Below are 60839 nucleotides of genomic sequence, written 5' to 3' on the forward strand. Positions count from 1 at the left end.
ATATTTGTAGGTTAGCCACAACCAATCAAAGCTGTACCGCAAGTTCTTGAAGAATTGTCAATAAACATCAATTATACTGCTTTAAAACGTGAAGAGTAAAAAAAAGAAGTGCCAAACTGATGAGATCTTAGGCAATAGTCAAAAGGAATGGCCAAAAGGATAGTCCGTATGACAAATTGCAATATCAGGGTAAATAACCAGAAAGTTGGAAATCATCGCAGTGGTCCTGACTTGGTACAGGCATTTCCGATAGGAATGGTGGTCTAGCTCGCTCAACCTCCCGCTTCCATTACTTTTCGTTATATCCGGTATACTTCAACATGTTAATTTCATAATTTATCTGCCTGTTTAGATATCTATCCAGGACAGCCTAAAATGCGCTATTTCATTCCTTGAAGTATTTGTATTTTTCGTTATCTACACTCTGTGTTAAAAGTAAAGCTAACCTTGTATGAACATTATGTAAGATACATGTGCTTACTTTGTGGTTAATAAGATTTCGGACATAATATGTTTTATGCCTCCCCCTTTTAAGAAATATTACATGAGAATATTTTCTCGACTTCCACGATTCTCACTGTATTGTACATTAATGCAACCAAGTCTTGAAATGTCCAAAAGTCTTTGTTTTTTTTACTTTTTTAAAATCAAATTTCCAGCGGTTCCTATTGCTGACCAGCTTGGAACTTGTCGTTTCACACATTTTTACCCGATTGTGGCTGTCCATTTTGTTCTATGACTTTTGAAAAAGTCAGAATTTTTTAGCTGAAATGCAGTTTGGTTAGTCCATGCTGTTTAGTCGCAGCTAATATTAGATTGTATTACAAAGTATAATTCTCTTGTTATAGTTTTCCTCTCATTTATTGTACACTTTAATATAGTTCTATGCCAATAGATTATTAACTGTTAAATCTGTTATTGAATAATATATTTTTTTGTATTTACCCCATAACCCTTCTTACTCATGAACTCAGACGTGTGATGCAACATAAATATATTTTTTCCGAAAAAAAAAAGACAAACTAACTTTTAAATACAATGTCAACAAAGTTTATTGAATACTGCTGCCAGCAACAATATCTATAACAAAATGTACAACTATGTAGCACTCAGTTTTACCTACAAACAAAACTGCAATTCACCACAAATATGCAACTAAATGGATGCGGGGCAAATGTTCAAACATACCTAAACCACTCTTTTGTTAGCAAAGGGATTGTGAGAACAGTATCATTTATTCGTGAAATGTGACATCTTTTCCTGTTCAGGTACACAAATAGCATTTACTTCTCAACTGTCAAGATTTATTGAAATAAGAATTTGGATATAATTTCTATGTGGGAAAATTGAATTTAAGAGAAAACGATTGCTTACTTGAATATATTTTCATGACTTTTTCTGGCTTAATCAGTTTACATAGATACTATACTTTGAGATTATAGCTTAAACCCTTGTGGGTTTGTTTTGTTAACACGAAATTGAAATGAGCATATTCATAGGTTTGAATGAAAAGCAAATCAGACAATGTTAACGCGGCGGTCATATTGGTTACAGAAAACCGTTAACGTACATGGATGCATAACATTTATACACAACAAATACCATGCGAGAAAAATAATTGCACAATATTTTTGGATTCACAAGAAAAAAGAAGAAAACAGTTATACAAGGAAAGGAAGGCATTTATCAATACACTCTAGACCCGCTAGACATACAAAAGATAAATGACCGTTGTTTACTTGCATACTAAATAATTTCCGTCACATTTGTCATTAAATTATATCACAGATTACATGTAACAGTATTCTTCTGGTTTTTAGAGAACCAGTTATTTTAACGATTTCAAAGATCCATCTAACTCTCACAACACATACTTGTTAAACAACCTTCATCTTTGTTCGAGCTTGGCTTTGAATGTCCGTAGAATCACTATTCGCATTACCATTACGTAAACTAGATGAATATAAAGCTTCATTGTTATTTAAAGGTAAACGAGAGTTATCAATCTTGTCTGAATCGGCGGTTGGTCCATTTTGTGGCAAGTTCTCCTTGGTAGATAATGTTTTTCTGCTGTATTCGGATGGTTTTGACGTCATGGTGACGACAGTTGGTCCAAATGTGAGTCCTGATTTGTTGGCTTCAGTTGTTTTTTCTGACATGCTTGTTACCACAACTTTTCCTTTTCTAACCAGTCTCTTTGCGGCCATTTCTATTTCACCTTTGGCAATTTTCACCGATTTGTTACCTTTTGTTAAATCCGGGATTGATATTTTTGCGCCATTAATCTGTGACGGTTGTTTGGCAATGTCACGACCACTACTTAAGACCGAAGCTGTATTTCCATGCGGTTCTCTGTTCTTAATGTTCGAAATAAATATCCTTGATTTACTTAGTAAGGTATGGGTCAAGTATAAGTTTGATAGAGTTGTTGAGCTTAGAACCTTATGTCCTGCCTTACCAATATGTAAAGAAACATCAACAGGTGGTGTTGTCGTTGTAAGTTGTTTAAGCTTCGTATTGGTTTTTATCGTTGTCTTTTCAGTTATTGTTTGAAGTTCGGATCGCGAAGCTTGAAACATGTGTTCTATGTTTTTCGTTTTACCACTAAAAACTATTGGGTTTACGATATTCTTGCTGTCTGGTATTTTCTTTTCATGCTGCACAGGTTTTATTGTCGGGATATTTAATGGTGTCTTTTCTAATTCTTTGCTTTTCCCTTTCGGCTTGATGTGTTGTTCTCTTTTGATAATTGTGCTACGGGTAGCTTCTAAATCTGCCGACACTTCATCTTTTGGTCTTCTTCTTGACATTGCAGAATCCAAATGTTTTGTTGATATTTTAACGGGGATTCTATCTGGAGATGAGATCATAGGCATATTTGAATTTAAACGACGTTCGATTTTCCTGCCAATGGAATCTTTATTCGTGTCACTATCTGATTTCTTTATATTCCGTTCAATACTTGGAACATCGGGTCTAGATGGATAACTATCTCTGCTTTCTGATTTTGTGTCCTTTTCTGACTTATTGTTCTTTAATTTTCGAACATTTTCCCTTCTAATCTCATGATTGTCGTTTTTATTTATTGATAGTGGAATGTTATCCTTTTTAGACTCTCTGTGGTCATCTATATTGTTATCTCCTGGCCTAGGCCCAGATACCATACGAAATAAGGAGAGAATCAAGGAAAAATCACGTGATTTATTGTTATTCTTCTTCTCCGGCTTTGGCGTTTCTGCTTTTGGAGTAGGGGCCGGCGTAGACGTAATAGGCGGTTCCGTGACATCACAATTTACACCAAAATAGCCTTTGGCGCACACACATTCGCCTTTGCATCCTTTACTTATACAAGTACCCCCGTTTTGACAAATGCCTTCAAATATAGAGCAATAGTCTGCTGGACATCCTTCAGCCTGCTCTCCATCCTTTTTTATTGGAAGGGATGTAATAATTGTACACGAAACAATCACAAAAATCACAACAATATTGTTTCTCATTGTAAACTTGATCTCTGTTTAACGGTAGCTCCTCTCTGAAATACACCGGTAACAAACATTAAAGGTAATATAGAAGGTACCACGTGGTATAATTATATTCACATTTGACATAACTACATGAATTTAGTCTACTGTCTGTCAATCAGTGTAGGCTTATTTTCTGTCTCGAACAATCAGGTAATTAATACCTTATAAATGATATACTACATTATATTGGGGTCATCAATTAATCTTTCATTCAGATTGAAAGATAACGCAAAAATTATTTTAAAGACCATTCGCCGTCGAAAATCAAGGCATTGAACTTAAAAAAAAAGTGAGATTATTTTATCAGTGCATGATTACGTTCAAATATTGTAAAATTTCATATCTCTTTATTCTTTTAAGTGTCAATAGCATAATTGTTTAAACAAGAACTTACCTTAAAATTACTGGAATACCAAAATTTAACTTACTAAAGCATATAAAAATGAAAGACATACTCTTACATACTCTTATATTATTCAAAAGAAAAATGAATTCCTCATAAGACAAGGCGTTTTTTTAATACATCATGACTAAAATAATTCCCGATTCTCAATGCATTTAAATGTGACATACACAAACGCACAATGGCCATTCAATCCAAAAATAAGAAGAATAAATGTAGGTGTTTGTTTTGTGAATGTGTGGAATGCCACATATGGGAAATCAAAAAAACATTAACTGTCATCTAAACATCAAATACGGCCTTGTCTTCAACCCATATAGTAATGACCTATGACACCAACGTTCAAAGAACAAATATGTCGCATACTGTTTAAAATTCTTTTGTTTACTTTCACATAGACGAAATTATAGAAAACCTGACAGCGTTAGTGTAGATGTGCATAACAATGCGTTAACAGGAGGAAATGCAAAGCATAATTAATTTTCCTTTGACCAACGCCTAATAAGTTAAAATGTCCTGACAGATATATGCCGAGACCGACTTATCATTTTAAACTGAAGTTTGTTTCATGATGTATTAGATATGACCTCTAACATTAATTTACCTTATTTTTAGAATACGAACAGAGACAAGCTGACTTTACATTTATTACGCCATGATGTATATAGGATTATTCAGAACAGATGATTCGAAAATTCATGGTAAAAAACATTACAATATTGATATTTGAATAAACCGAAAACTAAAAAGTACAATGATGACACAAAGTATAATAAAATCAAATTAAGATAATATAGTTTAAAGCCATCGGTAATATACACAAGATAGGACAATTCTATTTACATCTGACATTTGATTGACTAGATGTTGTCACATCATGTGAAATACAACAATAAATAAGTCAAAATGAACATGTCGCTTGATACTTGCACACCAAAAATACATTTCAGTAATAGAGAGAAAAGAGAAGAGGAAAACAAAACAAATTTAACCGAAAGAGCCTATTCAATGTGAAAGGCCTTAATTTTAACCTTTAAAATAGACTAAAAAAGTACCTTCTTAATACATAATTAAATAAACATAAATATTTCATTCTATATTTTTGTACAAACATTTTAAAAAGATTCTTACCTTTAGAATTCATTCACGCAAGTTGCATTCTATATAAAAATGTAACCAATAGCAATCAAAAAATCAAAGTAAATAAGTTAACATATTATTCCCAATTTCAAGTCACAAGGTATGGTGTGGTTTCCAAATAAAATATATTTGCCACAACATCGCCTGTCCAGGTACAACCTCGTTCTGGGGACAGGAAGTTGATGTCTTCAGTGAATTACAAGGTACAAATATGAAGGGTTCGGTCATTTTTAATGTAAATACATTCCAATCTGCACATCTAGATCTAAGTGATAATTTGTACCATGACAATGTAATAAAAAGAATGTGTGCGCCAAGGTTGTCCTGTATTAAATATTCTTTTGGAGCATTGTTAGAATTGTCACAATAGTACAAGAATAAAGAGTAGATATCAGTTTAATATAAAAGAAAAGCAAAGCTTCAAGACTACATAGTTATATATATAAAAAAAATAATGAGTAAGCAGCAAAATGATATATCAGACTGTGTTTGAGCAGTGCAATTATTGGCACGTTCGTGATTAGCTTAGTAATTCATATATATATCATTTAATTAGGAGTAATTGAAATATTCTCTGTAATTTTTTTCTAACAAATCTTTCTCAATCTAAACATTAAAACATTTCTTTTCGTCAGTATGTAGGAGTACATATGATTGATAGTAATTGAAATTCAAATATCGTAAACAGTTTTGTCAATTCATAAAACAATCATATTATTTATTGCATGATATTCATGTTTTGCATTAAAAAAAATCGTTAAATATTCCAAGAAGTGCTTGTGTATGAACCCAAATCATAAGTTCGAAATTGAAAAGGAAATATTAAACCGTCCTTTATAAAAGATTAAAAGCAGAATATATTCTGAAAAGATTTGATTTCCTCCATTTAGAAGAACTGCAAATTTCTTGAGCTGATATGTAAGGTCTTGCTAGCAAAATTTGTATTTATAGATAAAATGTAACAATTTACCCTTTTTTGCGGATTTACGACTAAAATTGCCACAAGTCAATTTTTAAATACCTCCATAATGTACTTCATTATTCAACTGTAATGTTCCCTCTTATTAATAAAAAATGTATTGTGTTCAGATGTCAAACTCTATTTTATGGTCGTAAATAGAAAATAGAAGAAAGTTTTCAGTGCTATTTGATTGTAACTATTTTTTATTGAATTTTAAACTTTAATATGAGTAATACGAGTTAGAAAATCACTTCAAACACACTGAAAGTGCATTTAATTTGAAAAAAAAATAATTAATTAACAAGATTCGCAGTATTTATAGGCAAGATGAAAGAACAGTAACTCTTAATAATCAAATTCTAAGTGTGAATGTGTTCTTAAACGGTTTTTTTTGTGTTCTTCGTCTCCTGTGTATGGAGATTTCCAGTCATATGTGTTTATCATCTTGGTAGCTTATTCCATTGCTCTCCCAATTATCTTTACACTACACTTTATGAACCCAGTAAACTTTGCATTTATCTATTGTTTTTGATTGGTGAATTAAAATCTAATTCCGGATTGAATAATATGCATACCATACGTTTAAATTCTCAGATTTGAGTTTAATATTATGACGCTTTCATAGAATAAATAACATAGTAAGTCATCAATCATAATGGTTTAACGTTAAGTATTAAGAAATAATTTGAATATTACATAAACAGAAAAAAAATCTTTACGATAGTCATAAATTGATTATCAATGTTTATATATGCAAAACACCCCTAAGAAAAAGTTGTTTCTTCGAAATATTTAAATTTTATTCGTATTTTAAAATTCAAATCGATGAAAGTTCTATAATATTACAACTTTGACATTTGTGTAATGCTGGAAAATAATAAACATTTGCTAAAGAGTTAGTTAAAAACTTTTTTTCAATAATCGGTCGCGGCATCTTTGCTTTTAAGTAAACACAAACGACTCTTTCGATATTTGCAAAAATCCATAGTTACTCATTTATATACTAGTATATACATATATATTTATACAAATGCGACTGTATTCGCTACAGTGCTCCATCGAATCATGGTGCATTTTTGGTCGTTCCCTCAACATGACTCGAACTCGTACCATTATGACATCTATAGCAACACCGCCTCCAGTTTTAACACTGTTGGGAAGTTTACATTTCAGTGTTGTAGATGGTAACACGAATTAAAGTCACATTAAGAGATGAAACAAAATACCTCTAATAAATAAATAACAACGATTTTCATTACATGTAATAATACGTAAAAGTTTACTCATAAAGAGTTTATTAAAGTGTTAATGGATGTTTTGATGTTTGGGTTCGTTGGTCGACTGATAGAAAAAAGTTTCTATTTGTTATGAAGAACTGTACACTGAATGCTTTTTTTCATTGTACAATGTCACAAATATAAGAAAAGAGCTATTCAAACAATCAATTCTTTATAATACTGGTAATATTGCCACCTGCATTGTTCCACTTCGAACAAATAAGCATGTAGGTTTGATTGAATTAATGTTTTTTATTCAAAGTCTGTATGACAAATGTGAATACGTATTCACCACAAACAACTTGGGAATTTATCTCACATTTTGTTGTTCTATTACCAAATAAAATTGACAATATTATACCAATAAATTAAGCAACATGAAAGGTTCTCTATCACGAAAAAGCTCAAAATGCTAATTGAAACAGAAATAAATAAGTCATCTAGAAAGAATTAATGGAAATAAGACTTCTCTTGGTGACATATTTATTAATTTTCCCAATGTTAGAGTGTCTATTTTTACACTTTTTGGACTAACAATCAGCCACATTCAAAACATAACAACATGTTAAATGCTGATTAAGTATTAAAAATATTCTTTTCAGTTTTGGGAGTAATAAAGTCTATTTATCATTTGCGAGGATTCAAATGTTATTTTTTTGGCATTTTTTTTCAAGAAGGTAACATGTGTAATAATATATGGCATCCTTTCTTACATCATTAAATTAACTTAATCGTCAAGTAATTGAATAACGATTGTGGATTATATGGTTATAGTTTTATAGTACTAGAAACAAGACTATTTCAGGTTTGCGTTGCGTTTGAATTAAAAAAAAAACTTCATATTATGATCTGCATGTACTTTCATTATGAAAGAAATAAAACTGTATTTGATCGCGTGATATAGTGTTAGTTTAATCTAGTATAAAGTACCAATATTGACCATTATCAATCTGTACCATACCTTGCAAACATCTGTAACATACCTATTTATCATGTCAGAAAAAAATGTAATTTAAGAATAGTTAATAACTACTAACTACTTTTTTTCAATTTATTTGACATCAGTGCCTTGTTCATTTGTAATATTTCCGTCATTTTAAGTAAAAGGAAGTTAATTGAATAAGTTTAAAAAAGAAAACAATCAGTACTTATGTGTACGCTTTTGTAGGAATCAGGCAATATGGGTGAAAATTACAAACATGCATGTCAAAAAACCACCGATCAGAGACTATAACTTCACTCAAGTATGATTTCTATTTTTGACAAACCGTTATTTGATCTCTGCTTTTGCTGAGAAATTTTCAATAGATTGTGAAAAAAAATTACTACAAGATTTTGACGGAGTTATCTGCCCTTGAAAAGTTCATTTTAGTGCATTTCAATGAAATTATAACTCAATTTACCAAAATGAAATGGAAAATCTTGTCTTTTTTCTTGATTCCGATGGTGCAAATAATCATGTTAAACTTTAAAAAAAAATGGTGGATTTTTCCACACCATGTTTTATCCACTGCTTGCCACCTAAGTAGCAAACGGCAGGAGGTAATTCATTCATGTCGAAAACTAACCGAATTCACTTTTATTTCTATTAGTCTTAGTTTGACAATCGATTGTTGAGCTTTCTAGATAAAAATAAAGAGATTATGTATTAAATTGATACTTAGAGCTATAGTTCTTGATTTGAGATGATTTGGATAATTCAAGTGGGAGATTAATGTACGGATTTCTAAAAAAAAAATAACGATCACAGTCAACCCAGTTTAGTTAAGGGATTTTTATTGGTGTTCTATCTTATGATGTACAGGAATTTTAACACTTATTGTAAAGTGAGTCATTTTGGAAGAAAATATTTCAGGGTTCTGTTAGAACTGCAAAGTCTCAAAAATAAAGATCTGTATATAAAGAAATCTGTAAGGGGACATGAAGAGGTAGCATACGTAGATTGAAAAAGCATTGTTGGTACGATGAGTTTACCTACACTGTGAATCACCTCTACAATATGTTGTGTCTGGATTGTATATTGACTGGTACTTACAGCATGCTATGTGTTCATAAAATACAAACACGGAAAATCATTCTGCCTCTAGTGAACATTTTTATAGGGACAAATATCTATACTCGAAGTTACTTCTTTTTCATTAATTTTTTTAAAATTTTGTCTTTTTTAGTTTAAGTGATAGCAAAACAAAAAGAAGCATTACACATATTTTAAATGTCATTAGCGATGAATAGAATCTTGCCAAAATTTCCCGCTGTACGGAAAGTTCGTGCCAAATTTAATGCTAGTATTTTTACCCGGCCGCCGGACTAAGGGTATTCACCCATTAAATAATCTATGGCGAAAAAGCAGGAAAAAACATATTTCGAAATACACACATCAGACCTTTCTATAAAGTTTAAATACCAGATAAGCTTAACTTGACATTTCGTTTTCTAGACGTCGAATGTTGACAGTCTTACCACAACATTGCAAATTAAAAAACAAAAGATAACTAATATCAATATGGCTAAAAAGTATTATAGTAGATTTTCCTGTAGCGTCAAACTTTTCAAGGAATTTAAAGGATTCTTTTCAGAATCCTGTATTACAAAGTGTACTTATAAAACCACAAACTCGACATTTCCTTGTTGAAAGATTACCTGTTTTTATCACCATTCATTTTTCATCTACGGATATTGTTGTGCCAGTAGCTCTTTAAGTCGACATCTGGATAAATACCTTATATCTTACACACACAAAAATACAAACAAACAAACAAAAACAAAAACAAATATAGATACTTTTAGAGAATGGGAAGTTATCAACAATCTATTGCACATTATCATGCGAACCATTACGATTCTGAATGAATGTCATGACTTTATGTAGAACAAATTGAGTTATCAATAAAAACGACCAATATAAAACTCTAAAAAATTGCAATTATAACATCGCATTAAATGGTGTAAGTAGGTTATACGGGGCACCAAATTGGACTTGATCTTTTTGTAATCAACATAAATTTTGTGTGCACAAAGTTGAATTTCGTTACAACAAAATCATTTTTTGTCGTATAAAGCTATGTTACACTGACTTGTTTTATGATCACTTCAATTTTGTTATGACCAAATTAATTTTCCATTGAGACAAAATTCAATTCTGTGTCACGAAAGTCAATTCTGTGAGACAAAAGTCAATTTTGTATGCAAATTAGTTTACAGAATCCTTTGGATATGCAAATGATTTCAAAATGTGCAGCATCATGTACACGTGTTTTACAAACTTAAAGCATTCACTCCAATACAGTGGATAAGATACGAATGTTCGCTTATAGTAAATCACATAAGTGAAAAAAATATCGGATATCGCAATCGTATAACCCACTGTGTCACTTGAATCTAAAGATAGATCATTTGAGCGTTTGTAAACAAAAGGGAAACGAAAGTTACGTACTATGTCGGTTTATCATCTCGCCCGACCTGTTCCACTCCACCAAATTTCTTGTGTCATACGTCGATAGAATCGGAATAAAATAAGGAATCTATCTGTATCTGGCAAAAATCGTGAGGGATAGTGGAACAAAAAAATCTTTCGCCGACTTTGACAGGTTAAAAAATTTCACCGCATAACATATTTCTAATATGATTTTCTTGGCTAATCTGACGATTCATTTCTTTTTCCAGCAGAATTTGGGACACATACATTAATACAAATTATCTTGTCACATTTTAACAACTTTGGTTGCGATGAACAGGTCGGGCAAAAGCATTTTACAGTTGAGTTGAAAGATGGCGGAAAATTATCACGTGATTCACCAGGGAAAATCCCAATAAATCGAAAGTAGAAAAATCGCGTATTTTAAAACCTGTTATATCAAACAAATCTCATAGAAAACGTATAATAGAAATTTTAGTCATTTCAAAACAGTTTTACTGTAGAATGCAACTTAAAAGATTTTTTAAAATTTCACTTAAAACGGCCTTAACCGTCCTGCGTTGCTCAAAGTGATCGGAAACCTGCGTGTGCGAGACCCTCGGTTACTATATCCAATGAGACCCCTCCTTACAAAATCGTGATGAGAGAATTCATTTGCATATCCAAAGGATTCTGAAAACTAATTTGCATACAAAATTGACTTTTGTGACAAACTCAATTTCGTGACATAGAATTGACTTTTGAGACACAAAAATAAAAATTTGTAGTATGTTATAAATTTTGTTAATCTGAATTTATTTTTGTTGAACAAAATTCACTTTTGACTGCACAAAATTGAATTTCGAGTACAAAACCTCAAGAGTCCCATTCGGCGCCCTGTAGGTTACACTATATTTCGCTAAATCAAGATTGCAAAAATACAACATTTCCTTCTACCTCATCTATTGTACACACACTGAAAGTAACAAAACTACGAAGGAAATATTTCGAAAGTAAAGGAAAAAAACACAACATCAGGAAATATTTAACAAAGACAAGTAAATCTGTAAAGGAATTATTATCTAGATGCACCAGAAGGATAGAAAAAATATAGCCTGCTCTTATTCCAACAGAGTTGCACATTCCATATGCATCATCTCTGAGAGTACAATCGAAAAGTTTAAAACAACATTAAGCGACAAGTACATAGAGTGTAAGTAGAACATTTAGAAGAAGTTACGGACTTAACTTTAGAATGTTTAAAATAAGTTCTTCGTTCAACAATAGACGGTCGTAAAAAGAAAATTTAAATGTTTCTATGTCAAACCAGTGAATGAAATAAAAATCGAATTATGAACAGGGTACACACAAGCATGATGCCATTTACTATTTGGGTTCTTTACACATGTTATGAAGAGTTTTTCATAATTATCGAAGAATTCGGTCATGCTATGCTACAAAATTACAATGTAGTGACTTTTGAATTATATGTTCATTGTAACTTGTGGTAATTTGAGCTTCTTAAAAATTGATAGAATGTTTGGCTAGTTCACCCGTTTATAGTATTTATTAGGGATTGTTTCCTTTAAAACGACTTACTTCACCAAAGTGAATTTACATGCAAAGCGAAAAAAAGTTACGGAAAATCATTAGGTTGACATTATTGCACACCACTAGGGTTGAAATGTTAGTCTTTTAAAAAAAGTGCTGTAATACTTTTGCATCACCTTGAACATTATAATGGAAAGTATTAGTTTTTAATGAAAAAAAAAGCGTTACGATATATTTATTTATTTATAAATATATCTGGTACAGTAACATCGGAGAAAGGGATACAACTCGATTGACAAATAACATCATGGTTTGTGCTGATATTCTTTGAGTAGATAATTGCACAGGAAAATAACTACATTACTTTACATTTTATTTTATTTTTTGAAAACGTACAATTGACTTTAATTACCTATGATTATTTTTTTAAAACTTTTTTTGTAGTATATGGATATCAACTATATATTGGCTTCAGCATCTTTCAGCTGTATAAAATATTCGTTCGTGAAAAAAATGTCATTCCAGTTGAAACAAACTGCGTTGCAGTTTGGTCGACCAGTTAAATCACTCTGAAGAAATCAATTCCTTAGAAATCATGTTTTGTAACTATTTTTTTCTAGTTACTGAGGGAAAAATACATGTTTTTGAGGCTACCATGAATCCCATTTTTTTTCATAATGAAATACAATACAAAAGATTAATCTAGTGCTATGTAAACTGTCTGACAAAATCATGTAAGTGCATTTTAGGGCAAGTAAGAACATTTTTGATATAATTCGAATAAGGCATTGACTCTCTGATATGACTGTGTTCTCGGATATTTGCATGGTCGACTTTTTAAAGAGTCTAATTACTTGCTTTGAGTGTCTGCTTATCTATAATAATACCAGTCGTGAACTAGCTGACTTTTACCAAGCCCCTTTGGTTATATCATGATACAAATTATTGTTATTGAATACTTCAAATGTTCAATGTTTAGCTGTTAAGTAGACTACCACCAAATCGAGATTTGTTAAACGACAATATACCATCTGTATACAAGAACGCGATATTTAAGACATGTTCTGGTCATTAGAGAATCAGACCGACAATAGGCGGGAAAGATTCTTTAATCACCAAGATAATTGTAGAAACCATGTTCATAATGTTACAGAAATAGACAAATATTTCGTCTGTACGAATTCAGCATTTGTAAACAATTTCAATCAAATTATAGAAATTCTCATGACGAGTAACCATGAGCTCTATTTATATTATTAATATAATGTTGTTATATCAATACACAAAGAGTTATCAAGGGAACAAAGATTTGAAAGGAAATAAAATATATATATATATATATTCCAATATTCCATAGATAAAGAATAAACAGGAAAAAGAGACAAACATGAAAAACACTAAAATAACACGTACAAAAACACAAGTAAATGAGTAACCCAACCTCCACTAAAACTAGGAGCATAGACCATGTGCACCGGTAGGGTAAACGTCCTCTGTTTTTTCCAAAGGACCTGCCGAAATTAAATTTCATTCAAAATAGTGGTGGATACTCGTCTATTGTCAATAAATACCAATGTTTGAGTATTTTCGATATTAAAACTGTATTTCTTAACTTCATGACACTTTTTTCACAATGTATTTAGTATTATACATCCCTTTCCTCTAGTATCGTCACACGGAAATTTCTGACTACAGATTGAGTTGTAAATTTCTTTTTGTGTAAAGTTTTGCCCCGCATGTATGTCATTTAGCATCTTACACTGGTGACACTTATGATACGTGATTCGACGTCTTCCCATAGGTAAGCTAATACGTTTAAATTTAAACTTCTCAAATCTTATGATAAACACCGAGGTTGATTTCCTTACTTGCTACTTGATTATAAAACTTCGCGTATATAGAGTTTGCCTTGTACTATGATATATATATATATATATATATATATATATATATCTTGTTCTTTTTTCATTTCTTTTGTTGTTTTCTGCTTCGAAATGATGAAGAAATACCGACCTGTAAAACGCGGGATAAACCAACATAAGAAACAGTCTAGAGCATTTAAAAAACGAAAAACTAAGAACAGGTAGTAAATAGGAACTAACATATACAGATAAAAGAAGCCACAAAACACAAATCGGGATGGTTAAGCATTTCATAATTTTTACTTTTCAGTTTCTAAAATTTTGTAAGTAGATTGTTGAGTTTTAGTGTATAGAGTCCATACAATATGCCAGAGCTTGTCTAAACTACACGGACTTTTTGTAGCGTGCTAGACTTCCTACAATTAGGCTACTGGAACAGGGTTATGTAGCTTCAAATTAAAGTCAACACTTCAGAATTTGAATGGTCGTCATTTTGAACATGTGGATCATTATAGTGTATCAATCTCCTCCATGAGATCCGACTTATCCACACCGTGTCATAGTTTCCATTTCCTCTTTACCTTGATTACACTTTAGTGATCCTGAACATACAGTCAGTATTAACATCAGTAATATGCCCTGCAACGGTAAAAAGAGAAAACTTTTGTGTAATGTTTAAAATGTATCAATTTTATCCTGTAATTGCATCAGTTTGACGTAATGTCATGGGTCTGACGCTGTGTTAATATTTTTTAAAGAAGAGGTTAAAAATGCGAGAAAACGCGTCTATCTACATACACGGTGTAAAATGAAGTACACAATTTTGGAAGTCTATTTGCTAAAATTTTACTTTTATTGATAATCTAGTATTATCAATTCCTACTAAAAGAAAAATTGCGTTAAGGACCGAGAAATGCTAATTTGTATATGCGGTAAAAACATATTTGCCAAGCATATTTTCTTTGTTGGATTTCAAATTGAAATTCACGTTTTGATCTAGAAACTTTAATTTATACCAAGTTTAAGACATGTCTATATATTATAGTTCCATCCCATTAGTGACTTGGATCTAAACTAGAAGATTTATAAGTTAGATGATGGCCCAAATGTCCTCATGTGTATTCATAAGCTCAGTTGTAAAAGTTGTCTGACCCGATAATATCATACATAATTTATCGAAATTTGTAGTATTACGAAATTCAAAAGCCCTAACATACCAAGGCTTCTTTTCTTGTATTGGACTTGGTAAAACTCGATGCTAGGCTTGGTTTTCCATTTCGATATTTAAAGTTTCGAATACTTATTGTATACAATTTAATTTTGAATTTTGATCTTCTTATGTACTTGGTTCTAATGCTGCTAATAAGACACGCCTTGAAACACGGGTACAGCACACCAAAATTTCCAATACTAATATAAATTGTATTTTTGTATTCAGAGTTGTATTCCCAATTTCAAATTACATTGCAGTTCTCAAGACAAGAATCCTTCTAATGTCTTATGTGTATTGTATCGTACTTTTTATATGCCTAAATTGATATTTGGTTTTCTCGGTTTATTGTTTATGATTTATAACAAAGAATAAAAGAAAGCATTTTTGTACCGGCATTTATAATATCAAAGTGTGAGAGATGCAAACATCATTGGAAAAGACAAAAATGGAAGTATAAAGAGCAATCCAGTAGCTGTTATTCTTAGCATAATTGTAAATGAAAGTTATGCATACCCGTTTGTTACACTTCAGCGTCTGGTTAAAGGGCCAACAAAATCCGAAAAAAAACAGGAAACACACATATAACCAAGGAGACATGGGTTCACAAACTAAATGATCATTCATGATTGATATTAGCATAACAAATTTAACAGTGATGTGTATCACGAAACAATGATATTAGCAGTGCATTTGTTTGAGATAGTCGCTAGAACTAGATAATCATCTATAAATAGGCATTATTGATGAAGGCAAAATCAAATAGTTTCCTGTATATCTAAAACAATCCTATGTATGCTGCTTTTTTTTTTGTTAAAAAAGATCCTGTTAATACCCCATCTAGAAAAAAACTTATGTTTTGGTTGCTGTCAACCTTGATTACTTTCATTGTAGTAAACATGTTTACTTTGCTCATTGCTTACGTTGTCACTTCTTTCAAGCAAAGGAAACCATTTATTTTTTTACTACCAACAATAATTTCTTTAAATTATCACTTTAAACAATGTTTACAAAAAATATATGTATAGATAGAACAATGACCAAAGAAAACTTATCAACCTTTCTTCGAACTCTTGGGTTAATGGTGGCGAAAAAAAACTAGACGAAATAAAAATACACACAATTGAACTATTATTGCAATTTGGTCAACTTTCATCGTTGTTTTATTGATAAGGGATTTTTTTATATTACTCCAAACACATGTTGCTAAACTGCTACATCGCATGTGCCATTCTAATCTGATTCTATTATAGTCTGTACACTTCGAGGGAAACTTCGCATTTAGTATTGTTTTCGGTGTAATATAAATATACCACATAATAGAAATACGGTAAACTTTATCCTAATTTAGTAATGGCAAGTAGATTTTAAGTGATACATTTCTGGTTCATTTAAGATTAACATTACACACTTGAGCAGTTTGTTGTGCTTGCTACGTTATTTAGGTTGTTTACTTCAACATTTTATTGTATTATTATCGAAACTGATCAGTTCGACTGGTTTGTAGTTTATTTAAAAAAAACACATTAATTCCGATATTCAGCCACTGGAAAAGTACATTTAGTCAGGTGGTATTGTTATTCATTAGTTCTGTATGGAATCTATTCAGACTTTACTACATTTTATTTTCATAAAGTTACTGTTGTTTGCTAATACTAGCAATAGTATTTTGCATTCATTAGAAGAGAGAACCTGTTCTCCGTCATTTGTTTGTAGTCATGGGATATGTAATGGCCTTTCCTGTATTTGTGATGTTGGATGGAAAGGAGATTTTTGTAACATTTCGCAATGTGGAAACGATTGTTTTGATACAGAAACATGCATGTTGTTGGGAAATGGAACTTACTCTTGTGTCAAACGCAAAAATGATTCTTCAAATACAACGACAGATAGATCCATTACATCCGAAAACACTAAAAGAAGTTTTATCAATGAAACAGACTCGTCGAAAGAAAATGCATGTTCTGCGGACTATCAGCTAAAACCCGAACGGAATTGCAAAATATTGTCGTTTAGTTGTGTATATGGGGTTTGCAAAATAGTAATGAAACCAACTCAGATGGAAATACAATGTATATGTGATCTAGGTAGTTATGGAGGACGATGTGAGAAGAAGTGCTGTAAAACCTGCAATGAACCGTACGGACAATGTCGTCTTGATGAAATGAACCAAGAGTACTGTATCTGTCGATCTGACTTTACTGGAGAAAACTGTCAATTTAACCGGAGTAGAGGTAAGAAATCATTAGTGATAGATATGATAACATGGGGTATCAGTTCAAATGTAACAATGTAACATTTATGTTGTTAGTATTTACTTGGAATTTGTTAATAAATGCAATTATAAAATATAGCTAATCAATCAAAAGAAAAAAAATGTTTACAATACAAATAAAATGGATGAAATAAAAAATCAATTTATATAAATATCACCTTACTACACTTTGCAGATGAAAACACTGAAGCTTCATCTCAGTCGTTCTTCGAAACAACGTCAGCTTCTGTTTCATTCAGTTGTAGCAACGATTCTTGGTGTACACATGGTAACTGTGTGAGTGGTAAGTGCGTCTGCAACAACGGATGGGCAGGAATTATGTGTGAGAAAGAGTGTCCTTTCGCATGTGTAACACCAAAAAAATGCGTCTACAAAGATGACAAATTTTTATGTCAAGAAAATGACGCAGACAATCGAAAGATAGCAGAAATAAACTATAATATAACGACAACAGTACCCCAAAATTATAATTCTACCAATGTATGTTTGGGAAATTATCAGTTACGACCAGAACGAATTTGTCCCCATATAAACTTCGAGTGTATGCATGGTGTTTGTAGTGTTACAAGAACTCCGAGACAGTTCGAAATTGATTGTAAATGTGACCCTGGAAGTTATGGGGGACGTTGTGAAAAGATCTGTTGCAAACAATGTAATGAACCAGTTGGACGATGCCGACTGAATGGAACTGGCCATGAAATATGTGAATGTCACCACGATTACTTTGGAAAACATTGTCAATTTAAAAGGCCCAAAGGTAAGAACCTTACACTCAAGATTTGGACAAATTAATGCTCCTGTAATAGATTTAAGAACAGTGAAATGAAGCTTATATTTCCCAGATAATTTTTACTCTTACAGCTTAAGTCAAAATTCAATTATTGCTCCACTAACAATAGTGAATCAAAATACTTCAACGCTCCCACTATGTAAATAACAAACGTCACCTTCCGAAATCATTTCAAAAATAGGTTTCAACCGAACGGTATGACCGGTATTAATAGTATTCTTAAATACACCCGGATATGATTATTAATACTTTTAAAAGTGTTATTTTATCCATCAAAACTTGTTCCTCTACCCGTAAACCAATCCCTGGTGATATAGCCATTTATTTTTGAGAAAACATCACACATAAAATTATTCATAACGTTCCGCCATCGGCAAATAATAAACATGAAAACATAATAATTGAAAAGTGTGGGATTTTTATGGTCATTCGTAGTATTATTGTTGAAATGTAATGCATATCTTTTGAATTATTGTTGCCTAGCTATTTAAGTAGGAGCTCAAATCATAAGCCTGTTTTCTTTAAGTATATGATAAAAATTTACAACTTTTCCCTCCCCATATCTGAATTCTATACAGTTTAAATAAACATAAAATCGTATAACCATATTACATTTTGATGTCACTTTTAAATTTCATTTCAAAATTACACAGAAAACATCATTATATTTGTAGTTCGATTAGTAGTATATGATTAATACTAGTTAAAGATGCAATTGAAAAATCGATATAGTGAACATTCCATTCCAAATATACTGATCTTTACCACTGTTTTGACCTAGAACAACCAGGAGATACTAAATGGACACAGTGGGTCATCTATGGTTCAGTCTTTGTTGTGTTCAGTCTCATAACAATGGTAACAATCATCTTATACTGTATGTGGAAACACCGTGTCTTGATGGTAATGAAACTTGTTCACAGATTTCAACCTTTTGAGGATGGTGGTAAGTATTCAGTTACCTATGTTTATAGACAACCATGCCATGTGCTTCGTAGAATAATGATATAATTGTGAAACATTACAACATATTGTTCCAAAATACTATTTTGTATGCATGTGTAGTGCCTAAAGAGGCAAGCACCGTAAGATTCAATGTTCTTGACATCTCGTTTTCAACCTTACAAGCAGCTCCAACATTATCCTTTCTAAGTTTTAAGGAGTCTTTTTAAAATATGTACTAATTCCAGAAATAAAACAGTTCTACACGGATGGTGGGAATATTTTACACATAAGCTCAAGCTCCACACAGCAGCAGACGTTCGATTCCTCTCTTACTAACAACTGCAGACAAGCCTTTCGAAATTATCTGACGTTTCTCAAATCAAATTCCAAAAACGACTGACTTTCCTATTTTAGAAAAAAACATGCTTTGATTTGAATAAAACGATCAAAACTTTATTTTTATCCAAGGCGAGTTACGTTTTTGAATAGTAGGTAAAACAGTAAAGATATATCCTTTAGTATATAGCATGCAACTTTCCTGAACTTTTCCATAAATATATCATATGAAGCAGAAAATATGAAAGAAAGGCATTGAAGACTTATGAATATAATTAACGATTATATTTTTTTCGTTTATTGGTCCTGATTAGTGTTATTTTCTTGTTGCGGAATTTCCCTGTTAAAGCTGTTTCTACTGACTACCGAATTGTAACCGGTTTGACTGATAACTATCAGTAGGAACCATCTCATGAATGTTGTTTTCATGTAAACCCAGGTTGCTGTTGGGCTCATTTTGTGCTCGCTATAAATTGTAGTTAAATACGTGCCCGATATTATAAGATTTTAGATAAATAAAATTTATTATCTTTACACATTTAAAAGAACAATTTTGTGGATTTACGGATACAATGCAATGGAAGGTCTTCTTCAATCTGATCAGAATTAAGACCTATCAATTGTTTCATTCAGTCGCCTGCACATACTCTCTAATTTTAATCAGATTAGGTCTTTTTTTAACGAATACAATTAATGCTAAAAACTTTAGAGACTGCAAGATATCAATGAATATGATATGACTGAATCATATTTATTTTCAGATGATAAGGATTACGATGCGTTTGTATCGTACAGATCGTCGGATGCCGACGAACAATTTGTGTATAACTGTCTCTTCCCTAAACTTGAGAGCGAGATGGGATTTAAATTATGCCTACACTGCAGAAATTTTATACCTGGAGAAAGTATGTATTGAACATGTGAAATATAACTATAGAACTAGATTTTTTTTTAATTAAGTCAACATGAAATATATTGCATTTACATTCTCTTGCACATTGGAAGTTTTTTACGATCTCTGGAATATAGGAACAATAAACTTCTTTCGATTTTAGATGGATCAAAGTGGCTTTAAGGTGAATAGATTCTAATTCAGATTAGTACCACGATCATTAAATGAATTAAACTCTTCATTCGCTAGAAAAAAAAGAAAAATATTATATGATATACTACTTCTTTATCTTTTTGAAGATTTTTGACGTTTTGATTCACGAACAAAGCAATAATTGTTCACAGTAGATCTAAGTCTTAAGGTTTTTTTTTTTTTTTAAAAAAAAAACCACTTATTTATATGTTAGCACCTAAAAGTTATTTTTTGTTTTGTTGGCCCGGGAACTAAAATTTTAAATGTACACAGTATAAAGAACTCATAGAAGGAAATTTTGTCGTGAATTAATGTCGTATTCATATGAATACGTAACAGTAAATTCCTTGAGAAGGAGTTTCTATGGGAAGAAAAGGTAAGTGCAACATTGGGGCAAAAATCTGAATTGATGTTCTTGTAGTAAGTAAATATAAAATTTTGACACGATACACATAAAAGGTTTTCATATCACTGAAATCATTTTCAGTTCCCCTTAGTCATCCAAAAGCCTGTAATAAGTAAATATTGATACAAAAATATCATATCTGTGCGAATATGTAAACAAACCATCCAGAAAAGAAGCAATTATTGAGATATCCTAACTCCTGGGAAAATATTAAAGCTTCCAGGTACAGCTGGAAAATATCTACAGCAAATGATAGCTCTGTCCTTTATTAAAGGTAAACTATGGATAAATATTTCTTTTTTTATTTCCAGCAATAGCAAACAACATCATGTGGGCTATAAATAATAGTAGACGTACTATTCTAGTTCTTAGTCCTGATTATGTCAAAAGTGAATGGACCAAATTCGAGTACCAATTTGCTCAGAGAGAAATGTTAAAGAGAAAACACAGAATTATACCAATAATACTTGCAGATATTCCCAAAAAAGATTATGTAGACCAGAATCTACGACTTATAATGGAGTCAGTAACTTATCTAAAATGGCCTGAAAATGATAATATAAAAACAATTAATCATTTTTGGAAGCAATTACACTTATCCATGCCTAAGACAAAGAAAACATCACAATCTTCAAGTATCAAAGAACATTCTCCAGATTTAACTGAACTAACTTACAAGGAAAGTCGTGATTTACATGTAAATAAGTTGTCTTTGGATAGGGTAGAGCAAAAATCAAAAAGACATGAAGAAGAGAGAGATTCGGGATCTTTTCATAGTTTCATCGATGATGACGAGGAAGAAAAGAAAGAAGATATTGAGGTTTTAGATGAAACAATTAATGTTGGAAATCTTCATGCTGTCCTCAGTGTAGACGTTATCGATCTTGCACGAAATTGATTGTTTGTAATTAAAGTAATGGGTGTGGAAAGCAAATGTGACACCAGTTCGCCTATAAACCCAGTTTGATAGCTTATTTAGGACAGAAGTCTAACATAATCAATGCATCATTGATTGTAATGAAGATGTTTATATATTTTGAAGATTCGAGTTTGATCACTGGCTGCGTACATATGAAAAAAATATTGTACTGTTATTTAATGGTCACCGGAAAATGACAAGCTTATATAAAGCCTTCCCTTTGTTCAATGTTTTGGCAGTCAGTGTATGAGGAAAAAATGCATGACCAAAACTATTTTTAAACCTTTGGTGTTTTAATATTCCATTCATGAAAGCTTTATTTAGTGTTAGTATTCCACTCGTTTATATATTTTGTATATAATGTGTGTTACGCAGACGCAGGGAGTATACTGTAATTATATGTAATACTCCTCTGAGATTTGTAATACGATTGTCATAGTTATCTCGCTTATCGTGCATACAAGTTGTCATAAGGCATTTAGTATGCTTTCTTTTCTATAAGCAAAGTATAAATCTTGAAAAAAAAATGGTATAGTTATAGCAAAATATACTTGTAGCGCTATTTCAAAGTTAGTATAATCCAAATGCTTCCAATTCATAGGCGCATATTTCTAATATTTACTAGTGATTAAAGTAATAATTACGATAAAACAATGAATTGAAACACAAGAGAACAAAACGTATTGCAGTTTAACTAAAAAAAAAGGATACCATTGACTTTTCTGTGTTATTTAAATTATGAACAACCCTTTAAGTCGGGTTTACGAGACAGAAAGTATATTGTGGTTTAAATGACGTCAGTTGGGTATTGTAAGTTCTCTACACGGAATTGGCCTTTAACGATGACAACAATTTAAATTCAATAGTTGAATTGTACAAAATCCGTCTAATGATCTACTACGTTAGGTCATTCTATGTAGTCCTATCCTTAAGGATACAACGTTTAATAATTAAAAGAAATCACGATTTCATGATTCTTTTACGTATTTCGTTTTGTATTTCAAACCGTTTAAAAGTTTCCATGTGAAGATTGAAACTCACTACCTTCTGTCCTGTAAAGATACAAATGATAGAAAAGGAACAGATATGGTGGATTGCAACAAACGCACCATCGTATAAGCCCTATAAAAATAGTAAATACTTACACAGATCACGAAAAGATCTTCGATAAGTGTAAACACACCTTAAAGTAATCTCTAAAAGCCCCAGAATAAAATATAGGTAAAAGAACGATGACACTCCTTCGAAATAAACTAAAAGGTCAAATAACGACAAGAAGACACAATAAAGACCAACATTGACATAAGGGCAAGTGCAGCAGACAACTTGGAAAAAGCGGATAAACATCCAAAATCGACAAAATTAGATTAATGCATCGAAAAATCACCACCAGAAACATGCTTCATTCATAAATTATTTGTTGAAAATTTTCAATTTGATCTTGAACTTGATACCTAACAGCAAGAAATTGTGCGTAAATATACAACGCAGAGCTAAAAATTTAGAATGTAGAAAAAAATGAGTTCAATCGAAAATTTTAACATTTATTATAGCTGGATGTGCGTAAAGATATTCGTGTAGCTCGAATAAAATATAGGACATATTTTAAGAGTATTTCAAAAGCTCAAAATAAAATGTGTGTTTTGAAAAAGTCAATCCACGGAATAGATACAAGAGCAAAGTCATTAAATATAGAAGTGTGTTATGATTAGAAAAAAAAATCATAATCAAACACATTTATTTTCGTAAGAGGATAAAATAAATATCACCTCTCCAGAAATGGGCATCTAAGCTTTTATAAAAAAAAACTTGAGTAATTTAAACGCACTCTCAGAATAGCGATGTGATTAAAACCGTAGTGGATTCTATGACCTAGCCACTTTGACTTATTATTAAATGAATTACTTTATTGTGGCACAAATGTGTAATATTCGATGGGTAGTCAATCCAGTAAGACATCAAATTTAAAAGGAACAGATATGGTGAAATATGCTAAAGGGTCAAATAACGACACGAAGACTCATTAATGACAAATATCACCGGATATTTTCCTGAGATGTTCCATATGTATTAAAGGTAAACTCTTTTCACATTGACATGCTGGTCAATAGCCACCTTTACACAATAGGTGATTTAAACTGTGTAAATGAGTGGACCATGTCAAGTGAATCTCATGTGTTTGTTTATTTATGCACTCTCTGCAGAATTGAAAAAAAAATCTCCAAAGGTTAGGTCAGTTTTGGTAATAATTGTATATAAACTTGATGTATTTTCTTCATATTTAGGGGATGCTATGCCTTAAAAATTTTACACAGGTTTGTCTGTAGTTAGAGGGAAATTAGTGGTGAAATTGAGACCACATTTGTCGAAAAGTAATAATGAACTTCGAGACAATTCGTAATTCGAAGGGATATAACATCCAGACAGTTTAGTTTTTAAATTTGGAAAACACATTGTTTTCTGAATACACACCAAGTTTAATGAAATTAAGTTAAAAAATCAGTTAAGTTCGCTGGTAAATATGACAGTATGATATTCTAAACACAAACTCATGGTGTGTAAATACCAAAATTAACGCTTTAATATTTTAGTTACCTACAAATTTGTTTAAAATTATTTGAATCTACAAAAGCTCTGTAATTCCATGGGTTATGTACGACTGTATGTTATTTTTTTATATTCATCTTTAGGAAAAATCTTAAGGATATTCTTTACTGATATTATCTTGAGAACACTTTGTTGTGTGTTAATCATGTTCTAAAATGAAACTTCGATGAAAATAAGATATATTTGGTTCGAAGAAATAAGTCACATTTCAGGAAAGTTTCTATTCGTATAATACTAGTTAGACTGCGTCAACCTTTCATATATGTCTTAAAATTATTAAAAGTTGGTGTCTTCGGAAAAAAAACGAGGAAAAAAAACAAGAAAATAACACAGTTCCAGAATAATCATTCCGTCGAATTTACCCAACATTTGATTGGCCGCAATGAAGCCTGACACATAAAACAAGAAATCTTCAGTGAGATTTTATGTATAAGCGGATTGACAATCCATCTTACTTGACCCTTAGTAGATTTTACACACTTGCAATGTGACGCTAGTGGAGAAGTAATCAAGGGAACCAAGGTTATAGCGGTAATCAAAATGAATGTAATCCAGGGACAAAGACCATACACAACAAAGAACATAAAGTAACTAAAATCATACATACAAAGTAACAAAAGCAAATGAGCAACTCAGACTCCACTAAAAACTGGGAGCATGGACAAGGTGCACCGGTAGGGACATGCATACCCCTTCAGAGCACTCGATGTCACACGAGGTATTTGTGCGAGGGTTATAAAATTCTTATATGCTATCTTGTTTTCAATATCATCAGTTTTTTATTTGAAATTATAGTTCATTTTGCTGTTTACGTTGTGTATTTAGAACGTTTCAGTTTCGGGTTATCACATTTTGGCCATGTACTTCTATTATTAATTTTCTGAAAGTCCTCATGTTAGTATGCTTTGGTATTTTTTATCGGTATTGTAAATGATGCAGGCAATCAGACGACGACGAAAACGTCAATTTAAGAACAAAATTGTTCAAATTCACTTAAAAAAATTCTTTAAATTTCTTGGGAAACGGTGATGCCATTTTAAAAAAAAGAATAGTGTTGTTTTTAATTTTTCTCTTTTTGTTTATTTTGTATTTGTTTTTTTACCTTAATGTGTTCCAACTCATATTATGTCCGCGTTTCGAATATTTGGTTTGTACATGTACCATGCAGCATATTTATATGGTAAGTGAACTCATACGATATGGGGTTTGTTATTTAAAAATCAGATGCGTCTCTTAAATTCATTTATTTCTTTTGCAATACAAGTTTATATCTTTTTCAAAACAATAAATGACGCTATTATGTAAATGATTTTATGAAACGTGCCTATTAAAACATAAATAATTTGCATAACATTAGTGCGATGGTTTAAATGTAAAAAAGCAGGTAACCAGGAATGTTTATTTCCTTTAAAACTAAGATTTGATTTCAAAGAAAAGACAAACCAATTTCTATGACAATGACTTTAAGGAAGTGATTACATCTTTATAAGATTGACTATAGGTTAAAAAAAAAATACATTGTATAAATACGAATTTTGGTATGCTGTATACCCGTTTCTAGGAGTAGCTTTTTTCAGCAGCAGCAAAAAAAAAAACAAAAACAAAAAAACAAAAAAACAAAAAAAAAAACATAGGATTGATATCTAAAAATAAATTTTATACAAAAAGTATACCGATATAGGAAAATCCCAAATAGCCAAATTTAAAAATGAGATGTTCTATCAAGTGCAATAAAGGAAATGAAGCTTGCGTGTTTAAGGGTATTGACTTTTGTAATACTGCAAATTTTGGTAAAAAAATCTAAGGTATAATTCAAGTCAGAAGATTCTGAATATTGGGTAGTGAATTTCGATGCGGACCTTTGATTCACCAACAATGGCAGCTGATTCTAAATATAACAACATCAGAACTTTCGATATGCTGAAGACAACAAAAATGAAGGAAGATCGAAACCTAGCAATAAATTGTATACGAAAAGTACTATAAAAACATATCGAAATAGGAAGCCAAATCCAGCAAAAATAAGTTCTACCATGTGTGTGCAATACATGGAATTGAGCTTAGGAGTTTAAGGGGATTTAAATTTTCAATACTGCACAATTCGGTAAATAACCTATGATTTGATTCAAGTCATACAGTTCTGATTATTGAGAAGTAAAATATTATGGGAGAAACTTAGGTTCACCAACGATTGAGCAAAAATGCAAAAATACCAACCATTTAATTATTACACATTTCAATATGCTGTACATGTGTTTCAAGGAGTGATCTTTCCCAGCAGTGTTACAATCAAAAACATAGGCAGAACATTGTATACGAAAACGTTTCAAAGCTAAAGTATCGAAATAGGAAGTAAAGTCTAGCATGCATTGGTAAGAAAAGAAAACCAACTGTGGTATTTACATTCAAGTTTTATGACATAATTGTTGACATCCCGAAGAGAAAGAAGTTATACAATGCAATTAATTGTACGTAAACTTTAACATATCAATAACCAAATAATGTTTGTGCTCATGTCTGTAAAAATAATTTGGTGTTTTCTACTTCCTAAATATTCATCAATGTACTTTAAAGCGTGTACAAATTTAACCTAACTGTAAACAAAAAAAACAAAACAAAACAAAACAAAACAAATGAAATAATGTTTCAACCACAGAGTGCAATCAGGATTGTCCTAAAATGATAAAACATTAAATAATCCAATGTAAAGATATTTACACCAGCCTTCACTGCATATACTTGCTGTGATTTCCCGGAATTAAAAACTAAGTCGTTCAATGAGAAAATTAGTTACGAGTACAAGTTGTAGAAATAGCTTGATAATGAAACATCAAATGTCAATAAAAAACGAGAAAATACTATTAACAGTAAAATCGTCCATAACGCTGTAGTTTACAATGAATAAGGACAGGATACATATTTTCTTATTGAAAGCTTGTCATTCTCATTTGATGACACCTTTATTATTAGTTTGTACCTAGCTTACCGTGACGGATGGTAATCATCTATTCAGGTAACGATATGTGATCGGAAATCTTATGTCTTCATTTGGCTTGTCAAAATACTACTGATGAGGAGGAATTTCAGCTGGAGCCGAGTTAAGACCGGAATAGTCCCAGTATGGAGAATAGCGTATTATATATTTTAGTGGTTTTAATATTCGTAGTAATAGAATTCAATATGGGTCATTGTCCAACTTGTGAATCTTACTTTTGTAAAAATAACGGAACGTGTATCGTTAATGAGTCGAATTGTACTTTTCAATGCTTGTGTACAGAAGATTTCAATGGAAGTAAATGTGATAACATAGTGCTAGACACAACTCGACAATCAACCGAATATACCACTACCCTAAGGCCAGTTTCAAAACGGTCATGTATGTTTGGAATGATAACATGTGTACATGGTTTTTGTCAAAATGGAATGAAGTGTTCCTGTGACAAACATTGGGCCGGAGCAATGTGTGAAAAACTCAATTGTCCACTGGCCTGCAATAGTGCTTGTAAGCTCGATAAAAACACAGTTGTCTGCATTCACGAGACAACAAATGCTGAGATAGACACACCAGCTATGCTAATACAAAAATCAACTGAACAGACAGTTACTGTTACGGGAGTAATGAAGAAAAACTGTCCTGGAGGTGACAAGGTTTGTGTAAATGGATATTGCGATAGGGATGAATTAAATTGTATTTGTGATTATCTCTGGTTGGGAACTTTTTGTGATCAGCCAGATTGCCTAGCGGCAAACTGTTCTTCGGGGTGTCAGGTAATAGAAGGTTCAATTAAGTGTTTACAGACTACTTCAGTGACAACAACTGGAAAAGTTTTTCCTGCAACACGGGAGGTAAAACAAAATTCTACTGGCCAAGAAAATGTTTCATGGACTTTAGAAGAGAAAACGTGCCTTCCTGGATTCTTTGTTTGTGACCATGGCTACTGTAAAAAAGAAAATATACGCTTTTATTGTGTATGTGATCCTTTTTGGAGTGGAATGTTTTGTGACAATCCAGACTGTCCTCACTGTTCGGATGGTTGCAAAATTCAAGATGGATTAGTCAAATGCAAAAATGTGAAAGAAACCACGTTGACCACCGTTTCTAATATATCATCCTTCATTGTAGATGACTTAGTCATTTCAACAACAATAGGGCCTGTAAATGGGACATTTCCGGATGGACATGCCTGTTCAGAAAATTACACTTATACAGATGATTTTTGCTTTGGTATTCCATGTAAATACGGACAATGCAAGTATATTGACAGCCAACCAGGGAGTATGAAGATGCAATGTTCGTGTGACCCTGGTGCAACTGGCCAAACGTGTCAGTCTAAGTGTTGTAAAATCTGTGAACAAGGCCTTTGTAAAATTGACAACAATGGCACTGAATTCTGCAATTGTTTGTATGGTTACGAAGGGGAATTCTGTGAACTGAAAACGAAAGGTGAGGTTATATGCTAATGGCAATAACATGACAATAAACAAAAGAAATCTTAAAATCTACTATATATATGTCAACCAACAAAACCACAATTTTTTATTGTTCACTTCACCTATCGACAAATTGGATTTATGACTCATGATATTTTCCATAATCATGATTTAGTGTACATATTAATGTAGACTAGTTATGTCAAGATGGTTGGTCAAGCTTGAGTAAGTGGTTCTTTAAGGCCCAATTAAATGGAGTTAATGGGTTTAGGGAATGTTAGTAAAATATTTTGATCAAAGACCGATATTAAACACTGCAACCTTCCTTTTTTTGGAACAAACATAAAGCAAAACAAAAATTATCAAATAACTGAACATTATGTACCATTTGTCTAATTCTCATTAAAGTTCCGAGATAAGGGTGATTAGTAACAAATGTTTATGATAAAAATATATAATATATTTTTCTTTCCATGTTTCATGATTGAACATTTTTAAAAAAAATTTAAGATGAAGATTGACAAAAGGCAAGGCTTAGATAATAATCGTTGTTAACTTTTGTAACCGTAATCGATTGTCTTCAAGATTCATTCTGCAACTATGTAACAGTTGTTCTGTGTAATTGACTTTGGACAGTTTAAGGGGCGGGTCCAAGATTTCAGGTTAGGGAAAGTAAATAGAACTAAAAGCCTGATGAAGCGAGGCAAGACACGTTTTTTCTGGATGGGGTGAGAATTTTTTAAAAGCCAATACTTTATGCCCCCCCCCAACAAAAAAAATGTATTATCAATTTCAGTTGGCGCACGATGCATTCGCGGCACCTAATATTGAAATTTATTACTGTGTATAATGATCTTTGACATAAAAATCAAAACTACTTCAGAACAACTTATCCTTCGTGCTAACTTCTGAGATGACCCGGTCGGTACATCCACGATTATTTTACGATAAAATTATTAAACTAATATTTTATGTAGCATTTACCTTGCGAAAGTATTGTATTAGTCTGCTCATATATTAGAACCCAAGCGAGTATCTTTAACAGCAGATACATGTACTTGTTTTATAATATCACTTTTTAAATAAATATCATACTGATATTTTAGAGCCAGAGGAAGAGACTTGGTACTGGTGGGTAGTTGGAGTCTGTCTAGGTCTGATTGTCATACTCATTCTAGCCTTGGTTGTTCTTCCTTACTGGATGTGGAGAAATAGAGTCATTCTCATCATGAAAATCGTTCACTACTTCCAGAGATATGAAGACAATGGTAATCTTATTACAAAACATTATTCTTTTCTACAAAATATATTTTACAAAGGGCACATAGAATACTGTATTGAATATATCCCAAATCAATATTAGTATTTTTGAACAAAAAAAAATAGCCTCATATACAAAATGGTAGTACAGACACAGACAAAAATAAAAGTTTAGAATGTGATATTTGAAACCTTAACTCCATAAAATTTTAAACAAATTTTCACCAGAAATAAAAATTAAGAATATAAAACAGGCACTGCAAGTCGATTTATTTTCTTCATTCATTATTTTTCTCACAAAAAGTCACCGTGCATTTACCTCTGACTTTGTGCTGTTGTAAGTAAACTTAGAATGCACGACGTGAATGATCTATGTAACCAAAATAAAAGACTTTGCAACAATATGGTATACGAATTAAAACACTAAAACATTAAAAATAACCATTCATAATGGTACTTTTTCCACACACAAAAAATAAATAAAATTAAAAAAAAGTGTAACCACAAGTTATTCCTTTGGTATTAGTCTAAAAAACATATACAATATCACTTTACCTAAATGTGATATGATTACACTCATGGTCTCTGAACTGTGGTATAAACGTAAGTATTGGGTAAAACTATATCCAGTTGTATTCAACATTGCATGAGTTTGCAATAATTTAAACACTAAATAAACTACGAGTGGTAATATTCTTCCTTAATAATAATAAAAAAAGTTTTCATATAAATACCTTTAATCTGTATCTTACATGCTTTTTATTTCCCTACTGGCTTTAGCCAAATGGAAGTTTAATTTTGCACTCCGTCCGTCCGTCTGTCAGTCCAGAAAAATGCAGTAAAAAATAAGTTTTTAGCAATTTTTTTTTAAATTATTGCAGATATTGAGCTGATTTTCGGTATTTGAGCCTACCCTTATGAGTTAAAGCTCAAGTTTACGTTTCGTTTCGCTTCGTTGATTTTTGTCCGAGTTATGGCCCTTGAACTAAAAAAAATACCGCAATTTAAGTTTTCCGCACTTTTCTTCTAAATTATATTGAGATATTGAGCTGATTTTTGTTATGTGAGTCTACCCCGATGAGTTACAGATCAAGTGTACATTTCGTTCCGCTTTGCTGATTTTTTTCCAAAATTACCAACTTTCGGTCTTTAGCGATATACCAAAATTTCAGTTTTTCGCGCTTTTTTCTAAAGAAACTTGCATGAGCGGAATATGTGAATTAGTTAAAAAAAACTATCTTTGTGTTCTTTCTTTTATAAATATCATGATGCCATAGAATAAAAAATCTATAATTCATAGTTAGATATGATCACCTTATATAAGATATTCATTTCAATCGTAATAACAAAAAATATACATATATGTATATAATGGGTATTACATAAATATTTTATTCACTAATTTAAACATAGTCTTTAAAGTTATTATCAACCATACATGCTTAATTAAAGGAAGGTGCATTTTTCTACAGATATGAATTGGTTTAATAATTGTCCAATGTAGATACCCTCGGATTTTAGTGTTAAAACACGAAAGTTTGAAAAAAATGAATTGACTTTCAAATCAAAAGTAAATAGTTATTGAAATAAACTTTCAAATCAAAAGGAAAATGGTCCATGAAATAAGGAAATGACGTTATCATAATTTTATTGACCAATACAGCTAAGAAAACTTATACCAGTAGTAGACTCAGAGAAAACAAAATCATGTCATTACATTGTATACTTAGTACGACTTTCTGGTTAATTGTGCTACGGACACTAAATTAAAGTCCTGTCGTAATCAGCTAAACAATGCCTATTGTTTATTTGTCTATTTTTTGTGCACTAAAGGGTTACATGTTCACTAAAACGACCTTGCACTGTGGGAACATGCGTTTTTTCTTCTATTAAATAACGTGACAATTGACATTGTTTTTTTTATTTTATAAATGACGAAAATGTGCTGTGGACATTTCAAACTACAAGTAAAATGTTAAAAATGCATTTTCGACTATTTTGTCTAAGTTAATAAACTCGTCCCTTTCTTGCCTCCGCATACGTAGTAATAACAAGGAGTTTTCTGCTGATTTCATTGCAAATTTCGGACATTTAAACAGTGTTCAAAATATGGACTATATATAACGTCTTTATTCCATTTTCCAGTCATGTTAAATAAAACTAAAAATACAATGAGCATGTCTGACTTATAACGTATTTTACTTATAACAAATATAGAATAAATGATTTATTTAAAATTGTATAGCATATAATGTGGTGAAATATGGTTACTGTGGAAGTACTATTGTTCTTGGGGTACCAATTTTCGTGGTTTCGTTGGCCAGCCATACCACAAAATTTTCTTCTCAACGAAAAGCGGATTCCCATTGATGTGTCTATTGAAAACCCTAAAACCACGAATTCAAGAATCCATTAAATTGTTTATTTTCCCTAATCCACGAAAATTGGTATCCACGAATCAAAGTACTTTCACATTAACTCATGTATGCGAATGACTTGTTACATCTTTTAGATAAATAACATTGACTAAAAGTATTAGCAACGTTGCCACAAGGTGCATATTATAAACGACAGTCATTTTTCACTTCAAACTATTGTAGGTCATGTGGTTGGCTTTTTATTTTTGTTTGTTTTTTTTTTTGGTTTTTTTGTTTGTTTATTTGTTTGTTTGTTTGTTTTTAATTATTTTTGTAACGAAAGACATATGACAAGAATACTTTAAAAGTGGGGTTCCCAAATATACAATTTACTAGTATTTGACATAACAAAATTGAAAAATTCAAAGGCGGCAGTTTAAATAAGTAATCGGTAAGCATCAACTCAAGCATTTAAGAAAAAATATGCTTTCGTTATTTTGCAGTTTTTCCAGTGTTCATAACAAATAAAGCTTTTATTACTACCATTTTTCTTACTCTGTGACTGAGAAATAACATATATGTTAATTCAAATATGTTCTTTACCTTACCGGTGTACCTGGTCCATGCTCCCAGTTATTTTTATCGGAGTCAGAGTTGCATATTTACTTTTGTTACCTTTTATGTAATGTTTTGGTGATTTTATGTTTTTTGTTGTGTCTGCCTGATTTCCACTAGAATGTTGGTTCACTTGATTTCTCTTTCAAGTAATTATTCGATATTTTCTTCATTTCAGACGACCGAGAATGGGATGCGTTCGTTTCATATAAATGTGATGATCAAGATGAAGCATTTGTCTTGAAACAATTGTACTCCAAACTAGAGGTGGAGATGGGATTCAAACTTTGTCTTCATTTCAGAGACTTTATACCTGGAGACAGTAAGTAACATTTACATCTACATCTAGTGGAAATGTTACAAAGGCACAAATTACAAATATAAAGAAACTTTTTAGAACCTCTCGGTAATGGATTTGGCGTCCTCTTTCGATAATTTTGGTTTTGAGTACTTCTTATATACAACTAATATGATGATTATCTTCCTACATATGTGATTTAAATGCTGCTGATGAGAGGTTACTCCTTGAAACACGTGTATAGCATATTACAATTTACAATATATAAAATTAAGAACCGCTGGGTCGATACCGCTACTGGAGTACCTGAGGTCCCCGAGGATATTCACCAACCTAGTAGTCAGACTTGTCTAACCCCGAATTATAGCATATTTTATCTACCCTATTTGTGAAATCTTGCAGTATTCCAAATTTAAAAATACGTAAAAACACTAAGGATTTATTCCCTGCATTGCATATGGTAGAACCTTTCTGTTATGGATTGGAATTTCTCTTTCGATAGTTTTTGTTATGAGTACTTCTGGTATACAACTAGTATTATGATTATGATCTTCCAACATTTTTTATTTAAATGCTGTTGATGAGAGGTTACTCCTTGAAACACGTGTACAGCATATCAAATTTACAATATATAAAGCTGGTATTTTTGTATTTGACACAAAACGTTACACAAATATAAATTAATTACTGGTATTCAACCTAAATCCAATGAAAGTACCAAACTCATGAGCAACTGCATTAAATTAAGAATATGAACTTACCATATAAAACAAAACGAATGGATTAATATGATGGCATTCGACAAATAAGACATGTACTTGTAATATTTTCCGTTTCAGCCATTGCAAATAATATCATTCGAGCAGTTCAAGGAAGCAGACGAACTATTATACTTTTGACACCGAGATATGTACAGAGTGAATTTACAAAATTTGAATATCAGATGGCGCAGACAGAAATGTTAAAAAGACGACACAGAATAATACCGTTAGTCCTTGAGGATATTTCACCCGTAAAGGAATATTTAGACCCAAATCTGGAACAAATTATCCATTCCGTAACATATCTGGAGTGGCCAGGAGATAACGAAAGTGCAAAAATTCAAAGGTTTTGGAAGAAACTTGTTTTGTCGATGCCAAAGAAGAAAGATGTAGAAGAAAGACGCAAAGCGATGTCAAGTAGTAGCAGTAGTCCCTCTAGTTACAATTTTAGTAGCCAGACATCAGAAATTCCTCTTGTTAGTGACTCATCTTCATCAATATCATCAAGCAATAAAGGCATCTCCATTGTTACAAAAGAATCTAACAGCAATGGCTATGTACATTCTGAACCAATCTCAGGTAGAGACATTGTCATTAACGTATCTGACGAGTCGTGTGATTTTAACAAGAATGGAGACTTGTCTCGTTATAAATCTAATATAGATAGCTACTTAGAACTAATAGACTCAGATTCAAAGAACTGTTCAGAGACATAATTTTATGAAGAGATATTTACAACGTTTCAATTTATGTCCGTCCCAAGTTCTCTTAATGATACCTCCTAATTCATCTTGTAAATAGTTTAGTAAATTGGGCAAATTTGCCAATATACAATTAGAAGTAAATAGTAATATAACATGTAATAAAAATGATTGATTACCACATAAATTATCATAACTTTGTATGAATAAATTGTTGATTTGTGAAATATTTAAGGTCGATCATCTAAAATCAAATATATATGCATGATAATCATTTTCACTTTAACGAAATTTGACGAATGTTGTGTGGCAAATGATTCTTTCTCTCATAAATAACAGTAAAGGATGCTCTATACTAAATATAATGATGAAATTATTTTGCACTCTTGTATGAGATAGCAATTTTAAAAGAATTTTTAGAATTAGGAGATGCAATTTCATTTTTTATCACAATCTTCCAGAAGAAAAAATGGAAAGTAATTTCTGCCAGTATGGGAACCACTTAAGTAAGTGATCATTGATCTAGTTATGAATAAAAGGTAATATTTGAAAACGGGTATTTGAAATAAAAGGGCTTCAAAAAGCACCGTTTTGTTTGTTATCTTTGAGTCCGATGTACTTTAAATAATGACTAAAGCTATTTAATAGAGAGTAATACGGATTTCAATACAAATCTCGCTAGGCTTCCAAGTGATTTAAATAGCTCTTTAGGTGGAAATATGAACTACATTCTACCAATGTGTCCTACATTATTAGCACAGAACCGTGATTTTTGCACATTGTCTTTCAAGATTTAAAAGCATCTAGTCATAATAGAGGGCACATCGGACAGCGGTCAAATCGATCCAACTTGGACCATCGTCGAGAAAACCCAGACTGTCAATACAGAGAACTAGGTCTACCTCGTTTGTCTACCCCGGACTTGACTTTTTATGAGCATCTCGGCGGGTTTTTTCTAGAAAAGCAGAGGACGCTTACACTACCGGTGCACCTGGTCCATTCTTCCGAGTTTTTAGTGGAGTCCGAGTCGCTCATTTACTTTTGTTACTTTGTATGTATGATTTTAGTTACTTTATGTTCTTTCTTGTGTATGTCTGTTTTCCATGTCTGGTCTTTGTCCCTGGATTACATTCTTTTGGTGACCGGTGTGGCCTTGGCCCCTTGGTTGCTCTTAAATAGAAAAAATAACGGATACGGTGAAACGTTACAAATATACTAGCATATAACCTAAATACAAAATAATACTTTCAGAGATCACTAAACCGTTTTCAACAAATGTAAAAGAGTAATCAAGTGAACTAAGGTTATAGCGGTAATCACAAGAATGTAATCCAGGGACAAAGACCAGGCATGGAAAAAGTTTGGTCAATAGTTTTCCTTTACCACCGATTTCTAAGTGTAGGTAAAGATATGAGGTAAATACACCTTTAAGTAAGCTCTAAAAGGCCCTGGCAATAAAAGTAATGAAATCTACTGTAACGCAACGACGAAATTCTTCGAAATCAAAATAAAAAGTAATATAATAACACAAAAGGACAACTCGGACCATAATGATAATGAAGGAAATCTTAAAGAATTATACTTTAAGAATTTTCAAAAGGACATCTCGGCCCATCTTTAAAAAATAAAAGTAACTCAAACCAATGTAAATGTTCGGAATAAATTTTTGAAACTAATTTATTAGATTTGATTTAATTCAATATCAATTATTTCATTACATTGCATTATTCACAATGTCAGCGACGTATTTACACTGTAGCTAACCAATTCAAAAACGCCAGCAGTTGTAACTTGCTTTTGCTATATTAAGTTACAACACCGGTATCCCCGCAACCACTGTAGTATGGTGTTTGTCTTAGTGCTACTATAGAATGTTTTATGTTTGTTATTATATTGATATGTGCCATAAAATAAGTAGCAACTTTTTTTTTATTTTCTCCACTTATTCACTTCAGATGCCGATATATACCACGTGACCAATATTAGAACAGTTTTAAATATTTAATATTTTCTATAAAAAATGTTCGGTCCGAGTGGTCCTGTTCTTAGTTGTTCGAGGGCCGAGCTGTCTTCCGCCCAATTGACCAGGTAATTGAGTTATTTATACTTGAATTTCAATGTTAAAAAATCACACAAGTGTACTGTGGTAAAAAAAGTAAGACACATTGGTATAATACAGGGCAAAATACTATAATAACGGCTATTTAAATCACCCACACGCCTAGATGTGTATTTAAGTTGCAATCGCTCCACTTCAAATTGATATAAAACATTTATTTTGTTATAAGTCTTTGAATGAACAAAAAAATGGCAAATATAAGTTTGAGTTTAGTAATCGTTTTTTTTTTCCCTTTTTTTCTTTCTTTTTGATTTTTTTATTGTACATTGTCCGTCCTAAAAATACAAGTCGTACATTTCTAATATTATTAGAACATGTCCCATCATTATTTAACAAAATGGCGTGAGTTTTATTGTTCACACACCTGGCAATTAGTTTTAGGCTTAAAAATTATGCAAAAACAATCCAACTTAAAGTAATGGTTTATGAAATAAAGCATTTCTGTTTCAGTAAGAGATGTACAAAATGTACAAATATCTACATAATATAGGCAAATTCCAAAGAGGACAGTACGAGTTTCTATGGTTTTACTCTTTGATGAAGCCTCCCACACATACACGTCTTCCGTTTACAAATTTGATAATGTTTTAGTCAACAATATATCAGGCTTAAATTAATAAATTTATGTTGCCCTGTGTCCTTAATAGTATAACTTTGAATGAAGAATGTCAAATTGTCTTGACATATTGGATCGTTTCAGCAGAGTGACAAAACCATGATTGAATTTGAAATCAGAAAATAGTTTGACAACTAGGTATAAATTAAAGTAGGTGGTTTATATATCATATTGAAAAAAAACCTCCAATAATTGCTCGTTTTGTTCTGTTCACGCCAACAGTAATTGACAGACATAAGGTCTCGCTATTGTATCTGTTTGACTATTCTCAACATTAATGAAAAATGTCATTTACAAGTAAAACATGACTCACCAGTTGTAAAAATAAAACAAAAAACATTTTAAAATCAATTGTACAAAGATATAACTGTTGGTTTAAGGGTGACATGCTGTCAATTAGTTCTATCCTTAGTGCAGCATACATTTATGTGTTAAGTTAATTTCGATGTTAGAACACAATGACTTTCTTTCACCTACATACAATATAACATTTGCATTAAATAATGTTTAAGTTAGGGACTTTTTGGCGATCTGTGGGCGAAGAAAACAAAACGAAAAAATATGAATGCTGATACAACATGCCTTAGGCAATGATATCTGTAGTACGCAGTATTGAGAAAATGGAAAATATCATTTGAATTTTAAAATTTGATAAACATTCACATCAAGAATAAAGTTTTTCTTTAAAACCATTATCACTGTTATTTTATTTCGATCGTCATATAAAAAGCCAACTTAGTAAAGTTTCTGTTTAACGAGACTGCTACATTAACTGAGTATGCTGTTCATGACTTTCAAGTTGAATTGATATTTTAATCGCTTTTCCATAAATGTCACTAAATGGTTTCAAATTCTACAGATCCAGTTTATTGATAATGACGCTAAAATATGGAATTAAAACATAACTTTAATGGTACAAAAAATCATTCTGTGATATGGACTTGTACATATGGTGCTATAAAAAAACAGACGACAAAGTACACAATCACATTAATCAATGGCCTAAAATGTCATATGTTGAATCAATTATGACATGAGATAATCATAACTTGACTTTAAACTAGAACCAAACAAGTATGCTCAATTAAAACCAGTCTGTCGTTGCCAGGTTAGGTCAAAGCAAATAACAAAATTATGTAAAGCTTCGTTTTATTTGTCTAATCGGCTTAAACAGTTTAGCATGGACAGAAATGCGTGATTATTTGAGCCCACATGTCGTTTGGTCCATTCATGAACAATTTGTCCTAATTTAAATCTGTTTCTCTTCTTAATCTTGTATTCACCATTCAATCATTTCCATATTAGGTATCTCTATTTAGTTTGGTTCCAGTTGTAGAATTCATTGAGGGAATTATCTCTTATTGGACTTGAACGTAAGTCTTTGTTGAAGTAATTTCAATGCTAAATCTTCTTTTGCTCCTTGTTTTCTACTTTGAATTACGAAATGGGAAATGTTTCAATCTACGGAATATGTATTCAACGTACCACGAATGGAAGAGAAATGAGATAATTTTCAAATAACTCAGTTACAAATAAATCAAGGACACTTTAGGATTGTCTGAAGCAAGTAAATCTAAATACAAATCAAAAGCAAGTAATCATTCCTAGCTTTCCAAGAGACAAAAGGACAAACTATAAGCCATTGGTGTTAGGATTTGTTGTTGAATAACAGCCTTTTTGTGTTTTTTCGTCTTGGTTTGAATTTTGCTTATTTGTGTTATTCTTGTTCTTGTATCGTATCGTATTTGCATTGCAAATTTCGATATGCTGTTCACGTGTTTCAAGGAGTACCCTCTCATCATCAGTATTACAATCAAATACAAAGTAAGGTCTAAATCCAAAATTTTGATTGTAATTGTTAACAAGAAGTACTAAAAACCAAAGTATCGAAACAGACAGCCAAATCCAGCACCAAGAGGTTCTTCTATGGGCAATACAAGGTATAAACCGTTGGTGTTTATTAATTAAACAGTACATATCAAATATGGTTTGTCCCTGTAGATAACACACCAATAACATTATATTTATTTGTAAAAATCATACAAAAAGCATCTAATTGCTTAGTCAACAAAGTGCACTACCAAATCCCTTTTTAAGATACTTACGCAGCTGATCCTCATTTCGTTTAAATATTAGGCATCGTGTCCCAATAAAGGTTGACATATTTATGTTTTTGGTAGTAAAGAAAAATACAACTCTGGTAATAACTCTGGAAGGTTTATCAATACCAAAGAAAAAGTTGTCTAATTATCAATGTCAAAAATTCTATATATTTTTGGAGTTATTTTCGTTCATCATGTTATGCAACTGAAAAATAAGTTATGCATTTATTTCAGGTGCGTAGTAGAAGTGATAAATAAGAGACACAGAACGCAAACTGTTCTCACATAACTGCACATGTTACATGTACAAAACTGAGGAGAATCAGTTTTAGTCTTATTTATTTATTAACTGGCGTACTATTAGAAATAACATCTAGCACCATTGATAGATAAAAAGTGAGTCGTAACTAGAAATAACTTCTGTGGCAGAATCTTTTTTCCGTCTGTGGTCAGGTTTTTTATGGTTCGCTCAAACCATGGATTCATTTTTCAACTAACGAAACAATGGAAATATTTTCATTAAGAATTAAGTTGTCTACAGGATATTCACGAATCCAAAACTACACTATGACTATCCCCCATCTTTTTTAAGTATATGTTCTAGCTAAATCATACATATAAAGGTAAAGGGGAAGCAATTCGAACACTGAAAATAAGCTTATATATCGTTTAAATAATATTTCACGATTAAATGTAACTACATAATAAAAACACGATGCTGAAAATAAACAACAATATGGTGTATTGAACAAAAGGCTCCCAGGAACCTGTATCGTTCACCTGGTTCTTTTATTTGCCTTTCAAGGGCAATCAGTGTAACAAGGAGTTATCCAACAATTTTGACTCAACAAAGATTTTGGTAGGACTTATCATAAGGATTATTTCATCAGTTGAAAATTTCATTCTATCTATTACAGTTTTCAAGATATTGACAAAAAACTGCTAAAACATATTGTTTTGCCTTTCAAGGGCAATGACTCTAACAAAGAATCGTCCTAAGAAAATTTGATTCCCGCAAACCTTTTTAGGCCTTATCATAAGGATCATTTCAGCAATTGAAAATTTTATTCTATCTATCATAGTTTTCAAGATTTTGAAAAGAGTCATTTTCACCTTTCAGGGGCGATAATTCTTACATGAAATTGTCTGACAACGTTGTTCCCTTGGAAGACTCTTGTAGGCAATATAATAAGGATCATTGAAAGAATATGGCTAAACCTAACAGTTTTGGAGGTATATGACAAAAACTTCTGACTGACAACTTTTTTTTCTTTTTTTAGTTACAGCAGCCATGTTTTTCCACGAATCAAAATCCCTACATCAGTTCTATAAAAAATACAATAAGGAACATTCATACCAAGTTTGGTTCAAATTGGTCAAGTCGTGTCAGAAGAAGATTTTTGAAAGAAATAACATTAAAAATAGTAAAAAAAAAATATTGAAAAATGGCAATAACTCCGACATAGCTTAACAGATGAAAACGAAACGCAGATAGATTTCATTATGCTGAATGCTTTAATCCATATCAGAATTTGGCTGAACCTAATGGTTTTGGAGCTATATGCTAAAAACTATTTTCTGACGTTTTAGTAACGGCAGTCATGTTTTTCGACGGAAAAAAATCCCTCTTCAGTTCTTTGCAGAATACCCAAAGGAACATTTATACCAAGTTTTGTTCCAATTAGTCAAGTAGTGTCAGATGAGAAGATTGTTAAAAGAAATAAGATTATAAATAGCAAAAAGACTCCAAATAACTCCAACACTTCACCACAAATAGATCTCATCATGATGAACACTTCAAGTTATTCAAAATTTGGCTAAATTTAACGATTTTGGGGATAAATGAAAAAAACTATTGTCTCACCCCTACGTTTAATTTTTTGTAACGGCGGTCATTTTCTTTTTGACGGATCAAAAATCCCTACATTTGCTGTAAGCAGGACACCCAAAGGAACCTTCACACCAAGGTTGGATCTAATTAGTCAAATAGTAACATACAAAATAGCAAAAAAAAGTCGACAAAGGGAACCAAGATTCTAGCGGAAATCAAAAGAATGTAATCCAGGGGCTAAGACCAGACATGGAAAAAAGACAATCACAACAAAGAACATACAGTAACTAAAATAATACATACAAGTAACAAAAGTAAATGAGCAACTCGGACCGCTAAAAACTGGGGGCATGGAACAGGTGGACCAGTAGGGTAAGCGTCCTCTGCTTTTCTAGAAACACCCACCGAGTTGCTTATAAAAAGTAAAATCCGGGGTAGACGAAAGAAAAGGAAAAAAGAAAACTATGACTGTTGAACAAATCAGTTTTCACGGTGCATATGGATTCACCGTAACGATCCACAAGTTCATGAAGACGACCGTAAAACTTCTGTTGTAATGACTTCAATCTTGTTGCAACATAATCCTCTTCCAGAATTTTAATTGTAAAAAGTCATACAAAAGTCTGCGTTCTTACGGTTCTGGCATAACGTATGAGTTGTGGTATGAAATCCCCATAAGCAGGTGCTGAAGGGATTTTGCTACAGATGAAAGGAAAGTTGACAATTCAGAATGAAAAGTCATCACGTTTGTCGTAATGTTTGGTCAGTAGTTTTCCTTTACCATCGATCTCTAAGTGTAGTTCAAGATATGAGGCTGACTTCACAGTCTGTAGTATCCTTTATCTCAAGTTCTTTGTGGTAGATGCTATGTATCAAATCCCCGAAACTAGGATTGTTCAACGATTATACGTAATATATATATGATTAACTAAGATTAAAGAATCTAGCAAACGATGGTCTTTCTTTTGGATCAGATCAGCTATAAAGTCAGCCTCGTAAGAGTGAAAGAATAGGTCAGCAAGTAGAGTAGCACAATTTGTTCCCATTGGAATGCCGATCGTTTGTTGAAAAACGCGTCCACCACCCTGGACAAATATGTTGTCGATAAAAAATGCCAGTATTTTGAAAACATCCTCTTCTGTATATTTGGAAGATGGTTTGGAATTATTTTTTGTATGAGGATCTACATAAGAACTATACATTTATATCTAGGTGTACCATCTTAAAACGAATATTACAACACATATAGATCTCATCATGCTGAATACTATTATTCATTTCATAATTTCGCTAAATTTAACGGTTTTGGAGATATATGCGAAAAACTTCAAAAATCCCCATATTTATTCTATGCAGAATACCCAAAAGAAGATCCATACTAAGTTTGATTTCAATTGGTCAAGTATTGTCATAGGAGATTTTTGAAAGAAAAAAAAACATAAAAATAGCAAGTAAGAACGTAGTCACAGAGTTATCTCCCCTTTCCAATCCTTTCATTATTTGAGGTTTCCGCTAGTCAAATTTTGTTGCACTTTTATCTGTGTTTAATTGGGTCATAATGCTGTAGATTGAAGCTTAAATAACTTCAGATGCAATTTGTTTAGATTAAGGATAAAATTTTGATACATTGACTTGACTATATGCAGGATACCCCAAGTTTTATTAGTGTCAGAAGAGAAGAGTTTTGAAATATTGTTAAAGACGACGGACGACGACGGCGGACGCCAAGTGATGGCAATAACTATCTGTAAGGCATTAGCTTCATTGAAAAATATTTGTTCAGAAAAGTTAGGAGAACATTGCACTAAGTTACATGAAAACACACTATCTAGAATGAATGGATTGGGATGATTAATATTTCAAATAACACATCGAACAATACGAATAAAATCGTATCAGCTTTCGGTAATACGATCATTGTACCTCCACTTAACAGGTTGAATTTCAGAAACACGACAAAAATCACTGAAATTTAAAATTGTTGGGATGAGGACTGTCTTCAACTGTTTTTATAACATTTCGTGATGATGGTTAATAAATTGGCAAGAACACAATAGTTATATTAAGAGAACGAAAACATATTACAATAAATTCAAAACATTCAACTTAAAACCGAATAGTTTCATATATCAGGTTTTAAATTGCTATTTTATTGGCGCCATTATCTCAAAGGATTCATAAATTTAATCAGTTAAAGCGAAATCTATGATTGTATCTATAGATGAAAATGATGGTAGGAATTGGAAGGCCTTTGATATCAGTCAATACATATTTCTATATATTAACAATAAACACTTGGAAAAAAATCTACTTTGATACTAGCGATTCTTTAACAAAGTATAATGGTCACTAAAGTAACAAGGAAAACTACTCATTTTTTTTGTAAAGGGTTATGTATATAACCAATGTAATTTATTCATGTAATAAAGTAAACAATTATAGTTTTAAAAAAAAACTTACCACAGCGCACACAATAAAATATTCCAAAACGAGTTGTTAATACAATAATCTGAGAAACAATTAAATAATTTGAATTTTTGGTATCTATTTCATTACTAGAAGGCTTAATTTAGAAAATGTTACTCATTAAAAAATTGAAACCGAAGAAGTCGAACAATGAATCCAAGTTCCATTTGTTTTTAATTTAGGAGATAAATCGAGTTAAACGTATGGGGAGTGTTTTATAGTTAAAAATATAAATTGATTTTCGTGATCTATGATATTTGTCTTTTACGATGTTAAAAAATACAACTTTAGTGACTTAAACTCTGAAAATCAACTGGTAGTAGTATGATATTTACTCAAATTTTCATAAAACATCTTAATGACGTTTGATAAATGAAAAGAATATTATTCAGAAGGCAATAGGCTGGTTGATTAGATTTACAATGTATAAATAATACGATAAACCACTACCGTGAACTACCGAACCTTTTAACTGATCAGGATATCCTTTAAGACAGAATATTGGCTAGTGAATTAAACTAGAACCTTACGTATGCTATCAAATTAAGTGTTTTTCCTTCATAAAAATTTTAATGAATGGCAAGATTTTCAAGGAACTCTAAAGGTAACAAACAAGGAAATAATGTTCCATTTTATGATGTTTCAGATATCGTAAATGTTAATTTAAAAAGAATATTTGAACCGTTACGAAGCTATATAATCTTTCTTTTTTAATTTCATTCTAACATTTCAATTAGGTTATCGCTGCTTATGACAAGATGGTTTCTAGTGAAAGATTAAAACTCTGGGATTTCCAGGGTAACAGTACAATACTAGCATATCAATACAAATTATGAATCCATCTAGATTTGAGGCAGTAAAATGGTCAGAAGAGAAAGAGAAAACAGGATGCTATAAATAAGTGAAACTAAATAGTGAGTTTTGTGGTAAAAGAAAGACAACTCTGGTGCATTTTATTGAACACACAAAGGTGTTAGAATCTATACGTAGATTTAGCCCCAAATCTCAATTTGGACATACTTAAGGTCATTTTTGAACATGTGTTATATGATCAATTTCCACAAGAAACTGAATACATAAGAAAAAGAAAACAAAAAAGGGAATTAAGAACATAAAAAATATATTAAACTAAAGATATACTGATACAGAAACATCCAAAATTATGAAAAACTAACCGAGTGCAGCACATCAAGTAGCTATGTTTCTTAACCAAAACCTAAAATCTCAAATCAATGTTAAAATGTCAATGTCAAAAAAATCATTATTTAACTATTCATTTTGTTACGAAAATGAAGCAACGGTTGTAACATTCAAATACATACAATTCATGGGAAGCAATTCAAATTTCCTTTACTTCAAATATGAAGAAAGTCGAACTAAACTTGAAAAACACAAACATTAATTTTAACGATATTTAATGAATATCTGAAGATATCTCGAAAATAACAATGATAAAAAACAATCATAAGAGTCCGTTTTGGGAATGATCAACCTGCGTCAGAAAACAAGGCATCTTTCCTGTGGTACTTTTTTCTTTCGTCAACAAAATACTATGACATCATATGCATTCCGTGTCCATAATAATTACTAATGACAAGCATCAATATATTAAAAATGAAAAATAATTGATAAAGGAGATTTCTTGTTTATGGCTTAAGTGCACATAAACCGCCAGATGCGATTGTATTTGTTATTATTTTTTATGTGTGTCATTGTTATTTGCGGCGTTGTTGTTATTTACTTGCGGTTTTATTTTCTTCATTGTTAGATAGAATTCAATAATATTAGGCATCACAGTTCTGTCATATTTCTGCATATCACTTCTTCCACGTAGTTACTCCTTGGAACACCTGCACAGCATACCAAAACCCATATGACTTTTTTGTATTATAAAATTAAGAGTAAGAACAGTACAAGCCTCTTCATCTGTCTGGTAAACTATAAAGATTTATAACATTTTAGAATATATTTTAAAGTCCGCACTTCATATTGTGAACTTCTTGAATTAGTAGTCAGTTAGAATTATCTTACTAATCTATAATACTAATTCAATCATTTCCATTCCGCTTTGTCACAAACATAGGAAAACCCATTTATAATTTTAAATCTACAGCTTTTTTAAAGTTATAAAAACTCTTACTCAACCCCCTGCAATTGGAATTGCAATCGATAAAAATAGAAGCTTTGTGAACAATGCAGTCGTATTACCAAAGAAGGACCGCAAGTTTTATACATAAGAAAAGTCAAGCAAAGATGAAGAGAAACTTAACTAAAACAAAAACCATAATTGTTGATAATTCATGAAAAAATAGAGAATCACATCGAATATTATGACAGACGGCGATTTATAGAACAGATTAATAACAACAGAGACAGAAATCTGTTCAGCTACTTTCAAAAACTGATCAACACTTGCCATTTTTTTTATTATCAAAATGTTTCTTTCTGTATTTTGCAATGGACTTCATTTTTTCTTCATTTAAATAATTTATTTTACAAAGGTTCATATAACAGTGGTACATATTAAATTATCTTTTCAATGTACATTCTTTTCATCAAGACCCACAAATGTCCATCAAAATGGTAGTGAATCCGATCTGGAAATGTTCATGGGGTAAAGAAATTGATCACACACACTAAAAAGAACTTTGTTTGATATTATTTTCGTATTTGACTTTTTAAGAAATATATTCTAAGACGGTCTTTACCCTTAAGATAGCTGTGGTGTGACATCTCAAGCTTCGATGATTCGGGTGGTCCAAATTTTGGACTGAAAAAGATCACTAAAGGAATATCTTAGAAAAGTTTCATCAGACAAGCCCTGAAGTTTCAAAGAAATCATCAAATTTATAAGTTTTTAAACTGTAGGATTGTATCAATGTACATTTTTGAAGAATTCGATAGAAATGTTTAAATCTGAACTTTACGGATTCAATGCATTAATATTTGTAAAAGGATGTTATCAATTTCTTGATTTTTTTCATCGACAATATGTCTACATGTTTTTTGCATGACGGCAAATAATACGATAATCAAGTAGATAAAAAAAGCGTCAGTTTCATCGTCAATCCTATTTACAATTTTATGAATAACATTAATTATGAAACCAGAATATTTAAATTCAAATGATATAATCATCGCCTTGTAGATATATTTCGACTTCGAATTTAAATTATGAAGCAACTATGTCAAAGACAATGTGATGTCTGTTTCTGGTGCTTTATTTATTTTTTACATTAACCATATTACAATTGCTTCAGTTTTTAAAGTGGTGTCTTTTCTTTTCTTATGTGCAGTTTTTATATGAAATTTTATTATTTTTGCAACATTTTGTCGATATTCTCTGTTATCTGCTCTTGTGTTAGACTTTATACATAGATTCTCCTATTTTTTTTCTGCTCTTGTATTTTTTACGATGTTCAAACCTGATAGAAGACGACATCCAAAGACTGATTTTATTTATTCTATTTTCCAAGGTAATATTATGTCCCTAATATCCCAACATGAAGCTGTATCATCTCAACTATAACTTCACATAAAGATTAATACATCGATTCAAATAAGAAGCGGAAACAATCATGATAAATATTTCTACTTTTCCTTATCAAACGGTAACTTTTCAAAGCTTTGTCCTTTGGACCAGTTCATTAACTAAAGTTTCTTTTCCATCATTTTCACAACAACGATCGTTATTTTCCCGTTTTCCTTACCTAATTGTGATGTGTACTTTTGTGTTAGACATTTTCGTTTCTGTTGTTTAAAAAAAATCCTCATATTATGCTCGATTAGCATAACTGAAATTAATATAATTTTATAGGTTTTGCCAGTGAGAATGCAGCTGTTCATACTTACAATACTTTGTTTATCAATGTTGTATGGAGGATGACTCGATTTGTTCTGACAAAACGATGTCGAGCTATTTATGTTTCAGATACCCAAAAGATATAGTGAATTGTGACACCCATTTACTATGATTAGATACACAATGGATGTTTCTGAACAAATTTGTTACAATCTACTCCGTTGTTTCAAAAATGTTGATGAGACAAATATGAACAACGATTGGCGGAAAGGAATGGCAATAGCAGAAAAATAAATAATAATTTGTCACGTGAATATGGAAACTACAAAGTTAGAGGTACACATAGTCTGAAAATAAGAAATTGGTTTAACATTTCGAGACCGTCCTAATCAAGTTCATATACTCTGTGAAGTTTAGGAAAGGTATTTAAATCGGCACATAAATTTCAAGTGTTTTATTAATGAGAAAACGGAATAATTATTGTATCGCGTGCAAATAATTAACCACAATACTGTTCGAAATCAAATTGTGTTCGCATGTCTCCGTCAAAATGGATGTTTAATACGTATTAGTAATATTGATTAATGATAATACTTGCATTGAATGTAAAATCAAATACAAAAACAATAAACAGAAAAATAGAACGAGTTATAGATTGTTCCTCCCATTCAAAATCTAAAATTATTTTATTGTAAAACATATGTTTACCTTCTATTAATTTTCTATTAATCTATTAAGCACTACAAGTTATATAACCAATGTAAAAATATGTTAACCAAAGGCTACAATGTTCTCGACAAACATTCATGATTTATTATGGACTCAATGTGTGCATTTATACTTGATTAATTTCCTCAGCAGCATTGTCTTTTTTTATCATTTTTTAAATTAAATATTATTTGTTTAATTTTGTTTAATATATTTTCGGACGGTGATTATATCAAAATTATTTTCTGGAACCTACCTCAACAAATAAACAGTGAAGTAAATCGAAATTAATTAAGTGTCAGTATCTGTAAGAATCAGGTAGTGAGTTAAACATATATGAAAAAAAACACCATTTCATAAGTTTAATTTGATTATATGCATAAACAGAATCAAGGAAGAAAAAGCAAGATTTTCCACATCATTTTGGTAGAATGAGTTTTTATTTCATCGGAATGCACTGATAAAGGTCATTTCAAGGGCAGACAACTCTGTCAAAAACATATTTTTTCTTACTTTCCATTGAAAAATTTCTGAGCGCAAATCCAGTGATGCAATTAATATTATTTGAATACTGAACAACATTTAATCGTAATCAAGTAAACAATATTCGATTAGTGGTAGCATTTATACCAACAAAAGACTCTGCAAAAATTAGTGTTTTAAATACAAAATCTTGAACTTCCAAACCATCAATGATTCCATATAAACGATGGCAAATATTAAAATATATGTAGAATTCCCTAATCATCAATTATGTCAGTTTTTATATGATTGATAACGATTTTGAATCTAATTTCCGGGATCGTTGATACATTACAATGTTAAATATTTTGGAAAAGAGAGAGTGCTAAATATCTTAATAAGAAAGACAACGATGGGGAAAACAGGGTAGGAATTAAAAGTGAACACGCAACCATACCGAAGAAAAAACCTAACCGAACAATATAAACATAAACGTTTGCAGATACCTCAAAAACTGCAATATTTTATTCTCAAATCATGACAACATTTTCGAAATAGTTGCCGGACAATTGAAGAGGACTGCATGATATTTTTTTAAATGGCGACTAGCTGATATAATCTAGATTATTATTTCATTATTATAATGATCGTTTGAAAAATGTTGTTTTACATGATTTGAATAGATATAAGCATTTCAAATAAATTGCATCTTTTCTTTTTTGTTGTATTTCTTTTTCACTTGCTTTTGTTAAGATTCTCGGTGTAGTCTTTGTAAAACTATTGCAATAAGAAAAAAATACCAAAACTGAACAAAATTAACTGGACTATAATATATAGTTCAAACAAATCAAATCAAAGTTACACCAAATAAACACAGAGTCTTTAATTTAATGCTAGAATATTATGCAATAAATGAAATAAATACGTAATGTCCGACCTGACTTGGATATAACCCGTAACTCACTTAATTTTAAAAATTCCCCAAAGGAACTTTTAACGGATTTCGAGTTTAAAATCATAGCAACAATTGCTAAGTGCTACTATCCAGTAAGTACAAATGCTCTGTTGTCGGGTTTTCTTATCTCACAGAAAGAACCGGTATAATTGAATGGACAGATACAAAATTCGTTTCTATCTGCTCGCTCCCTGAAACACCGTCCTCCGTTTTGACATCGACGAATGCAAGGAACATGGCAGAATGTTCCAATCCAGTCCTGCTCACAATTACATCGAACAGTTAGTGCTCCATCTTTACTATGTCCATATTCACAGACACCATGTGAACACACAAAACCAGGAAAGCAAATTTTCTTGTCATAAACGACGGACGTGTTCTCGAGTTGGCGGAATATTATACTGTTTGACTGTCTAAAGGCCAGAGACTCTGGTTGTGGAAGAACGGCCGTGTCAATTACCTTATCACAGAATTCTCCGCTGTAACCAATGTCACACTTACAATTTTCGATATTTCCGAACAAAGAGCATTTTCCGTGTAGTCCACATTGCTTTCGACATTCATAATTACACAACGGTCCAGCCCAGCCTTCATTACATTTACAAACCCCTACAACGGAGGCGTTAGGATCACAAATGCCATTTTTGCATTGAATAGAAGCACAAATGTTTTGTTCAACTTGTCTTCTTGTTCTTCGTGCCATTCTTAGACTGGAGGTCAATGAACTTAATGTTTTGGCATATACAACTGACAATGTCAGTATTACAATACACACATTGAAGGTAAACTCCTGCATATCTACCATTGAAGTGACTATCGTAGAGGATAACTACAGAATGTGCACATAGCAAAGCCTATGGTATTTATATGAGAGTTTGTTTTCTTCTACAAGGAAGTACTTTTACGTTAGTATCTTATGACAATGCCCTCGGCACAATTCGTCAGAATACACAATGAGGTATTACCTTTAACACCTTTGACAAGGGCGACTCCGTGGTTTGACATAAATAGTGACTTGTCCCAATTCTCCTAAATCTCCAAGACCTAGATTTCCTTAAAAATTCATGGCACCTAACGAAAACGTAACACTATGCCTTCTTTAATCCAAAGACGTCATTGAAGGCAAATGTATTATATTATTCATTGATGTTTAAGTTGTAGGATGTTATGTTTAAAACCACGAAATGTTTGATTGATGGCCTTCAACAACCAAAATGACATTGCAATATGATCTAATGACAATAATAGTACAAGATATTCCTAATTAAACAAATTATATAGAAGAGTTCGTCAAGAGCATCTTACGTGTCCATCTTCAGGCATTGTTCAACAAACATTTAACTGCCTTGCTTACACATCAGAAGGCTCCTACTGGCTTCCAAACAAATTGAGACAGAAGATACACAACATTAGGTTTGACTGGATCTAATATGACATCATCAAAAGTCCAAGAAAAAGGCCAAAGCAAAATGCCTTGCTTCGAAATAAGTAAATACATTTCACCTGCAAGGCCTGATAACATCACATACAGTGAAACCTGCCTATACCTAGCTCTTTCAGACTTTATAATTGGTTCTATTTGGACAGGTTGTCGGTTTTCCTTGGCTCAAAATACTTTTGATTAGATTATAAAGGGATTGTTAAAATGTCTGGTTTTAAGATTATTCAGAGTTCAGTTTATATAGGAATAACTGTAATTTGACAAAGTGTAATGGACAATAGAAAAAATATGTAATTTCATTCGTATTGTGCTGTTATCGATAATTAAACATGTAATATAAACACGGTAAATGGTTGCCTTTCGTGTCAAACATTGGTGACATTGATTGAATCATTGACGACTAATCTCACGTCATCATATATTGTATACTTGCTGTGATCTAAATCTTACTTTATGGTACTGCAGTAAACCTACATAAAAAGTGGTGACGAGGAGCTGATATTCATGCTTGTGATATCGTCTTCTTAAAATAATATAAAAAATGGACCTAAATATACAAGTTATTACATTAAAAACACCTTATAAGATGATCGTTCATGCTTATGAAATACCGGCAAAAATATACCGAAGCATCAAAATATCATATTCATGATAATCATCTTAATCTTAGTAACAGCTAAAGAATGAACACAGTGACCTTAGACGATCTGCATACACGATTAACTATGTATAAACCAGAATTAAATACAAAAACATGTAAAACCTGAAATAAGAAAAACCAAGGCAGCACATGAAAAAATAAAGCAATTGCAATACGAGTTCCTACAAAAAGCGTGTCCTGTTCCGTTACAGGTACCCGTCGCATTATTCGGTAAGTTTCAATTGCTTGCTGTGATCTCAATCTAAATACTCGAATTTATTTGCATAGCCTTGCAATACAAACTCATACAACAATGTGGTATGCATTGAATGTATGTTAATATTGTAACTCTCATGAAAGTAGAGACATATAAATAAAATTTTATTTTCCAATGAAATTTTAGGACAAAGATGACTTTTCTTAAAAATCCGCGCTGGTCGATCTTAATGCTCGCATATATTATTGATATTTAGAACCAAGAAACACGCCAATATCGATCAAACGAAATTTGTCACTATAATATTCTAACAGACTAACCAACCATAATTCATAGCTTATATATCACTATATTTTGTTATGACTAATTATTTCTTATCAATGAAAAAATTTCATTGGAGAGGTTTCTATAAATCTTTAATAACACTAAAATCCTAAAACAAAAATAAATGACCAACGGTATGTACTTCAATAAAAAAAATCCTACAAACCACATGTTTAACGAGTCTTTTATATACAAAAATTGTACAATTCGTCAACAAAAAATGGACAATTTATAACCGGCACGTAATCGTTTCCTCATTTTTTATTAATCATCCACGGTTGCCATTTATTAAGGAAATGTTTACAAAGATATAAATGACCAAGTCTTGTATTGTTCTCTTTTGGTTTTATTTGATCGATGTTGTTCTATGAAGTCACTAAAAAGATAGACAGATCACATTGTCGAATTAGCAATCAGCAATGTTAACCATATACACAAGTTAAGATATCAAAAAGAAAGGACATATAGGTTCTGTCAATCAATCATTTTTTCTGAATGAAAACCGTAATGGTGTATATTGTACTGGTTGCCAAGCTTACAAATTAAGTAAAGTTTTGAATATCAAGTCAGTTTATGAAAAAATACATTTGAAAATATCACTTTATTACATTTTTTTATTTCCGCTAGAATCTTGGTTCCCTCTTTACTCTTTCAGTATTTTCCTATTTACACAAAAAGCTCTACAAAATTTATATATGATAAATGATCCTTATGATGAACAAGATTAAAAAAACACAAAAAAAGAAAACGAGGATGAATTTCTTGTTATGTTTAGGCATTCCAAACGTTTCAAAAAAAAGAAAGGGAAAATTGTGCAAAACAAAACATGTTTATCTGTCTATAAATTTATAAATCGTAGAAATCGTAAGAGAATTTACCGGCATTTGAAATAATTATAAAGGGATGAGTTTATTCGTCATATCTGTCGTAAAACAACTTAAAGGCGGGATATTATTGTTTGCGGAAAATTGCATTGTAATAATCTAATTAAAAATTGTTTATTAGCCAAAAAAAAATTCTATCAAATAGAATTTTACAGTCACGTTAATTGTTTCGTCTTTTAGCTACGTGACAGAATCCCTATGGTAATAAATGTGTTGGTTTAAGCAAGTTTTGCAGTTGGAATGTGATAAAGGGCCACAAGTCATTACTGAAACAGATAAACATGCGGTTAACCTACATGTTAGTACAAACACGTTTGAAAAAAAAAAACAGAAGATTTACACTTGTCTTATGTAACATTTATCATTCCACGAATTATGTTAAACCTGAATTTGTATATTAACATTGTTTGACATTTTTTGTTGCATTTGTATAATTATCCAAGATTCTGGTAGGTACTGTTCTTTTAACACCGTCAGTTAATTTTTTGAAGTGATGTTTGGTACAGTTTTCTTGATGCTAAAATTTCTGTTTATCATCACTTACAATGGTCATTTACAGAAAAAAGCTATGGGTTTGACTTGCTTTTGTTAAGATTCTCGGTGTAGTCTTTGTAAAACTATTACCTCTTATACAAAACTATATTTAAACACTGCCTAATGAAAATTGTTTTAGTCTTGGATGGTCTTGACTGCACTGGTATTTTGTGTCTTGTATCATTTGTTTGCATTCCCTTCTTTTACTTAGCGGTGGTATGTTCGTTACCTCTTCTATATTTCTTCTGTATTGGTGCTGACCTCATGGCACCTGTGATGATTCGTATTGCCTGGTTCTGAACTTGTCTAAGGTCTGGTGGTGCATTTTTGCTGCTTGTCTGATAGTATTGTCTTTAAACAAAGAGATTTAGTGTACAATTCACGAGCAGGACAGTAATAACTGTAAATTGTGTGCTACATGGGTTAGAGATGTTGGTATTTTGTCGCTAAGAAAGTCGAAGTAAACTTTGTCAAGCAAAAATCATCACGATTGTCAAGTTTTTGAAGATGAAGGTGTAACAAATTTCTCTATAATTTTAAGTCCATTTGCGTTATGGTCATTCAGAGATAATACATGATCTATATGACGGGAAAGGAAATTGAAGGACTGGACAAGTTATTTTTTTCTTTGTCGTATCCTGTGTAAGACCCTATCTCTATACGAATATAAAACAGATCGGTCAACCTTCAAGTCGCCTGTTTCAAATTCAAACCCCTAATACACTTCATTTTTTGCACCGGTAGTAAAATTTGGCGATTTTGAGACAAAAATGTTACGAAATATTTTGACGTTTTTTTATTTTTATGCGGATGCTAAAAAGTGCACTAAACCTTGTGTAAATATTTTGGCGGAATTTATTTTGCCGTTTAAACTCAATCTCAGAAACATACCAAAATTAGCAACCGCAATAATTACCCGCTTTATGGCATACGATTGGTATTTTGTATTTTAGGTTTGGTTTCCCCGATAGATCTAATATTTTTAAGCAGAAACAATTCAAACTAATATTAAGATGAATTAATTAATACTCAGGTTTTAGCTTTCATGAAATTGTTTTTTTTACATCACACATATATTACCATGACTCTGGCTACATATTAAAAAAACATGTTGCATGACTAAATCTTAAAGCTTCAACACAAAAATTGACATTTAACGTTACCTTTAATAAATAGTGAATGTTTTGTTTACTGCGTTTTGACAATATCGTGTAGGCGATTCTATTAAAACTCACTTACGCTTTCTTACCATGTTTGCTCTTGGCATTCAGAGTATGTCCACTTTTTTTAATTGCCATTTAATATTATTATTTAACTGTCAAGGAAGTTATGTTAGCTATTCAAGTCATAAATAATAAGGTGCTAAACGAGTAATTAGTACGAAACTACTAGTGCCAAAACATTATTAATTTTTCTCCGTTAATTAGCACATGCATAAATCAATTCAAAATATTATTTCCACATAAATAAACTTACATTTTATTTAGTCTTTAAATGAAGCTGTTAAACAAAATTCCAGTACTACTGAACTAAATACATGTCAACCGGCTTATATACCGAATCGTATAAATTTGCTGTGAAGGGTGAAATGTGCTGTTTTCTTTAGTTCATTTCGGCGATTGAAGAAATTACTTGGTGCTTTAGCAGTGTAAATAACACTACTTTAAAAAACATAGCAGTAGTTACTTTGATATATACAAATTGGTACGTTGTTTATGCTCCCAAGTCCTTTTTAACAAACCCTATTTGCCTATATAATTTCATCTTATTGACTAATTGTAATTTGACAAGCAGACTGCAGTTTTTATTTAATGTTTAATATTTAATTTTTATGTTGTTTTGTTTTCTCAAGATAAGATATTTTCTACAGACATTTGTGAATTGACATGTTCTGTAAAGTATATAGGGTTGCTTAACTCAAATTTGTTATGTTGTAATACTTAATTTATTTCAAAAATAAGATTTCCAGATGTAGAGAGTTAAATAAATATACGTCTTAAATTGAGTTATATAAATCAAGTTATTTTTCATGACCACTTTAACACATTGAAGGGCTTAAAAATGGGACAAAAATATCAGCACTTTCTTAAATGTACAAAACATATGTCTATTTCCAGTCATGAAGGTTCTCGTCTACTCTAGCAGTTTCCTTTTTTTCCAGATTATTACTAGTTAACTTGTTCGTGCCTCATGCTAATAAATATAAAAGTACCAAACAAGGAATCATTGGACCTGCGCCTATCCCCAATTTTAGATATTGTATAATATTTTCATTGGAATCTGTAGAAAACACTCTTACTGCTACTGAAAATGCAAATTGCTGAGGAAAAACAGAGAAAATGTGCATACGATATTGAAAACAAAATAATCTTTTCGACATTTTTGCTATAATTCATCACATTAATTTGGAACTTTTCAAAGTATTACACATTCAATTATGACAATGATTGGATTTTCGCATTATGTGATTTAGAAATACATACCATTAGTAGAGGACAAGTTATGACACAGTACAACTTATCAAGCTTTTTGCAACACAGTTTCTATGTAATGTCTATAACCTAACTGTCGAACCAGTTCATTGTAAAGTTGTGAAGTTCCACACTGACTACGATATTTTTTGTTCTGGATTTTGGGTTTAATTTTTTTATTAAAAGATGCTAATTCTAAGCCTCAATAACACATTTTACCAAAGGCCAATTCATTCTTTATTAAATGCTAAATGCTACAAACCATACTCCCACGATTCTCTAACCACTTGATACATAACCTATTCCAACTGAATTTTCAAAACTGGCGCCTGTTCTTTCTGCTTTTTTATACGTAACAGGAGAAGGGTGCTACATCAAAATGCCAGCGGAAGTTTTTTTTACAGGTCTTCATGGAGTCAGTGTTGCCGTTGTCGCAAAGTTTGAAATGTACCAAATAGTCCTGTATTGGTCATGTGACCAGCGGTATGTATGCTCGGTCACGCTACAATCAGAACATAATTATATCAGCAGCATTTGAGATCTCTGATATATTTGCATGCTATGCTAGCATAACAACAGAAGTTGAATTTGACAAGTTGAGAAGTTGAGAAGTTGACCATTAAAACCATAGCAATATTTCTTCCCTCTACCAAAATCATATACATTTTATTAGATGTCTCACGAAAATTCCTACTTGCGTTTTTCAATAAGTTTTGGAATATCTCATAATTTTCAACTAAAATTGAACTACAAAGTATTGTACAATTTTCACCTAACCAATAGTTGTGTCCATAATAAACTGTTAGTCCCTATATTGAAGAGTGTCAAAAAATAATATTGTCAACATGTTGTAGACGTATCATGCTGCGCTTGGTGAAGTTTTTTCTTTCTTTTATCAAATTTGCTGATAAATAAATTTTGTACCATAGATCAACTACCGTTCCTTGCAGATTTTTGCGCTGCTGACGAAATAGACACCGATTTGTCCTAAAATGCTAAAAATATTACCCATATCCCTGCAAACTATCATTATTGTTATGAAACAAGATAAGTATAACGTATTATATAATTTAAACGATTACCCTGAGCGCTTGACTTGATACAAACTAAAATATACAAGAAAAACAATGTAAAATATAAAAACTAATAATTAACAGATGTTCAATACAAATATAGCAATGACAAAGAATTTAAAATAAGAAAACGAAGCTGCAAACCAACTTAGTACACGATGTATGGTAGTACGGGACAGTTCATCTAGGTGTTATTATGTAGGATAGAGGATTAAATTAATGATTTAATTAACAAATCAATATTATACAACGTCTCAGAATGTGACGACTAAGTTACAGCCATAGATTAATCCTACGAGGAGGAATGACCCGGCCAGCGAAGGCTATATCTTTATATAACCTACCTGGTCGAGTGGGCTAGGGCGCTGGACTTTGTGCAGGCGGTGTTGCCATAGATGTCACAGCGGTACGAGTTCAAGCCCCGCGGATAGAACGACCAAAATTTGCTTCGCAAATTTGACAGTTCTAACATCGTTGGGAATTTTTCAGACCTATATATATATATATATATATATAAATTTAGTAAAGCTTCAACGATGCCGAAACAGAAAAATACTTTATCGGTGTTTATGAAAATCTTACATTTCACCTTGTAATCAACCTTAGCTTGGAGAGTAATTAAGGGAGCCAAGATTCCAAAATCCAAAGAATGTAATCCAGCGACAAACACCAGATATGGAAACAGACAAACACAACAAAGAACATAAAGTAACTAAAATAATACATACAAAGTAACAAAAGTAAATGAGCAATTTGGACTCCACTTAAAACTGGGAGCATGGACCAGGTACACCGGTACGGTAAGTGACTTCTGCTTTTCTAGAATGTTTACTGCAAAGTGTATCTAGTGACATAAAAATTCTGATATGTAATACTTTCAAAGTTGTGATCTTTAAAACTTAAACTACTGATGTTTACAAATGTTTAATTGAAATGATTTTCAGAATTATGATATATCAATAGTTTGGGGCATTCGTGATGATACGGGGATTTGAAGATATCATCCTGTTAAACGTTTTTGGATTGTTATCCACATCAGATACTTAGTACGATTCTGACTAAAAATCATGCAAAGGATGATTCATTATTTTTATACGTTATCTGAAGACTTGTTGTAATTAATAGATCCTTTTAACAATCCCAGTAGTAGAGATTTTTTTTACTGCTGTGACTTGTGCTCTTTAGGAACTTGTCGACTTTTCTGCACGTTTGTGATTATTTTTTCTTCTCTTTATTCATTTTATTGGCATTAAAACCGGTAGTAAATACGGCGTTTTACAGATTCCAATACAAAGTTTGACAGTTTAAAGGGTTTTTTTAAATAAATGACTCGACTTGTGGTCAGAATCGGTAAAATTGGCCAATTTCTATTCAAATCGCACTCGTCGTTAGGTTTCCGGACTTCATTCTTCAGTATTCTTTGCTGTGTCCCCAATCTCCAAACAGCGTATGTTGATTTGGTGTCAATCTCTGTTGTGTCCATTTCTTTTTCTAAAACTGAAATTCGTCAGATCATCTTTATCAGTGTTTTGTTCGCCAACCGATAGTGTAGTAGTGTATTTTTGCAATACAAGAAAAAATAAAAGATTATTTCTTTCAAAGAGAAATATCCGATTAGTTAAAAATTTGCCCAGAAAATAGATCTCTCAGTGTTGTTTGTGTATATCAATCATAAACTTTTTCCTTTTTCCATCGGAAATTTCCATACTTTTCATCCTTAGTTTAGCATTTTCATACTTCGAATTTCGCGCATCCTTAATCCCGAATGATGAACTGCGCACATGTAGTAATTTCAGTTGGAATTTTTTGCGCACTTTTTTAGGTTGTTAATTCAGTGCAGTATATTGACAACTTGACAAACCACTGCAGTAATTTAGTGATCTCAAAACGCTGTCATATCTGTTAAATACATGCATCCAGGTATTTACGTAGGTGCCATTTTAAAAATCATAAAAACATCCCCTGAATCCAAAGTACATGTAGTTGTATATCATGTTTAATTCAGCACTTGACTTAGCTATTATATCACACCTTATTAATTTCATCTTTTTAGATAACGAAATCTTTCTTTTCCTGGTTGAGTTGTACCTTCAGCCAGTACAACATTATTTGCCTCCAGTGACATTCACAGTCATTAAACAACTTGTTTAATTAGTTCTTATTCATGTCTTGAAATTTTTATGTTTAATTGAATGGAAATCCAATTTGTCTTAAAAAGTAGGTCTAAAATCATATCCTGGTTTGTCCGTGATATGTACAACATAAAGTAAGTTTTTTTGCCATCAAAATTTTAAACATTTTATTTAGCCTTGAGAACAGTATTTCCATTAAAATATCTGCAATGTCTATAAATCTTTTAATCCATTTTTCTCATTTTAACTTTTAAAAACTAGTAGTAAAAACTAACTTCTACCATTTCACACGAATCATTTAACATTTGAACTTTCAAGAACTAGAAGTTAAAACTTATCTTTTCCTTTCCACACAATTCATTTAAAATGATTGAGTATAACATTGAATATAAGAGTGAAAATGACACAGACTTGATATTAATACTTAAACAGTTATTGAAAACATCTGAATGTATTTTTGTATTTTTTTTTCAGCATCGAGTTTTCTCTCAACGACTTATTTGATGTTCATAATTTACTTTATTGCTTGAGAAATACATTAAAAGTTCCCATAGTGAGTACTTTTTAGGTGACTTGTGGTCTTTTTCTCTGTATTAAGTTCTGCCAACAGCTATATCTGTATAATTCGAAGGATACCAGACAATGACTCGACGTAGCATTCACTGAAGAAATGAGGCAGTTGCCTCAGTGAATTTTTATTCAGTTTTGTATGACATCGAACAAGTATTTGAATTAATGATTACTTGATTTGAAATTTTTAATTAATTGAAACAATTACAAAGACAAAATAGTTTAATGGAGTTTTCAGTTTTGCCCTATATTTAGTAAGATAATATATTAACATATACGGACGGTCCACTGTAATTTTGTTGAAATAATCTACAGATTAATACACGTTTTTTTATAAAATACACCATGAGTTACATTTTCACCTAGAAGCACCTTATAAACTATA

General features: G+C 31.6%; 3 protein-coding genes and 1 long non-coding RNA gene across 4 annotated transcripts; 2 read left to right on the top strand and 2 right to left on the bottom strand.

Moving 5' to 3' along the window:
- Positions 1 to 1033: 1033 nt before the first annotated feature.
- Positions 1034 to 5300, bottom strand: LOC148629258 (uncharacterized). Its single transcript, XM_088547065.1, has 2 exons — positions 5059 to 5300; positions 1034 to 3532 (listed from the first exon to the last, which is right to left on the bottom strand). The coding sequence occupies exon 2, from the start codon at positions 3495 to 3497 to the stop codon at positions 1878 to 1880; it is 1620 nt and encodes a 539-aa protein (XP_088403191.1). The 5' UTR covers positions 3498 to 3532; positions 5059 to 5300; the 3' UTR covers positions 1034 to 1877.
- Positions 5301 to 14393: 9093 nt separating this feature from the next.
- LOC148629259 (uncharacterized) lies at positions 14394 to 17882 on the bottom strand. The gene is made up of 2 exons (XR_015915553.1): positions 17756 to 17882; positions 14394 to 14751 (listed from the first exon to the last, which is right to left on the bottom strand). It is a non-coding gene; the product is annotated as an uncharacterized LOC148629259 (long non-coding RNA).
- Positions 16739 to 23059, top strand: LOC148629260 (uncharacterized). Its single transcript, XM_088547079.1, has 5 exons — positions 16739 to 17556; positions 17773 to 18354; positions 19169 to 19333; positions 20430 to 20573; positions 21470 to 23059. The coding sequence occupies exons 1-5, from the start codon at positions 16917 to 16919 to the stop codon at positions 22054 to 22056; spliced, it is 2118 nt and encodes a 705-aa protein (XP_088403205.1). The 5' UTR covers positions 16739 to 16916; the 3' UTR covers positions 22057 to 23059.
- A 4369-nt stretch (positions 23060 to 27428) lies between these two features.
- Positions 27429 to 37228, top strand: LOC148629261 (uncharacterized). Its single transcript, XM_088547233.1, has 4 exons — positions 27429 to 29128; positions 30222 to 30383; positions 33526 to 33669; positions 34485 to 37228. The coding sequence occupies exons 1-4, from the start codon at positions 27805 to 27807 to the stop codon at positions 35120 to 35122; spliced, it is 2268 nt and encodes a 755-aa protein (XP_088403359.1). The 5' UTR covers positions 27429 to 27804; the 3' UTR covers positions 35123 to 37228.
- Positions 37229 to 60839: the final 23611 nt, after the last annotated feature.

The sequence above is a fragment of the Perna viridis genome, chromosome 1 (genome assembly GCF_037379345.1).
Source record: "Perna viridis isolate PV_CMFRI_1.1 ecotype Kerala chromosome 1, ASM3737934v1, whole genome shotgun sequence".
Taxonomy (NCBI): domain Eukaryota; kingdom Metazoa; phylum Mollusca; class Bivalvia; order Mytilida; family Mytilidae; genus Perna; species Perna viridis.

Excerpts from the sequence above, each read along its gene's own strand:
- LOC148629258 (XM_088547065.1), bottom strand. The coding sequence starts at position 3,497 with ATGAGAAACAATATTGTTGTGATTTTTGTGATTGTTTCGTGTACAATT.
- LOC148629260 (XM_088547079.1), top strand. The coding sequence starts at position 16,917 with ATGGAATCTATTCAGACTTTACTACATTTTATTTTCATAAAGTTACTG. Across the intron at positions 17,557-17,772 it reads TCAATTTAACCGGAGTAGAG|ATGAAAACACTGAAGCTTCA; the intron begins GTAAGAAATCAT and ends TACACTTTGCAG. Across the intron at positions 20,574-21,469 it reads AAATTTTATACCTGGAGAAA|CAATAGCAAACAACATCATG; the intron begins GTATGTATTGAA and ends TTTTATTTCCAG.
- LOC148629261 (XM_088547233.1), top strand. The coding sequence starts at position 27,805 with ATGGAGAATAGCGTATTATATATTTTAGTGGTTTTAATATTCGTAGTA. Across the intron at positions 30,384-33,525 it reads CCAGAGATATGAAGACAATG|ACGACCGAGAATGGGATGCG; the intron begins GTAATCTTATTA and ends TCTTCATTTCAG. Across the intron at positions 33,670-34,484 it reads AGACTTTATACCTGGAGACA|CCATTGCAAATAATATCATT; the intron begins GTAAGTAACATT and ends TTTCCGTTTCAG.